Source organism: Bos indicus, chromosome 2 (genome assembly GCF_029378745.1).
Source record: "Bos indicus isolate NIAB-ARS_2022 breed Sahiwal x Tharparkar chromosome 2, NIAB-ARS_B.indTharparkar_mat_pri_1.0, whole genome shotgun sequence".
Taxonomy (NCBI): Eukaryota; Metazoa; Chordata; class Mammalia; order Artiodactyla; family Bovidae; genus Bos; species Bos indicus.
Window position 1 is genome coordinate 46,527,301 of NC_091761.1, and position 64,011 is coordinate 46,591,311.

The 64,011-nt window shown below is 39.2% G+C and overlaps 1 protein-coding gene and 1 long non-coding RNA gene across 2 annotated transcripts; both read left to right on the top strand.

Annotated features, from left to right (window-relative positions):
• The first annotated feature begins 9,681 nt into the window (after positions 1–9,681).
• Positions 9,682–25,894, top strand: MMADHC (metabolism of cobalamin associated D). The gene is made up of 8 exons (XM_019972958.2): positions 9,682–9,812; positions 10,327–10,386; positions 13,461–13,605; positions 16,822–17,039; positions 19,367–19,472; positions 19,992–20,122; positions 24,389–24,475; positions 25,387–25,894. Exons 2-8 carry the CDS (start codon positions 10,378–10,380, stop codon positions 25,579–25,581), a joined length of 891 nt encoding a protein of 296 aa, XP_019828517.1. The 5' UTR covers positions 9,682–9,812; positions 10,327–10,377; the 3' UTR covers positions 25,582–25,894.
• Positions 14,937–16,758, top strand: LOC139176370 (uncharacterized). The gene is made up of 2 exons (XR_011560783.1): positions 14,937–15,548; positions 15,603–16,758. It is a non-coding gene; the product is annotated as an uncharacterized lncRNA (long non-coding RNA).
• Positions 25,895–64,011: the final 38,117 nt, after the last annotated feature.

Sequence of the window (64,011 nt, forward strand, 5' to 3'; positions counted from 1 at the left end):
TCCCTCTTGTATCTTTGCTTTTATAATCCTATTGTTTTTACAGAAAGAGTTAGCTGCAATACAAGAGTCTTTCCAAGGTGAGCATGCAGTGATGGCTATATATTCCTCAGTTTGCTTAAGTATGTATCCTTTATTATTGAGAATTAATGGAAGCCATGTAAATTTTTTAAAAAGCTGTGTTTATCAGAAAGTATTAGTGCAGGCAGCTGTGAGAAAGAGAGATGAGAAAGAAAACCCCAAGGATTATATATAGGCTTCTGAATAATTTCATAATCTGGTACTTTGATCAATCATTATAGTTGTATGAAGGCCCTGCTTTGTCTCTGAAGAATAAGAACAATCCAAGAAAGAGAGAGAAAGGAAGAAAGCAAATAGATAAGGGAAAATTGGGATAACAGTTGAGAGACACACTCACCTCTCGTTCTTCTCCTCCTTTGTTTTACTGTTATAGAAGACAGAGATTTTGGAGCCAGACAAATCCAAGTTTGAAACTCATATTCATCACTGCATGTTGCTGTGTGGCATCAGGCAGTTTACTTAGCCTCTCTGAATCACAGTTTCCTCGTTTATGCTATGGAGACACTACTACTCCCCCAGCCCAGTTGTTGGGTAGATAAACGCTCTGGTAGGATAGAGCCTGGAAATAGAACAGAAAGAGGCTATTATTTTCGGTTATTGTTGTTTACTCACTAAGTCGTGTCTAACTCTTCTGTGACCGCATGGACTATAGCCCACCATGCTCCTCTGTCCATGGGATTTCCCAGGCAGGAATACTTGGGTGGGGTGCCATTTCCTTCTCCAGGGGATATTCCCAACCCAGAGATTGATCCCAAGTCTACTGCATGGCAGCAGATTTTTTACCACTGGGGTATGCAGATGACACCATCCTTATGGCAGAAAGTGAAGAGGAACTCAAAAGCCTCTTGATGAAAGTGAAAGTGGAGAGTGAAAAAGTTGGCTTAAAGCTCAACATTCAGAAAATGAAGATCATGGCATCCGATCCATCACTTCATGGGAAATAGATGAGGAAACAGTGGAAACAATGCCAGACTTTATTTTTCTGGGCTCCAAAATCACTGCAGATGGTGACTGCAGCCATGAAATTAAAAGACGCTTACTCCTTGGAAGGCAAGTTATGACCAACCTAGATAGCATATTCAAAAACAGAGACATCACTTTGCCAACAAAGGTTCGTCTGGTCAAGGCTATGGTTTTTCCTGTGGTCAGGTATGGATGTGAGAGTTGGACTGTGAAGAAGGCTGAGTGCCGAAGAATTGATGCTTTTGAACTGTGGTGTTGGAGAAGACTCTTGAGAGTCGCTTGGACTGCAAGGAGATGCAACCAGTCCATTCTGAAGGAGATCAGCCCTGGGATTTCTTTGGAAGGAATGATGCTAAAGCTGAAACTCCAGTACTTTGGCCACCTCATGTGAAGAGTTGACTCATTGGAAAAGATTCTGATGCTTGGAGGGATTGGGGGCAGGAGGAGAAGGGGAGGACAGAGAATGAGATGGCTGGATGGCATCACCGACTCGATGGACGTGAGTCTGAGTAAACTCCGGGAGTTGGTGATGGACAGGGAGGCCTGGAGTGCTGCGATTCATGGGGTCGCAAAGAGTCGGACACGACTGAGCAACTGAACTGAACTGAACTGATGCTGGCTATGGGGCTTCCCTGGTGGCTCAGAAATAAAGAATCTGCCTGCCATACAGGAGACAATGCAAGAGATGCTAGTTTGATCCCTGGGTCTGGAAGATTTCCTGGAGGAAGGCATGGCAACCCACTCTAATATTCTTGCCTGGAGAATCCCATGGACAGAGAAGCCTGGCAGGCTACAATCCACAGGGTCAGAAAGAGTCAGACACAACTGAAGCAACTTAGCACACACACATGCTGGCTATTAATGGCCACCACTTCTTCATCTGTTCAACTTTCAACAAATTATTGATCATCTTGCTATGTCAGAAATACAGTGAACTCCCAGGACTACAGTGAACAAACAGAAAAAGTCTCTTCCCTCAAGAGATTGTGTTTCACCCTTTGAATAACCAGTTATCAAAATTCCATTCCTCCCACCCACTACTCCACTCAAACTCCTCTGGCAAAGTCACCATTGCCTTAGTTATCAAATACAATGGGTTGGTTTTGGCCCTCAACAACACTTTTTTATAGCATATAGACCACAGGACTGGAAAAGGTCAGTTTTCATTCCAATGCCAAAGAAAGGCAATGCCAAAGAATGCTCAAACTACTACACAATTGCACTCATTTCACACGCTAGTAAAGTAATGCTCAAAATTCTCCAAGCCAGGCTTCAGCAATACGTGAACCATGAACTTCCAGATGTTCAAGCTGGTTTTAGAAAAGGCAGAGGAACCAGAGATCAAATGCCAACATCCACTGGTGCCGGGGTCCAGCCCCGGCTGATCCAGGGTATTCGAAGCGGGGACGGCGTCGGCGAGGATCAGGATACAGTAGCTTCAATTAGATATTAATTAGAGATGTAAAGAGTAATAGAATGAGGATAGCTCAGTAGGAAAATTCAGTGGAGAAAAGAGGCTGAGTAGCTTGGTTTATGCGGGAGACCAATAAAACTTCAAGACAAGAAGCTTGCACCACTTACGTAGGCCGCAGGCGTCCTTCCGTTCTCCCGAAGGAGGGGAGACACTGAGGCCTCCCCGGTCGGATCTTAGAAGCCCAGGCAAAATTAGTAAGCTTGGTGGGTTCCGCGCTCCAAATGGAGACTCAGCCAGAGTGAGAGAGAGAGCAACATGGGGAGACCAGTATTTCGAGAAACTGATCCCAATTCTTTATTTTCCATGGTCTACTTTTATACACTGAGATGTTATGCAAAAGTCATGCGGGGTCAGCAGTCCTGACTTTTATCAAAGTCAGGTGCTTCATACAAATGTATACAGAGGTCTTAGGGGTGTTACATCATCTTCTGGCCAGGGGGCCTGCTGACAATTTATGACCCTCTCCTTGTGACAGCGGTCAGTCAACCAGGACACTTATTTCTCCAGGGGTGATTATTCTTAAAACAGACGCCACCCAAATAAAGTTACATTCCTATAGGGTGAGGGTGTAGTGGGTTTTAGTTAAGGAAAGAATTTACTTAGCCTAAGGTCTAACGTGATTAATATCAAAGGTTAATACTTATTTCTTCTATATATTCATTAATGTGTGTAAGGGCAGGGGATATGGAGACTTAGCAACAAACATTGGCTCAACAAATGAAAAACCCTTCACCAATACAATTTCTAATCAGCCCATTATACTTATACTAATAGTTTTCTAACTTTTCTAAGGAACCTGTTTTTAGAAGGTTTAAAGCATCTTGTGCCTCTCACGGTTGGGAAGCTGTGAGCAATCACATGTGGCCGGACAAGCCTGTCAGGCAGGCTAGAGAACCTTCAGAGGAGTTTGTAGGTTAAAACACTCTTGTCACGCCCAGGAGTTTTTATTAACTGGAGCTCTAGGTTAACTCCTTCTCCGAAAGAGGTGGTGGGGGATGGCCCCCCGTAAAGTCAGAGGTGTAGTTGGGAGCACAAAGTAGTAAAGCAGGCAGGCTCTGGTTATGGGGATAGATGCTCGAGGATTTCCAGGGGGACTCCTGAGGCTCGATCCCGATTTTGCGTATGTCGAGCCTCCTTCCTTATGACCTTTGCCACGGGCAGAGGGCCTCACTCTGGCCCCCAACACACTGGATCATGGAAAAAGCAAGAGAGTTCCAGAAAAACATTTATTTCTGCTTTATTGACTATGCCAAAGCCTTTGACTGTGTGGATCACAGGAAACTGTGGAAAATTCTGAAAGAGGGGAATACCAGACCACCTGACCTGCCTCTTGAGAAATTTGTATGCAGGTCAGGAAGCAACAGTTAGAACTGGACATGGAACAACAGACTGGTTCCAAATAGGAAAAGGAGTACGTCAAGGCTGTATATTGTCACCCTGCTTCTTTAACTTATATGCAGAGTATATCATGAGAAATGCTGGGCTGGAAGAAGCACAAGCTGGAATCAAGATTGCCGGGAGAAATATCAATAACCTCAGATATGCAGATGACACCACCCTTATGGCAGAAAGTGAAGAGGAACTAAAAAGCCTCTTGGTGAAAGTGAAAGTGGAGAGTGAAAAAGTTGGCTTAAAGCTCAACATTCAGAAAATGAAGATCATGGCATCTGCTCCCATCACTTCATGGGAAATAGATGGGGAAACAGTGGAAACAGTGTCAGATTTTATTTTTATGGGCTCCAAAATCACTGCAGATGGTGACTGCAGCCATGAAAATAAAAGACACTTTCTCCTTGGAAGGAAAGTTATGACCAACCTAGATAGCATATTCAAAAACAGAGACATTACTTTGCCAACAAAGGTTTGCCTAGTCAAGGCTATGATTTTTCCTGTGGTCAGGTATGGATGTGAGAGTTGGACTGTGAAGAAGGCTGAGCGCCGAACAATTGATGCTTTTGAACTGTGGTGTTGGAGAAGACTCTTGAGAGTCCCTTGGACTGCAAGGAGATCCAACCAGTCTATTCTGAAGGAGATCAGCCCTGGGATTTCTTTGGAAGGAATGATGCTAAAGCTGAAACTCCAGTACTTTGGCCACCTCATGTGAAGAGTTGACTCATCGGAAAAGACTCTGATGCTGGGAGGGATCAGGGGCAGGAGGAGAAGGGGACGACAGAGGATGAGATGGCTGGATGGCATCACTGACTCGATGGACGTGAGTCTGAGTGAACTCCGGGAGTTGGTGATGGACAGGGAGGCCTGGCGTGCTGCGATTCATGGGGTCGCAAAGAGTAGGACATGACTGAGCGACTGAATTGAACTGAATATAATTGAGCAATTATCTTCTTCATGCCTAGAATACTCTCTCTTGATTTCCTTTTATCCTCTATCTGGAAATTTTCAGTCTCCATTACTAGTGTTTTTTGTTTTTTTTTGTTTTTTTTGTACTGCCCTTTTAATTTATATAACCTAATCTTCTGACTTTTGCCCTTTTTCTTTTACAGGCTACACTATTGGTTCTTGATCTTTTCACTCATGAACTTTAAGAATCTGAAGAAGCTATGTGCTGACTTCCTAGGGGGTGGAAATGGATCTGCTTACAAATATACAAAAATTTGCATACATGTTCAGGAGTTTCACAGACCTTCTTCTCTTAAAGCCCATTACTGAACTCCAGGTTAAGGAGTTCCTATGGCTTTAACTGCTACCCATATGTCAGTGACTCTCTAATCTCTGTCTCCCACATAAACCACTTTCCTGAGCAACAGACCTACTGTCCAATAACTTACTAACAACTACATATGAATGCCCCTCAGGCATCTTAGAATTCAAGATATCCCAAGCCAAATGCATTATCATTCCCCTAAAACCTATTTTCTTCCTAGGAGACAACACCTATGGGAAAGAAAGCACTATTTTTAAACCTAACATACTGAGATTTAAATCCAGCCCTGGAAGCTTCAGAAATATACGTAAGCCATTTGTGCTTTAATTTCTTCATATTTAACATGAGGATAATAGTATGTCCATTTTCTGGATTGTTATGAGAATTAAAGAGTGGAAAAATCCCTATATGATTGTCACCACATAGCATACATTCCACAAATTAATATTCCTGGATTCCCAATCTCAGCAAAAGCAACTCTAGCCACCAAGAATCCTAAGTCAAAAATGTAGGGATCATCTTCAATGTGTCCTTTTCCTTGTCTGCAACTAATGGACAGCTATACAGTACTGATTTCTCAACTTTCCCCCTGCCCTTAATTCAGGGTGTCATGTTCTTTCTCACGGGCACAGCAATAGTCTCTTAACCACTTGCTCCATGTCCAATTCCACATTCTTCCAACCTATCCTGTATACTGAAGCCCAAGGATCTTCCCAAGACACATATCTGATAATGCCATGATGGCTTAAATTTGCCCAGTAACCCGTTGCTTCCAGGATTACATCCACCTTAATAGTTCACTGAAGACTGACTATGATCTGGCCCCTGTCTACCTCCAACTCAATCATTTGATTATTTGTGGATATCCTCAACTGCCCATACTGTTTTGGATTCTGTATCTCTGTCCACACTGCTGCCTTTGCTGAATGTCCTCACCCCTGTAATGTCTTTTTTTGGCATTCAGACAACTACTCATCTTTCAAAATGCTGATCAAGCATCATCTACACTATGAAGTTATTCCTGACAGCCTCCTGCCATACCGCTGTTCACTCCCACCTCTATCTGACAGGTGATTTTCTATCCTGGCAAAGATGAATAACATATGGTTCCCAGTCTCAAAAAGCTTATAATCATCATTCAACCAAAAATCTTGTTATATAACCTGGACTAGTAAACTGACTTGAAGGTGAAATTATCAGGAATGAAAAAAGAATGAGTTGTAAGTAACTCAAATACTCAGCTCACTGGTGTGTGTGTGTGTGTGTGTGTGTGTGTGTGTGTGTGCACGCACGTGCACGCACGTGCACGCACGCTATATGTGTTCAGTTCAGTTCAGTCGCTCAGTCGTGTCCGACTCTTTGCGACCCCATGAATTGCAGCATGCCAGGCCTCCCTGTCCATTACCAACTCCCGGAATTCACCCAAACTCATATGCATCGAGTTGGTGATGCCATCCAGCCATCTCATCCTCTGTCCTCCCCTTCTCCTCCTGCCCCCAATCCCTCCCAGCATCAGAGTCTTTTCCAATGAGTCAGCTCTTCACATGAGGTAGCCAAAGTATTGGAGTTTCAGCCTCAGCATCAGTCCTTCCAATGATGTGTTAGCTACATATTAACTGATTTAATATTCATGAACTATGAGTTGGGCACTATTATTACATTATTCCCATTTTAGAAGAGAGAAAGCTAAAAGCATAAAGAGACTAACTTGCCCAACATGACCCATCAAAAAATATCAGTATTACTCAGCCATTAAATCCCATGGATGGAGGAGCCTGGTAGGCTGCAGTTCATGGGGTCGCTAGATTGGACACGACTGAGTGACTTCACTTTCACTTTTCACTTTCATGCATTGGAGAAGGAAATGGCAACCCACTCCAGTGTTCTTGCCTGGAGAATCCCAGGGACGGGGAAGCCTGGTGGGCTGCCGTCTCTGGGGTCACACAGAGTCGGACATGACTGAAGTGACTTACCAGCAGCAGCAGCCATTAAAAAGAATACATTTGTATCAGTTCTAATGAGGTGGTGAAACTGGAGCCTATTATAGACCATGAAGTAAATAAGCCAGAAAGAAAAACACCAATACAGTATACTAATGCATATATATGGAATTTAGAAAGATGGTAATGATAACCCTGTATGCGAGACAGCAAAAGAGACACAGATGTATAGAACAGTCTTTTGGATTCTGTGGGAGAGGGAGAGGGTGGGATGATTTGGGAGAATGGCATCGAAACACGTATAATATCATATAAGAAACAAATCGCCAGTCCAGGTTCGATGCAGGATACAGGATGCTTGGGGCTGGTGCACTGGGATAACCCAGAGGGATGGTATGGGGAGGGAGGTGGGAGGGGGGTTCAGGATGGGGAGCACGTGTACACCCGTGGTGGATTCATGCGGATGTATGGCAAAACCAATACAATATTGTAAAGTAATTAGCCTCCAATTAAAATAAATAAATTTAAAAAATTAAAAAAATATATCAGTATGAATAAAGTATGGACTTCAGTTAACTTTTTAAAATACAAATGACAAATTAAAATGATATACTCTTCAGTTCTAATGGAGGTGGTGAACCTATTATACAGAGCCTATTGTACAGAGTGAAGTCAGAAAGAGAAAAACAAATATCATATACTAATGCAGATATATGGAATCTAGAAAGATGGTACTAATGAAATTATTTGCAGGACAGCAGTGGACACACAGACACAGAGAACAGACTTATGGACAGGACTCAGGGGAGGTGGGGAGGAAGGAGAGGGAGGGATGGCTAGACACAGTAACATGGAAACATACATTCAGATCAGATCAGATCAGATCAGTCGCTCAGTCGTGTCCGACTCTTTGCGACCCCATGAATCACAGCACGCCAGGCCTCCCTGTCCATCACCAACTCCGAGAGTTCACTCAGACTCACGTCCATCGACGTGAGTGATGCCATCCAGCCATCTCATCCTCTGTTGTCCCCTCTTCCCCCTGCCCCCAATCCCTCCCAGCATCAGAGTCTTTTCCAATGAGTCAACTCTTCACATGAGGTGGCCAAAGTACTGGAGTTTCAGCTTTAGCATCATTCCTTCCAAAGAAATCCCAGGGCTGATCTCCTTCAGAATGGACTGGTTGCATCTCCTTGCAGTCCAAGGGACTCTCAAGAGTCTTCTCCAACACCACAGTTCAAAAGCATCAATTGTTCGGCGCTCAGCCTTCTTCACAGTCCAACTCTCACATCCATACCTGACCACAGGAAAAACCATAGCCTTGACCAGACGAACCTTTGTTGGCAAAGTGATGTCTCTGTTTTTGAATATGCTATCTAGGTTGGTCATAACTTGCCTTCCAAGGAGTAAGCGTCTTTTAATTTCATGGCTGCAGTCACCATCTGCAGTGATTTTGGAGCCCAGAAAAATAAAGTCTGACACTGTTTCCACTGTTTCCCCATCTATTTCCCATGAAGTGATGGAGCAGATGCCATGATCTTCATTTTCTGAATGTTGAGCTTTAAGCCAACTTTTTCACTCTCTACTTTCACCAAGAGGCTTTTGAGTTCCTCTTCACTTTCTGTCATGACGGTGGTGTCATCTGCATACATTACCATATGTAAAACAGTAGCCAATGGGAATTTGCTGTATGAATCAGGGAACTCAAACCTTGGCTTTGTAACAACCTAGAGGGGTGGGACGGTGAAGGTGATGGCACCCCACTCCAGTACTCTTGCCTGGAGAATTCCATGGACGGAGGAGCCTGGTAGGCTGCAGTCCATGGGGTCGCTGAGTCGGACACGACTGAGCGACTTCACTTTCACTTTTATGCCCTGGAGAAGGCAATGGCAACCCACTCCAGTGTTCTTGCCTGGAGAATCCCAGGGATGGCGGAGCCTGGTGGGCTGCGGTCTGTGGGGTCGGTCGTACAGAGTTGGACACGACTGAAGCGACTTAGCAGCAGCAGCAGAGGGGTGGGATGGTAAGGCAAGTGGGAGAGAGGTTCCAGAAGGAGGGGACATTGGTATAACTATGACTGATTCATGTTGATGTTTGGCAGAAACCAACACAATACTGTAAAACAATTATCCTTCAATTAAAAATAAATTTTAAAAGTGATATACTCCTTATAAATACGTCGTGGGATATATATTTATTGCGCCTATTAAAAGTCTGGCACATAAAGGGAAAAAGTGCTCTATTCTCAAAAACAGTTATTTTCGAAATTAAAAAAAAATAGATATAAAGAACAGAAAACTGTACCTCCTTTGAGCAATAAAGTCTTGGGACAAGAGGAGGCTTTCAAATACATCGGTGAGTTAATGATCGAAATTAAATGAGTGCCGAACGCAGCTCTGGAGCCTTCATCTCCATCCCACAAGTCATTATCCACACCTCATCTTTCCTCCCCTACTTGGCGGGGGGGGGGGGCGGGCGGTGGACTATCCAATGAAAGGGCGGTGCTACGTGGGCCTCCCGTGCGCGTGCGCAGCATCGGCTCGAGGATCATTCCCATCCATGCGCTCGAGAGCAACTTCTTCAGTCTGGTCACTGCCAGCGTCAGCGCTACTCCCTCTGCCGTCGCGCCGCCATTTTGAAGACGGGAAGAGTACGGCCCTGGGAGCGCTGGAGGCGGCTGTGGCGGCCGCGACTGGTACGGACCGTTTCCGCCCTCGTTAGTCCCTCCAGATTTGCCCATCTTTTGGCCACAGCTCTCGGTGTTGTCCCTATACTCACAGGGCCCCTGTCGCTGTCCCCGGTCGTCCTGTCAGTCTGTCGTTAGGATCTTTTTCGCTTCCTCAACCTTCATCTTTGCTGGAACCTTTGCTCACAGCTTGTTTAGAACCCTGATTGGTGTTAAAATACCTACTTGGAGCCTCAGATCTCCATCCTGGTGGACGGGCCCTCTTTCCTCCCCCGGATCTAGTCGGAGTTGTCTTCCGCAGACACACCGGGCGGGCTGAGAATTGCAAGGCCTCCTGTGGGCAGCGACTTGTGCCCTGTGGGGGCAGGGGGCGAATTCCGGTCTCCTGGGGTCCGGGGACAGCTTGGGCTTTGGTCCTGTCGCGGAAGAAGGGACACCCAGTAGGCGATGGTGGACATTACCCGAGTGATCTGTTGTTAGAGCTTAATCCGTCACCGGCCTGTTTTGTTTTGTCCTTTCCCAGGAATAACTTTACAAAAGGGAAGATAATTTCCGTCTGCCCTTTCCGCCAGAAATGGCCAATGTGAGTAAATTAGTCTCTTAAGAAGCAGTACAGTAATAAATTATTTTGGGAACTCGTTAAGAAATGGAGGGACGGGTTTAATTATAATGGCATTGATGGCATAATGTTTCTTAATGAATCAAAAATGTCAAGGGAAACAAGGGGTGTGAAATTCGGTCAATATGCCTTAAAGGTAGTTTGAAAACAAACATATTTCTCAATACTTTTATTTATTTATGCAAATTCCTTTTGAGAAATAAATTCAGTGCCAGCATCCTTTCGGTAATTTTAAAAGGCATTATTTTTGTAAATACTTAGGATCTATTTTTAAGCCGGTTTCTGTTTGGGTAGGTAAACTGAAGGTTTTGTAGCAGTTTTAGTATAGGAAGTAACCTTACAAATACTAGAAAATGAGAGCGAGAGATTATTCTCATAGGCCAGAGGTATTTATTCACGGTAACTGTCCAGTGACTACTTAAACGCCTCGTGGCATAGGGGTCATAAAACATACATGAAAACTAATACAGTAAGAGTAGAAACTAATTTTAAAAGTCACACAGAGGTACAATACAGATTCAAAGCTTTGTGGAGAGGGGAAAGAGGGGGTTTGGGTTCATGTAATCAGAGAAGCATTTGAATTTTAAAAGATGGGTGAGATTATCTAAATCTCACCCATAACAGGTATATTCAAAGACACCCCCTGCCCCCCCAATCCCCCTTCAGAAATCAAGAAGTCATTTCTGTCTTCCTGAATGTAAGATGTGTGAAAAAGATGAGTGGGAAATAAGGTTGGATTGTGGATTTGGGATGAAGTAACAAGAGTCTTGGGGCTTTCCAGGTGGCTCAGTGGTACAGAATATTCCTTCCAAGCAGGAAACTCGGGTTCCATCCTTGGGTCAGGAAGATCCCCTGGAGTAAGAAATGGCAACCCACTCAAGTATTCTTGCTTGGGAACAGAGGAGCCTGGTGGGCTACAGTCCATGGGGTCACAAAGAATCGGATGCGACTTAGCAACTAAACCACCAGCAAAGAGTTTTGAATGATACACTTGGTAATTTGGACTTTATTCTTTAAATTTTGGTGATTTAATTAGAGTTGTGTGTTAGGAAGACTAACATGGTAACAGTTAGCCAGAATTGTATTCCTGTAGTTGAATATGATACATTAAGATGAAGGTGAAGTCGCTCAGTCGTGTCCGACTCTTTGCGACCCCGTGGACTGTAGCCTACCAGGCTTCTCCGTCCATGGGATTCTCCAGGCAAGAATACTGGAGTGGGTTACCATTTCCTTCTCCAGGGGATCTTCCCGACCCAGGGATCAAATCCGGGTCTCCCGCATTGGAGGCAGACGCTTTAACCTCTGAGCCACCAGGGAAGCCCATGATACATTAAGTAATAACCTAATGATGAGACTGTAGGGCCAGGGGAGGATGTTTAAATGTTCAGGTGGACAGAATGCTCTGGAGACAGGCCTTGCATTTTGGAGACATCTGGAGGAGGTTCAGTTTATCTGGATCTTGAAGAAGGAGTTGGAATTTGTCCGGCCTAAGAGGAGAAGGAAAAGGGCATTTTAGTGGAAGAAATCTTATGGCAGTATAAAAGACAGAAATATGGAAATGTTGGGTAGGTATTTTTGTGTGACTGAAAAGTGGAATAAGAGAAGGGAAGATAAAATTAGTAAGAAATTCTGTCAGAGAGGTAGAAAGACCAGTCAGAGAACACACAGGTTGGATTTCAGAATACTATATGAAAGGGAAAAAGTGATTCCAAAGTATCAATTGGCTAGAGTTCTTCAGCCTCCTGGTAACTAGTTTTCATACCTCCTCTCTAATCCCACTCCTTTCTCCCCACTACTCTTAGTTGTACAGTCCTTAAAACATCCTTTATTTTTATCAGTTAACTCTCTTCCTCCCTGCCTACAGGTTAAAATTCTGATTTATTATCTTTTTGTAATAGGCCCTTTACTGTCTGTGTCACAAAGTATAAAGCCTTTTATAGTTGCTCATTAGTTAAATTTTAAGCCTGTTCTTTACTGCATTACTTTATGTCCACCTTCAGTGAACCTGTCACTCTTTGAAAACAACCTCCATACCTTTCTTCCTGAAAGGCCTTCATTGAAATGAGTACCTAAATTTCTGTTTCTTCACAACCCAGTATATCCTCCCATGAAACTTTTCCTATGACCTCAAAGATCTCTTAATTGTTCGAATCTTTTAGTAGAATTTCACAGATGGTATGGTATTTGTTCTTACGTGTTTTCCACTAATCTAAGAGTCAGCAGTGTTTTTAAATATAAAGGGCCAGGTAGCAAATATTTTAGGCTTTGTAGGCCAGAGTCTCTGAAATAACTCTGCAATTATGACATGAAAGCAGCCATAGACAATACATAAATGTGTGTGGCAGTGTTGCAATAGAACTGTATTCACCAGAACAGACACAAGGCTACAGCCTGCTATAGTTTGCCAACCCCTGCATTAAGTTATTCTGACTCAGCTATTTTGATTAAAGTTTATACATGAAAGATGTCCACACATTCATATTGTAACTGACCTGAGTCTAGCAAATGAACATAGGAGCAGAAAAGTTATCATGAAGATGTTTGCTAAACTGGAGGAAAGTGGACATTGCCATAAAATCAAGAGAAAGATAGCATAGGAGATAATCAGTACAATCTAATAGTAGTAAAAGAAGAGTGTGAAAGTAAGTAGGATTTTTTTTTTCTAGGAGAGGTTTTGAAAGTTCTTTATTTTGAGAATAGAAGAATCTTACTAGCTGTGCCACTTTTTTAGTGTTGCTGCTGAATAGGGCAACTTTTCAAAGTTCCTGTTCTTTCTGTATGGCACTCTTGATTCTGGCCTTGCTAGGAAAGCCATATATTTTTACCCAAATAACTTAGTACTTTTTTTTCTTTTAATATTTGTGTTTATTTTTTAAATTATAAATATGTGTGATACTCATTCTATGGCAGGTGCTCAATAACAGTAGAATCAGTGTTGGTTTTAAAAGATACATTGCAATGTGAGGATATGCCCGAGATTGTCTGTGTTAGTACAACATTTACATCCAGAATAATTTGGGGTTTTGTGTCATTCTTAGGTGCTCTGTAACAGAGCCAGACTGATTTCCTATCTCCCAGGATTTTGCTCTTTAGTTAAAAGGGTTGTCAATCCCAGAGCCTTTTCAACTGCAGGATCTTCAGGTTCTGATGAGTCTCATGTGGCCACTGCACCTCCAGATATCTGTAAGTGAAACTTATTTTTTCTTTACTTACAATTGTTTCATAACATTTGTTACGTTTCCTGAAATATTTCTTCTTGAAGTTTTACTGATCTTCTAAAGTTGAGTTTATCCCTTTGAAAGTAAATCAGAGCTCTGCCTAAATATTTATGCCAGAAAGTTACAATACTTAAAAAAAAAAAAATGAATGAATACTGGTTTCTACAACTTACTTTCTTCAACTTTAGTGTTTTTCTAATCTGTATTCAGACACACTCAGTCTTCCCTGAAACAAATCTTCTTTGGATCCTATTAAACTATGTTACTACTTCTTGCCACTCTGCTGAATTTCCTAAATGTAGCCATCACTTTTTACTAACGAGTATTTATTAAATGAGTCTGCTTTTTCTTATCCACCTTGCACACCACTATATCACATGAATCATTCTAAAATACTGTAAATCATGACATTTCCATCATAAGCCTCAAATATCTCCCATTGCTTTCAGTAGCCATTCCTAAACTATCCACAAACTGAATCATTGTTCAAGATCTAAAAAAAAACAATTTTTTTAAGTTCTGTAATTAGTTAACTTTGAGAACTGCTTTATGCCAAAGTCCTATCTTAGAGGTTTATAAAGCACACTAAAATACTAAGGGAGGGCTCTTAGAAACTTTACCTAATGTATTCTGAAGTGATTGCCCATGAATCCTTTTTTCATTCAGTACATTGCTTACAGTGTAATGTTAGTTCACTTGGGCATGCAGAGCCTCCCCTAGTTTTCTTGCCTCAGTTTTCTAACCCCATCTCTGAGTATTCCTCAGTTTTCTTGATCTGAAGGCTAAACATATATCTATCATAAATGAAAGGTCTGTCACTCAGAATAGTTAAGGGTTTGTATTGTGAATATACAGCTTGGCCTCCCTGTCCATGGGTTCTGCATCGTCAGATTCAACCAATCAGAGATTTAAAATATTTGAGGGGGTGGGAAATTCCAGAAAGTTCCAAATAGCAAAACTTGAATTTGCCATGTGCCAGCAATTATTTACATATCATTTACTTTGTGTTCGGTATTATAGGTAATCTGGAGATGATTTAAAGTATACAGGAGGATGTACATAGGTTACATATATGCACATACAGTTCATTCTTGAACATCATGGGTTTGAGCTGTGCATATCTGTTTTATACACAGGGTTTTTTCCCAATAATAACTAACTACAGTACTACACAGTTCTCGGTTCCTTGACTCTGAGGATGTGGAGATGACTAAGCAGAGAACTGACTATGAATTATACTCAGATTTGTGACTGCAGGGTTTGAACAACTAACTCTTGAGTTGCTCAAAGGTCAGTTGAACTATACCCTTTTTATATAAAGACTTGAGCATATGCAGATTTTGATATCCATGAGGGTCCAGGAAGCACTGCTTTGTGAATACCTAGGGAGAACTATATAAAGAATTTTTGTAGATCAGTAGGAAAAAACCCAGTAGAAAACCAAACAAAAATTTCAAAAATGAGTTTTAACAGGCTATTTCTGTAAGAGAAAACCTAAATGACCAGTAAACATTTGAAAATATGCTCATATCCAATATTAATATTGAGTATTTATTTGAAGACCCAGATCTGAATAATACATAAAACCCATGTTGTTCAGAACAGCTGGTAAGTTTTAGGTTGTGAACTGACTCCAGTCAGTCATTGGTAGCTATCTAGACCTTATCACTCTGTGATCTGCAGACCAGTATAGCATGGCATGGTGTAGCATCAGCATCATCTGGGACTGGTTAGAAACGAATTTTGAGCCCCACTTCAGATCTGGTAAATCAGAATCTGCATTTTGAGAAGTTCTCAGATGATTCTTAAATACTTAATAGTTTGAGATGTGTGCTGGGCTAGAGTGTTTGGGTTGAGAATTATGTGACAGTGTCTGGGTTCAGCAGGGAAAAGTTCCATAATTGATAGGTAATGTCTGTCATAGGTATGGAAGAGAGATATGGGCGTCACATAGGTTGATAGGTAATGTCTGTCATAGGTATGGAAGAGAGATATGGGCGTCACATAGGGGCAGCCATAATGACATGACCATTTTTAGTCACTTAGTTCTGGCAGAATATTTATAAATACTTTTATTGCCAACTAAAGTCTGCAGCCATCCTTTCCTTTCTCTGAACAAAATTCCTACTCTGAGTATTTCTTCATTTGATTCTCTAAGTTACTTTTTTCTGGATCTTTCTTAATTTTTCACGTTAGGATTTTTTTTAATTTTATAGGAATAAAGTAATGTGTATTCTGTAAGTATTTAATCCATATTCATGCATGTGACTGGTAAACAGGGCATTATGTCACTTTGGTTGGTACAGAATTTTTTCCAGTCCATTAATGTTTTGTGCCACCAGGTAACAGCAGTTGAATGCCCCTCCCCAAGGGTTACCTGGTGGCTCAGATGGTAAAGAATCTGACTGCAGGATGGGAGGCCCGAGTTCGATCCCTGAGTCAGGAAGATACCCTAGAGAAGGAACTGGCAACCCACTGTAGTATTCTTGCCTCGAGAATCCCATGACAGGGAAGCCTAGCGGGCTACAGTCCATGGGGTCACAAAGAATCGAACACCACTGAGCAATTAACATACACAACACACCCCAAGGGTAACCACTATTAAGTCTGGTATCTTTACTTTCAAGTTGTTTTTTTTTCTGTATTTAAAGCATTACTATAAGCATGTAAAATAAATGTCACGTATACTGTTCTTGGATTTAGCTTTTTCTTTTAATGTCATTTATCCTGTGAACTTCTTTCACCATATGTAGAGATTTACTAATGACCGTTAAGAATTACATACTACGGAGGTTCCCTGATGGTCTAATGGTTAGGATTCCAGGCTTTCACTGCCATGGTCTGGGTTCAGTTCCTTTTTGGGGAACAGAGATCCCACAAGCCACACAGCGAAGCCAGAAAAAAAAGAATTCCATAGTATGGATTATAATACTTTATTGAATCCGTTCCCTAATAAGGAAATTAACTATGAGTTGGCAGCTGGTTTCTTCAACTAGTGATTTGGAAATAACATGAAACCAACTAACATATTCAACCAGTAAAGCAAACTTCAAAGATCTATTGTTTAGGTAAAAAAAAAAAAAAACCTTATTGGAAGAACAACATTCTTTCACATTCTTTCAGTCTACCAGTGCACTTAGGTTGTAAGGAGAAAATGGTTCATTTTGTTGTTCCTCTTCAGGCTCTCGAACAGTTTGGCCTGATGAAACTATGGGACCATTTGGACCTCAGGATCAGAGATTCCAGCTTCCTGGGAACATAGGTTTTGACTGTCACCTCAACGGGACGGCATCACAGAAGAAAAGCCAGGTTCATAAAACTTTACCTGATGTTCTAGCAGAACCTTTATCGAGTGAAAGACATGAGTTTGTTATGGCACAATATGTGAATGAATTTCAGGTATGTTGTTAGTATCATTTATTCTGTATTCTAATTATTAAAGCTATATTTCTGATAACTATAAGCATATTATTTTCATTGAAAAAGTTAAAAAAAAATCTGTTTAAGTCCATTATATACAGAAAAAGCATGTCTAGTTTTTAAAACCTTGGTATTGTCCTATACCTAGTTTTGCTATATAATTTTTCACATTGCAGTCTCTTAGGTAATTAATTCTTCAAAATATCTTTTTAAATAAATATTTATTGTAAACATAAATAACTTAATTTCTGTAACTGGAAATTTAGATTTTCTTTTTTTCATTTTTACAAACAGTAATTATAATCTATATATGGACCAAATTCCAACTAGCTTTATATTCCTCTAACCATTTAGAAACTTAAAAAAATTTTGAGATCTCTAAAATTCTTCAGATATAGTAAACTAAAAAGTAGAATTTTTAAATAGGTTTTGTAAAAACAGTTCCTGAGAGGTTTTTTATGAGTTTTTTAGAACCGGTTTTTAAAACTAGTATTGCATCCTTGTTCACTCAAATGGGAAGTTACATGCATTTCAGAGTTTGTCAAAACCCCTGATCATTACCATTTTTCATATTTCTGTGTAGTTTCAGGTGAAGATTTTGATCAAAACGATATTATTAAAAGTGATAACCCCTCACAGTTATGGGTTATATCAATAACCTAATACTGGAACACAGTTGACCTCCCCTTTTTCTCTCAGATAATTCCTTCTCAGTCTTCTTGGCTCCTCTGTCCACCAGTTATATGATATTTCCCAAATGTCTGTTCTTCATTTTTCCTTTGACTTGCTCCCTGGTCACTTAAGTCCTCAGCTTTCTCCATAGGCTCTGTCTTCATGTTTCCTAACTTTCTGTTTCTGACATTGCTGGTTCTGTATTACTTGCCAAATATCTTTATCTGGATGTCTCAGAAGTACCAAAATTAGGACTAGTACACGTCTAGCACTGAATGAGTCCTTTTTTCTCTCAATGTCTTTATTCCCATGTTGTCAGTCATATAAGTGATTTAGTCATCCTCGCACTTCCCTAAAGTAAAGATTACAGTGACAACCTTGCCTCCTCTTTTCATCATTCCCCCATATATAGTGACAGTTACATTGCTTTCATCTCTGAAAGTAGCCCTTAAATTTGTGTCACTTTAGTTCTCACTAATACTATTAGAGTTCAGCACCTCCTTATCTTACCTCTGTTTTTAGATGCATTATAGTAGCATGGACTGTGGAGATAGGATAAGTCTGTATACAGAGATTAACTCTTATTTATTGATAATTAGTTTCGTGACCTTGAGAAAGTTATTTCACCTTTCTGAGACTGTTTCTTTATATGTAAAATAAGGATAATTTATTAATACTATTTAATTTAAAATCAAAATCAAAATTTTGTAATGTGGCATAAATGGATTTCCATAGTTTTGATCCTTTTCTCACCTTACCTCCCACGATTTCCTATTCCTTCTACATTGTAATCACAGCATACTTTTCATTTTTTGAAAATTATACCGTTCTCTTTGACCATTGCATGCCTTTGCACTATTATTTCTTGCTAGACTATTTTTTTTTCCTTTGGGATTCTTAATCTGTATTCTGTCCATTCTTTTATATGTCAGACACATATTTTAACATGTAACTCAAGTGTGATTTCAACCTTTCCTGATTTCTCCCAACAAAGCAAGTTTCTTCCCCATTTATACTTCCAGAAGACTTCCTTCACAACTGTGTAGCACTTTTCATATTGGATTGCATTTATTTGTTCATGCTGTTTTTCTTCTACTAACCCTTATATACCTGAGAGTGAAGACTGGATTTTTACCATTGTAGTGTCTGCTCCTGTTGTAATGGCAGATGTATAATAGGCACCCATTAAATTTCAGTTGAATAAGAGCCTCTAGGCTTTTCCTGTTGGAGAGATTATATATTTAATCATGTTGTTTTGTAATAGTGTGTACTTATGCCCATTTTACAGAACAAAAGAAAGGATAATCAGATATAACAAAATATCAGAAGAGGTAACATTATAAGATACAATCATGGCATTTTTAACTTTTTTAACCGACTCCTATTAAGTCTAGGATATCAGAAGGTATATATTCCTTTTTTTTTTTAACTCAACATTTTAAAAAAATTCTCAAATTACATTCATCATAGAGAAAAGTTTGAATATGTAAGAATACACTGATTATTACCTGATCACCAGCTAGGTTAAGATTATTCAAAAAGCTTTCTATGTTATTACAAACAGGTTTATAACGGGCAGGATATTTTATTTGAACTCCAGATTTTGTTTATCTATATTTCTTACTCCCCTAAAGGGTAATGATGCACCTGTTGAACAAGAAATTAACAGTGCAGAAACTTACTTTGAAAGTGCCAAAGTAGAATGTGCAATCCAAACATGTCCAGAGTTACTGCGAAGAGGTGTGTTGTGCTTTATTCATTTTTACACTAGTGTGTGTCAGATTATGTCACTAATTTAAATGTTGAAAAATGTACTCCTTAACATGTCTCACTGGAAATGATGATTGCCTGGCCAAGGAAAAGACTAGCAGATGTCCCCTGACATCTGACCTCATGCTGCCATTAGACAGGATTAGTCGAATTTTCACTAACTTTTTCCCTAAAGTCATCCTACTCCCAGGTGATTACTGAGGAAAATCTTAATAATAAATTTTTTTTTTAATTCCAAGATTAACAACATGTAACCCAACTTACTCTTTGGAATTGTTGGCAGTATATTTTTGGTTCATCCAAAAAGAACAGAAGTAAACCAAAACTAAATTTAGTTCATCCTTTTAAAAAACAATATGCATTTATAAACCTAACTTGGTACCATAATGATTTGACTTAATCATCATTTTTCTAAAGTGTTTTATGCACTGTTTCTTTTTTCAAAAAAAAACAAATAATTTTTTCCTGGAATTTTATTCTTATTTATAGATTTTGAATCACTGTTTCCAGAAGTAGCCACCAACAAACTAATGATTCTGACCGTAACACAGAAAACTAAGAATGATATGACTGTTTGGAGTGAGGAGGTAGAAAATGAAAGAGAAGTGCTCTTAGAAAAGGTAATTCTTTCAACTGCTGACTGTTTAGTTTTATAATCTTATTTAAACAACAGTAAACACTGTTTTAAAATGACGGCTGTCTTTTCTTACTATTATTAGTTCTCTCCTAATGTATGTCAGTATTTAAAAAATGTACATGTTTTCTGAAAATAAAAATGCCAGGGTTTTTTATGTTTGTTTGTTTTAGTATCTGAAAAATTTATATTCTGTCCAGTACTTCCTCAGTTTTTTTTTTTTTTAATTTATGTCTATCTTAGGAAGTTTGGAAATGCAGTAAACAACAAAAATGTAAAATTAACTCTTCATACCCATCCCTGTCTCCTCTCTTATCCTGTTCTCTCCCTCCATGTCTCTTTCTGTCTCTTAAGCATGTCAAGTAAAAAGTGAAAATTACCTAATTCTTCTTCATAGTGTAAACAGTGTACAGTACAATAATAATATAATAGTTGTACATACCCACATTTTTCCCATCCATTGCTTTTAACTAGAAAATATGTTTTGACACCTTTCCTTCACATTTCACATAGATTATATTTCATTCTTTGTAAAATCTGTATAATATTAGATTACATGGGCAAACCATAAATTTTTTAAATTATTAAAAAAATTTTTAGCCTTTTGTAAGTTGAAAATCAAACTTTTGCTTTTATAGGCAGTGAATATATTTGTACATTTATTTTTATGCCCATATTTACATATTCCTAAATAGGGAATTGCTAAATCAAGGGATATATTTAAGTTATAATATATACTGTCAATTTGTCCACCAAAAAGATCATCCTAGTATATAGGCTGTTACTCTTACCCTGGATATTAGCATTATTTTTCATTTTTATCAACCTGAGAAATAAGTGGTAACTTAAAATCTCATATTTAGAAATTATATGAGTTTGATTCCTTTGTATGTATGACAAGTTAAGATTAGCTTACTTAACTACAGTTGAAAAAATTCTCTTTACTAATTTACATGCAGAATAATATTGGGAGTTTTTTAATGTTTTCTTTAGTGTTGGATGTATGGTTCTCACAACTTATAAAAATATTGTTTACATACTTAAAGTATTTTATGATAATGACTTCACACTTAAATGTCCCAAATATAGCTTTGCTAATAAATTCCAGGTAGTAATTAAGTCAGGAGCAAATTACATGCTTAACAAAGAAGTTATAGAGAGGCATAAGACATTATCTCTGATTTTTAGAAGATCTGAATTTGATGAGTTGAAATTTAAATATCCAATAACTCAGTAAACATTTTCTGCTTATATATTAAGACCAGGAGTAGTTTATCATCACTATCATTTAGATGCTGGAGAGTTTGCTCTCACATGTACATTGCATTGTAAGTCCTACTTTTTGATTCGTCTAAGATTCTGAGCCTCACTTGATACTGACCCCAGTATAGATATAACTCAGTTTTCTATAACCAATTTTCAGGTTTTTGAAATGGCACTATACTTTTTCATGTGATTTTTAATTTTATAGTGACTAAAGCTATTTTATTTTTTATGGAAAAGAAAACATCTCTTTCTATTTTAGATATGTTAGTGATTATTTTAGGATCACAACATGACTTTACTGTCCAAGTAGATATTTTATCTTTTGTGGTTTAAATCTATCCTAGTTTTTTCCAGCAGATGTCAGTGTTTCCTAGTGATGAGCAGAATAAGATAAACGTTTAAACTGGTTCTTTCTGTGGTCATTTGGCATTCTTAATCTTTGCAAACATTTAAATACGTTGTTTTGTTCACCTTGTAGTTTTTGTATATGTCTTATTACATTGATACATAATTTTAATGACTTTTCTAGACCATATTCAGTTTTCCTGCTTTTTAAGAATTGTGAGGATTAATGAAATACAGCAGTAAGTGCAAATATTACATAGATAACCTAAAGAATACAGTATTTTTAAATTTTTTCATTAGTTTACAAGAGTTTAGGCATATCTTGGAGATATTGCTGGTTCGGCTCCATCACAATAAAGCTAATATGGCAATAAAGTGAGTTACATGGATATTTTGGTTTCCCAGTGTATATAAAAGTTATGTTTATGTTATACTGTAGTCTATTAAACGTGTAATAGCATTATGTCTTAAAAAATGCATACCATAATTTTAAAATACTTTGTTGCTAAAAAATGCTGACCATCATCTTAGCCTTCCATGAGTCATAGTAGTAAAACATCAGTAAAGGTCAGTGACTGCAGATCATCATAAATATAATAATAGAGAAAAAGTTTGGAATACTGAGAGAATTACAAAAATGTGACACAGAGACATGAAGTGAGCAAATGTTACTGGAAAAATGTCACCAATAGACTTGCTGGACACAGGGTTGCCACAGGCCTTCAACTTGTAAAACCACGTTATCTGCGAAGTACAATGAAGTCCAAAAAATGAGATACGCCTGTTTTTAGAGAACATAGGTTAGTTTAGGTTGTGTATCTATAGGAGGGATCAATAAACTTTTTCTAAGGAGCCAGATGGTAGCTTTTTAAGCTTTTTAGGTCATAGGTTCTCAACTACTCAGTTTTACCCTTGTATTGTTAAAGAAACCATATAAGGTGAAGTGAAGTCACTCAGTCGTGTCCAACTCTTTGCGACCTCATGGTCTGTAGCCCACCAGGCTCCTCCATCCATGGAATTTTCTAGGCAAGAGTACTGGAGTGGGTTGCCATTTCCTTCTCCAGGGGATCTTCCTGACCCAGGGATCGAACCTGGGTCTCCTGCATTGCGGGCAGACGCTTTACTGTCTGAGCCACCAGGGAATCCCTAAGAAACCATAGACAATATATAAATGAATAGGCATGGCTTCATTTCAGCAAAACTGTATTTATACAAACAGGCAGCCACTCAGTTTGATGGCCCTCTGACTATTACTTCCTCATCCCTTATTTAGAGTATGGCCCATGTGCCTAACTTTAGCTTGGACTTTCAACCAGCTGAATGCCAGAGATGCTCAGTGAGGTCTCATCACTCGGGGTGGGCCTGAAATTCATGTTCCCCAGCACTGTATGACCCCTGATAACACTATTCAGCTGCAGCCTTGCAGCTGGCACTCTGCGAGACCTCAAGGAATCTCACCCTGTGTCTGCACAGCTCAGCATGAGGCCACTGAACCAGGAAAGACTGTTCTACAGCCTGCTTTGAAACCCTGTTGTGCATCAGCCTCTTCTCCAGCACCCTACCCCACAAAGTCAGATGATTCAGCAGTCCAGACCTGTTGCTTCCTCTGCCTCAGCTCAGTGACACTGTCACTTTGCTTGGGCTCCACTTCTTTGTCCTGCAACAGGAAAGTGTCCCCAGACAGAAGGCTAGAGTGTATATGGGGATCACCTTACTTGTTTCCCTTCTCTTGAAGACTACAGTTTTGTGTCTGCCTGTTGTTCAGTGTCTGAAAACAGTTGCATCATGTATTTTAGTCATTTTTATAGTTTTCAGCAGGTGGCAAGTTTGATAACTGTTACTCTATTAAGACTGGAAGTGGAATTGTGCCCTTCTTTTTAAACACTTACAGTCTGTCCTTTTTTAACATTCTAATCTGGTTCTAATATTTGTTGTCTTTTTCACTGCTTAGAGTTCTGGTAGAGCTAGTCTTTGCATCATAGGAGTTAACAACACAGGATTTTGAATAGGTAATGCATGTACATGGTCTGTATTATTTATACACTACATAGAAAAATAGAGAAGCATATAGTGAAAAGTAAGTATGCTGTCCAGCCCTGTACCCAATCTATCCTTTTTATCTTATTTTCATGTGCCTTGTCAGAAATATTTCATGACTATGTGACTGGATAGGTGTATTTTTGAAGGACATACAAACAAGTACCTGTTTTTAAACAACTGCCATTCAAATTAATGAATGGTTCAGATCTTTTCATTATGACTATTTTGTTTTCCCTTTCTTACCTTATTTCGAAATTTCCATAGTAATATAAAATAGCAACTGTAGTTTATAATCCTTGACAAATTTGGGGGTTAATAGCACAAAAGTGATTAGAAATAGTTCCTAAAACAAATAATTTAGAAGAAAAAATGTACAATTTAGACTTAAAAAAAATCAAAGTGTTACATTAACATTAATCGTTTAGACTGGTGAAAATAATCTTAAGGCTATAAGTTCTAATTTATCATTAGTTTTAATTTTTTATTAATCTTGTATTCTCTATCTGAGGCAAAAGATATTTATTTTAAAAATTTACTGAAAAATAAAACAGTCTGTAGTGATGCTATCTTGAGCATAGTATTTGTGTCTTTTTCTATGCAGTTCATCAGCGGTGCTAAGGAAATTTGCTATGCCCTCCGAGCTGAAGGCTATTGGGCTGACTTTATTGACCCATCATCTGGTTTGGCAGTGAGTAATTAAATACATTTTGAAAGCCAGATTATGTAATTTGAAGTAGGAATTATTTTTCTATAATTATAGCCTAGGTAAAAATAAATCATTTAGGACTTCTTGAAAACTTCACAATTTTATGCACAGAAGTACCACGAATCAATTGAATTCACAACTTTGAGGGACCTCTGTCACTCCTGGTTAAACTTCTCCATCACTTTAAATTTTTTTATTAAAAATAATTTCAAAATTTATTTTTTCCATCCTTACTAATAGACATTATTCAAATTACATTGAATTAGTGTGCTTACTGTTAGTTAAAAATTAGCATTCAGTAGTTTCATTAAGGAAGAAAGTTATTTTTAGAATTAAGAAAATTTGGATGGTAAAGAAATATTTAAAAGTAACTTTTTGGAAATCAACATTTATAAAGCTATACTTTAAAAAAAATAATGAGCCACTATGTCACATTTTAAATTCTGTGTATGTCTTTCAGTTACAAATAGTAATAAAATTTATTTTAATCTTAAGATAGAAATATATATTGTTTCTTCTTGAGGTTAAGATTTAGTGAGTACTAGAAATGAAAAATACCCTGGGCTATAGTTTTCTTATCTTAAAAACTACAAAGGTGAACCATATGATTGCCTAAGACTTATTTCATCTCTAAAGGTCATGTGAAGTTATACGTTTGGTTCTAGATAACGTGCAGTCTGCTAGATCATTCATTTCACATTTCCATAGTACACAGGTATTGAGGGGAGAGGTTTTAGGGCAGTTAGGTGTTACATGTGACCCTTTTATTTCTTATTTGACCTTTTAAATATTTGCAGTATTTATACAGATCTGTGTTCATGTTTACATAAAAATTATTACTCCATTATCTTTCTTGTTAATAAAAATATGACATCATTTTTTATTTCTTCCAGTTTTTTGGACCATATACAAACAACACTCTTTTTGAGACAGATGAACGCTATCGACATTTAGGATTCTCTGTTGATGATCTTGGCTGCTGTAAAGTGATTCGTCACAGTCTCTGGGGTACCCATGTGGTTGTAGGGAGTATCTTCACTAATGCTACACCAGACAGCCATATTATGAAGAAATTAAGTGGAAACTAGCAGTAGGGTCAATTAATTTGATCTTATGCTTGTAACATTTGGGATGATCCACAAGCATTGTCAAAGGCTTCCTACTCCGTTGTAGGTATTTATTTCAACATTATGGATTACAATATTGGCAAGGGTTTATAATTTTTAAATTTCAAATACTCATACTATCATTAAATACATGTTGAGCACATCCACATTGTACAAAATGTGATAATTAACATGTAACCAGGGTATGATCTCATATTGTTACTTCTTCCCTTAATTGGAAAAACCTCACTTTTAATTATACCTCTCCAAAAATAAATCATACATTTGGCTGTGATCATATGTGTTTTGTTTTTTTTTTTTGCAGTCTTTTTAAAATACAGTTCTTAAAGTTTTTTTCTTTTTTTAAATAAATGCAGTTGAGAATTCTGGATTCAGTGTAGATTTAACTTAAAAAAATTTTTTTTTTCTTTATTACTTGTCAAGTGTCCTGGTACCAGTCTGAGTATTACTTTGAAATGTATGTGCAGAAAAAGAATAAGAATAATACTACATGTTTACATATAAAAGAATTTGAATCTCAACTTTATATAATAGTAAAAAGTAATTCTTAACTCCTTGGCGAGACAGGTAAGTGTTTTATTCTCAGACAAAACTATGACTCAGCTGCTAAGTCTATTTCTCTAATTTTAACAACATATAGAAACTGCAGTAGTTTACAGAAATGCCTCATGGCAGACAGAACTTGTTTTTACAACATTTTAAACTCAGAATTGGAGAAGGCAATGGCACCCCACTCCAGTACTCTTGCCTGGAAAATCCCATGGACGGAGGAGCCTGATAGGCTGCAGTCCATGGGGTCACTGAGGGTTGGATACAACTGAGCAACTTCACTTTCACTTTTCACTTTCATGCATTGGAGAAGGAAATGGCAACCCACTCCAGTGTTCTTGCCTGGAGAATCCCAGGGACGGGGGAGCCTGGTGGGATGCCGTCTATGGGGTCGCACAGAGTCAGACACAACTGAAGTGACTTAGTAGTAGTAGTAAACTCAGATTCATCTTTGATTTGTTTTTTTGTCAATAGGAATAGAAATAAATCTCAGGAGAACAAATAACTTCTGCCAAATGAATTATTTGAAATGGATTTTTCTGTATTTTTTAAATTAAATGCCTGTTTTAAATGAACACATGAAGATGACCAACTTTAGTTTATAACTTTATTTAAAATTCTTTGCTTAATTAATATGTAGCCTGATAATGAGTTTTGCTTACGATTCACAGAGTAAGACCTACAATGTTCTCATTCGTTACAAAGAAGATAAAGTAGTGACTCCCGTAGTGTTTTGGGGGGAAAAAAAACAAAACTTTGTTAAGTATAAATGCTCAATAAATTTTCATCTATGTAAGGAGGACTTAGATCAATACAGAACATTACTGGCACCTCAGAGGCTCATCCTGTTCCTTTTCAGGCATTTCCTCCCCTTATCCCTCGTACAAACAACCACTATCCTGATTTCGTACAGTATAAGTTGATTTTCTGTTTTGATGCTTAATATATATATGAAATCATATATACCATGTTCACTCTGGCTTCCTTCACTCAGCAATGTAAGATTCCTCCTTACTGTGCATAATTATAGATTGCCTGTTTGCATAGCATTTGCATAGTAAATTGGGACAGTTTTGCCCCCAGGGGAAATTTGGCAATGTTGAGAGAGTTCTTGATTGTTACAGCTTGCAGTGGGTGAGTGCTATAGGCATCCGGTAGGTACAGGCCATAGATGTTACTAAATACCTACAATGCAAAGGACGTCTCCCACAAAAAGAATTATTTGGTCCACTGCCTTTCACCACTCATTTCAGTGTGCGTATTGCTTATTCAGGCATTTCTGACCTTGCACCATTCTTTAAGCCATGTTCCTTGAAATTTCACCCTCTGCTTTAACAGTTTTGAAATGCCATCACTGGTTGAAAAGCATACTTCCTGTTGATGGCTGTGGCTGTGTACTGGATTATATCAGGGGTAGGGTAAAGAGTGGTGGGGCTCCTTTTCTCATCTTGATTTGTAACAGGATTTGCAAAAACAAAACTTTTAAGAAGCGGTAACTGCCAGTTAAAATTTTATATTCCTTGAAATGTTTTAAGCAGATTTAGTTTTGGGATATATAATCCAAGGGATTCTTACTAATCCTAGTAGAAAATAGTTTAACTTTTATGTACTGCAGTAAGAAAATATTGCAGGTTATCAGTTTCATCACATTCGTTTGATTAGGACCCTGTAAAGGAAGAACTGGTAAAATTTATTGTCTTAAACAGAAGTTTGCTACCTTTTAAAGTAAGACTGAGCCATTGAAATTGATTTTAGACCTATCACTGAAAATATGTTTTTGTTGTGAAATTTGCATTTTGAGAAGAATTTATAGAAGATAAATGCTGAAAGGGCTCTTTCAGATCACCTGACCCACCTCTATCCTTTTATAATAGAATGAAAAAACAGGAACATTTATCAGATTACACAAGCTAGTGTTAGGACCCAGTGCTGGAATTTGGCTGTGACTTACATACGTATAGAGAGACTCTTCATACTATCAAGAAGTTTATTAAGCGATTAAAAATATCAAAGAGTTGCGGGATTTGACTTCAGGTTAACTAATACTGCTGCCACATTTCATAGATAAACTTCTGAGTTCACTCCCTTGAACTCTGCATGCTCTGAATTTCTTTGCAAATTTACTGAAATGTATCTAAAAATTCAATTACAGATCTTACACTTTACACAGTAGTTCTCTAACTTCAGGTTTAAAACTCATTTCTTGGGCTTCTGTCACTTGAACCCTCAATATAATCCTTACATTTGAACAGTTCTGCTTTTAGTTCCAGACTCTATTTCCTCTTCTTAGGACTGGTTCTCTTACTCCAAAGCAGAATTTATCTACTTCAGCGCTATTGACATTTTGAACCAGATAATTGTTTGTCCTGTCCATGTGTGTTATAGGATGTTCAGCAGCATCCTTGGCCTCCATCCTCTAGATGCCAGTAGCAACCCCTGGTCATGACAAAAATTTCTCTAAAAGTGGCCAAGTTTCCCCTAAGGTCACTTTTTTTTTTTTTTTCTGAAAAAAATTTAACCAACATGTCCTTTATTTTATGTGACAGTATCCTATCCACAGTTGAGAACCACTGATTGAACATACCTACTAACTCAGCAGTCCTCAGCTTCAGCTTTACATTTGAATCAGGTGGGAGTGCGTTTAAACACACTGATGATTTGACCCCCACACTCACAGATGGTTCTGTTAGTGTGGAGAGGCTTGAGCATCATCATTTTTTAAAAGGTTCCCAGATGATTCAGATGTATAGTCAAGATTCAAACCGTAAGTCTGTTTTGAAAACTATAGAGATTGAAGAAACATTTAAGGAAGTAACAGCAGGATATGATCATGGACTTAATGCATTAAGGAGATACAGGAAACAAAAAATGAAGTCTCTAATGTTCTGCATTAAGAGTGACCTGTTTGGGTTCAAATTCATGGATTCTTCCTCTACCAAGGCTTTGCTAACTGCTCCACCCTGTCTTTCCCTTCCTTTGTTGAGCACTTGGTTTATACCGTGCCATTTTAGATTTACTACTTGTTCTTTTGTATTTTTTTGTTGTCTTCTTCCCATACTTGAAAAGTAGGCATCCAGTTCCCTAATAAACATCACACTAAAAATGCAGTAATGATCTTCATTCTCATCTCATAACTACCCAGGAGATTTTAAACTTTTTTATAAGTATTCTTTTCCCTCCTTTTTTTGTGTCAGTAGGATATATGAGAGTCGTAATTTAGTTATTCAGAAGATTCAAATTCAGGCTTTGAGCATTTGCCTTCTGATCATATTATTGGAAGCTATAATCACTTAATGTTGCTACTATAAAGCTACAGTAATTAAGACAGTGATATTGACACAAGGATGGACAAACCAATGAAGAGGAAAAAAAGTCCAAGAAATTGACCTGCGTGTTAGTGGTTACTTGATTTATGACAAAGGTGACACTGCAGTACAGTAAGAAAAGAATCATCTTTTCAATACCTATTGCTGGGTCAGTTGGATATTATATAGGAAAGAATGTATTTTTTGCTTTTACCATACACTATACAAAAATGGCTTCCAAATGAGTTGCAAATCTAAATGTGAAAGACTAGACAAAGTTTTAGGGGAAAATAGATCTTTGTCACTTTGCGGTAGGTAAGGATTTTTTTAAAAAACAGGACACAACACTGACCATACAAGGGAAGAAAACATTAGGATTAAGAACTTTTTAGTTCATCAAAAGACATCACCTTAAAGGAGAAGGCAACCAAGAGAATTAAGATATGTCTGTGTGTGTGTATATATATGTGTGTATCTTCATCAATCCAGATATATATCCAACAAGAGATTTGTTTCCAAAATATATATAAAGAACATGTAAAATCCTCAAAAAACCCAACAGAAAAAAGACAAACATCTACAAAGAAAGTAACCCAAGTGACTAATAAACATGAAAAGGTGCTCTGCTTCATTAATCCTCAGAAATGCAAATTAAATCCACAACATCACATCACTGCAGGTCCTCAGAATGGCTAAAATTAAGATACCAAATCGCAAAGATATAGTGTAATTATAACTTATTATTGATGGAAAATGTAATATAAACACTTCAGAAAACTTTTTGGTTCTAAGGCTTAACTTAGCTTATCTGCTGCTGCTAAGTCGGCTTCAGTCGTGTCCGACTCTGTGCAACCCCATAGACGGCAGCCCACCAGACTCCCCTGTCCCTGGGATTCTCCAGACAAGAACACTGGAGTGGGTTGCCATTACCTTCTGCAATGCCTGAAAGTGAAAAGTGAAAGTGAAGTCGCTCAGTTGTGTCTGACGCTTAGCAACCTACCAGGCTCTTATCTGGGACCTAGCAATTCCTCTCTGAGGTATAGATCCAACAGAAATGCATACATCTGTTCACCAAAAGACATACTCATCAAAGTCTATACCAGCGCCATATATAATGACCAGAAGTAGGACACTGCTCAAATGCCCAGTCGCACTGAAAGGGATATATCTATTGTGTACTTACAAAGTGAGATGCTATATAATAATGAAAATGAATGCTTTATGACTACTTGCAACAAAGTGATGACACTAATAAGGATGAAAGAAGCCAGACACCAAACTGTGTACTGTATAATTGCACTAACATGAAGTATAAAAGCAACACTGCTGCCAGAAGTCAGAGTGATGCCCTCCCTCGTAAGGGGAAGCGTAGTGACTGAAAGGAAGGACAAGGAGACTTCTGGGGTATTGGTGATGTTCTTTTTTTCTTTTTTTTTTTTTGAGTACAGATTGCAAGGGTGGTTTAATTGTACAAATTCATACAGATAAGTGCACTTTTTTGTATGCATATTTTGCTTCAGAAGTTTTTTAAAAATACTACCAAATCCACTCATATAAGATACTAGTAAAACCTGTTTCAAAGATAACTGATACCATAAAAAGACCCTGAAAATTGAATGTACTTTTAAAGAAGGAATTACAATTTATAGTTAACTCAGAGAAACTCTGAAACAAAATTATGGCTTTTCTTTTTAAATAGGTATAATTTCAACTGTACATTAGTCTCTAGAATAAATGAAGAACCAAGTTTTCAAGCATTTCACTTTTAAACCTTTATATTAGACATTTTTTACTTTTTATAACGTGGTCAATTTTGCCAAGAGCCTAAAGAATTTTCCAAGAATGTCTTAATCCTTGGATAGTTAATCATTCTCTTTTAGAGTTCCTAACATTCCGTCAACCTTGTAGATTATCTCTAATTATTAATTGATCTAACAGTTGTTTCATCGTATTTGATTATTTCATGAAATTTTTCATTTTTGTCATACTTAGAATTTTATTGTAGTGTATTTACATGAAATGCCATAGTCATTAAATTTGGTTTTTTAAAACGAAAACATACAGATAAGGTCGCGATGCTATATTCTGCTTTGATCTTATTGTCCTATATAAAAAGAGACTCTAATTGCTTCAACTTTGTTTTGTGTAAGATTATATTTAAGTTACAACTTCTTACCCATTCTAGTCTAAAGGAACAATATTCCTGTATTTTAAGTAAACAGCAATTTAATGATACAAAAATAGGCACTGAGCTTTTTAAACACTGTTTTGTACTTACAATCTAGGCCATTCTGCTATAAATTGAATTTTCAATAGTTTTTGAATGTAAAAAGCCATGCTTATTACAAACTTCGTGAAAAAGTTCCTACCAAAGGTTGAGTTTTGTTACTGGAAGAATGCTTCAGCACAGTGCATTACTAAACACAGATGTTCAGTGATAGATACTGTTAAATGCTAACCAATTTAATAATGGTTCAGAACAGTAATTCAGATTTCATGGGATCAAATTGGAACTTTGTGTCCATTTTCACTGAAAAACCTTGGACAGAGGTTTTGCCCTATTAGTTTCATATTAATTCAATCTGCTTTGCAATTTCTGTGCAATAGGGACAGTGTACCTAATGAATATACACTGCCTACCTCCCAAATATTGCATGGTACTTATACTAAAAAGTTACTTGCTTTTTTTTTTTTAAATCGAATTTACCTGAGTCCTCTGTTTTATTCTTCATGAATGACAACACTGCTATCAAACACTACATATTTTTAATGGTGAGACTGTAGAGGAATTTTAATAGAATTACAAACTAAATTTTTTAAACATACATACTCTTATAGAAAAAGAATACAAGCTTTGAGCACCCTGGAGAATCAGCACTTACTTGCAGGGTTAAACCTCCATGACTTGTCATCATTTTTCAATTTCAGGTTTTTACCTTTGAATGTTCATGGTGCTGTTCACTGACTGCTTATTTCTCCTATTCATTTTAAAACTGTGACTAAGTTAGATCCTTAATATGGAATCAACAATATTTTGTGGAAGAATTTTATTCTCCACAGTCATATTTAATAATAGAAGGCTTGAGATCCATTTGTAATTTGCTTACAGAGCATGTGATTCCGTTTACCCTTAGTTAAAGTTATTTTAAATAATACAAATTCCATCTCTAATGTCACACAATCTTAATTGTAAATTACTGGGTTCGGAGCAGTTCAAACTGAGTTAAATGACCAGTAGGGTCAAAAGAAAGACTTAGTTGTGGCACTGAGTAAACAAGCTGGGAAAGAGAAGGGGAAACCATATTTATTGCAGTGTAACTCGGTTAAAGTAATAACGATTTATCCTGTATTAAGCCTGGGTGCATTAAAATACCTTTGCAGAGTCAAGGGGTCACTCGAGGGAGGTAAATTAACTCAACTGGGACACTGGAGTACGAATTAGTGACCTGAAAGAAGCAATTAATCTCAAATGGATGAGCACTTGGCTCTTAGATTTATTCTCCATTTATAATTCCCTTGTCACTCAGCTGGTAAAGAAATTTGCCTGCGGTGTGGGAGACCTGGGCTTGATCCCTGGGTTGGGAAGATCCCCTGGAGAAGGGAAAGGCTACCCACTCCAGTATTCTGGCCTTGAGATAGTCCATGGGATCGCAAAGAATCAGGCATGACTGAGCAACTTTCACTCACATAATTCCTTTAGAATCAAATGTAGATCAACACACAATGTATTAATACTTTTATGCAAATAAGCCCAAAACTCTACACTGATTCAAGACAATTATGTCTCCAAGTGGCAAAAAATCATTTTAGCATATTGGAAAAAAACTGAAAGTTGGTCAAGGAATCTACAATGGTGATACCACTAGTATTAAAATTGAGACTATAGGAAGCTTTATGGATTTTGTTTTAGAAGTTTATAGCAGTTGACACAGGTTCTGGCAAGCAAATTAGAATATGGCAATAAAGTAAAAAGACAAGATACACTCAGAACTCCTGGCCTGCTTCTCAGACTGATCCTGTTTTCCATTTTTAAATTAAAATTTGTTTTCACTGACAAGTTAAAGACTCTGTAGAATATAGCCACTTTTCTGACATTAGGATTATTATGAAGGATAACTGAAAAAGCACTGAAGTTAATACCTTTCATGTTAGATGTAAAAATCAATTACAGTCATTTCTGATAGTAGATCTCTATTGTTGGTCCTTGATGGTGTGATTCCAACCAGCAGAAGAAGCTATTGGATGTCCAGGGTTGCCTTTAGCTGTTGGCCTTTCCACTGGGCTCTTGCATTTCATAGCGCAGAGTGAGCTAATGTAATAATGAGTAACATTATTAGCTAATGTAATAATGAGTAATGTAGGTAACATAGATACCTACATGCACATACATGCAGCTGGTGGACAAAACAACTTCTAAGAGCAAAATAGCTATATATGTGAGGTATGCTTATCTAATTTAAAATGTTACATTAAAATGTATCCACAATGTGAATATCTCACATGGGTAAGAACCCTGATTTTGTCCCTGAGACTTCACCAACATTATTCAACCCTCTGCTGATAGACATTTTAAAATGATAGGCTTGCAGTGATAAAATTTGGACAATAGGTGTCGCCATCTGATTACCTAGAATTCCTCAAATTTGCGACTTCTCGTTTTGCAAAGCACTTGGGATTTCCGATATTGTAAAGAATATCTTACCTTATTAATTCTGCCAGTTTGAAATTTAAACTATTTTGTTTAGAATGAAAGATTCCTGTATGTTGTTAATGACTTCTTTTCTTGGCCTTTTTTATTTTCCTAATGCTATTACCCACATGTCGTCGTTTGGTCTGTGAAGCTAATTATATTATCTTTAAAACAGAAATTGAATCTCCAGTGCAGTTAGTCAAACTGTCAAACAGTTATAAACATCATTTTTTTCCTTTTAAGTTAGGAGTTCCTATAAAAGTATCAGTGTGTCACAATGCACGTAGTGGCTAGAATCAGAAAAGAAAGCTGGGAAGGGCACCTAGCTGCTAATACATAAAGGAAGGGGCAGCAATGAGACTTGGTGTGAGGCAGTCGACTTACACTCACCAGCAAGGCAAACCAAGAAATCCTGCGGTAGTCAGGGAATGCTGAGTTTAGCCAAAAGTTCTGATATGGTCTCAGATTTTGTATTAATTTCCATTTGTTAAACAATTATTTGATGTCTCCTGTCTCTTAATAAAAGAGACTTTATCTCTGAAATATTGTTAAAGCAAAAAATTTAATAGGGGTAAACTGTTAGGCTTTGGAAATGTAGTAATGTATTATAGTTTTAGAATCATTAAAAATATATAATACTGTAAAATACAGAAAAAAAGTATGAAAAAATGAGCCTATTGAATTTTTTATGTTATTATGCAGTATTTGGAACAGAGTATCAAAATCCAAAATGTCTTTTGAATCATAAAAGAAATTTCAAAATTTATATTTTAGTTCTTTGAAAAGTAAGGTATGTGGGAATAGACACTTTCATTGAACATTAAGGTCATGGAAAGTGAGTAATAGAACCTTACATAAATAGTTTATAGCTGTACAGGGAAGAAAAGAAAAAGGCATAGAAATATTGATGTGTTTGGGATATATTGAAACCATCTATCCTACCCTTTATTTTTTTAGATGAGAAAACTCAGATCTTTAGAGTCTTAAGTGATTTGCCAAAGGTCACATTAAAACCCAGATTTCTTGAGTCTTTAGTCTTTGGAACTACTTCTGTAACTGGCAATTTCTGATAATTCGGCTAGGTAGTTTTGAAATTACTATTTTATTTTCTATGAACAGAAGAATATTCAAGTATAACAGAATTTTATGACATCAATTTGCATTACATGATTATCTATTTGTAATCTTAATTAGGAACCAGCCCCATTCTCAAAGAGTAAACTGTAAGTTGCTCACAGTATTCTTGCTTTATTTGGGCTGCTGCTGCTGCTGCTAAGTCACGTCAGTTGTGTCCGACTCTGTGGGAGCCCAGAGACAGCAGCCCACCAGGCTCCCCCATCCCTGGGATTCTCCAGACAAGAACACTGGAGTGGGTTGCCATTTCCTTCTCCAATGCATGAAAGTGAAAAGTGAAAGTGAAGTCGCTCAGTCGTGTCCGACTCTTCGCAACCCCATGGACTGCAACCTACCAGGCTCCTCTGTCCATGGGATTTTCCAGGCAAGAGTGCTGGAGTAGGGTGCCATGGCCTTCTCTGTTTATTTGGGCAGTTCTGCTTAATTTATCGTATCAGAGATGCTAGGAATGGTAAGAAGTTCTGTCTGTCATTGATGCTAGAGGGAAAGACCGATATCTTTGATATAATAAAATACTATATTTGCTCAGTAATGTCTATATTTTAGAACCATACATCTATGGCTATAAGCAAGTAAACTTTATTGTTGAAATTCCTTATTCAGCAATGTTATAAATCTGAAAATCCTGTTTTTTCCACTGACTTTTTTTTTTTGAGCATGTAAGATTTCTTAGGAGAGTAACTCATGTTATAGTGGAATGGGCAAGGTAGATAGAGAGGGCTGTTAATTTAATCTTGAACAGTAATTTCAAGCAGTCAATTATATATGAGATGTATTTATTAAAATACTTGGGTTACAGCAAGCAAGCCCTTTGCTAGTTACTTCAGTCATTATTTGTGTCACTATATAAATATGAAAATAATTGAGTAGTTTTAAAATTTTATAATTCACTGAATATTTCCCAAAAAACCCCATACCTTTTCTTTGCTTTTTACTTAATCATCCTCCCCATACATGTGCACTCTGGATTAGTAAACTGACTTTTTATTCTGTTGCCCTTTATGTCTGCTCCAATTCATAGCGCTTATGGCATGTCTAGAGTCTTCGGAGGAGACAAAATTTGAGCTGACCCAAGAGTGCAGGTAGGATTTGAAGAGTGAGAAGAGGATATTCAGGCCCCGAAAATGTTGTGTGAAGAAGAGCACATAGCACTGAGTGGACTGGTTTGCCTGTAGATTATTTGACCTGCAAAAGAGAGAGATGAGGTTAAAAAGGCTGGGGCTGGATTGAAAGGATTTTCTGTCCCAGAGTAAGGAATTTGCATTATATACTGTAGCATTAAACACAAATTTTTTTGTGTAGGAGGATAATTCTGTTAAATCAACACAAACAGATAGATCTGGTGGGATAGGGAATGAATTGTAGGAGAGATGTAACTGGCAACAGGAAGACTACTATTGTGATCAGGAAAACCTAAATAAAGATGGTGGCTTTTGAAATGGGATAAATATTCCAAAAGAAGTACCAAAAGCAGTTGGAGGCTAACTTCTCCCTTGACCTTGCTCTCACCTTGTTCCCACATGTAGCAACCCAAATAAAGACTGTAATTTTCAGCCTGGAGGATGGAGAATCAGAGTAGTAATAACCACCACCGTTTCCATGGTGCTTACTATGTGCCCAGCACTTGCCTAAGTGCTTTACACGTAATAATTCATTTAGTCTTCTTAACAACCCCATGAAATAAATATTATTTCCACTGCACAGATGGGAAACTTAGCAGTGGAAAGAGAGCTTAGATGATATATTTAGACACACAGATAATGAGTGACAGCCAGGTCTGGAACATAAGCAATCAGGCCCCACAGTCTAATGCCTGTCCTGAAGGTCTCATTAATAAGTACTAGTTTGTGGGTTCTAACTGGTCCTCCAATTTAGGTACAGTAAGCCGAAATGGTGGTGAACATCCAAATGGGAGCATCTAGCAAGTACTTGGAGGTGGGAATCTAGCGTTCAGAGAACAGTCAGTATTGAAGATACAGAATTAAATGCTGTGTGTCCCTCACTCAGCCTACTTGAATATTGAAAACACTCTATTACTGAATTTGAGATTAGAATTTAACCCACTGACTTTCCATAGTCCAGGGGAGGGGATGTGGCTGGATGTGGGATCAAGACAAAGATTTTCAGCCTCACTGGGAACAATGCTGACAGACCCTCACCAGAGCTTTCAGAGGCAATATTCTACTTGTCTCTTATTTTCTTATGTTTGATATTTGATGGCAATTTGATATTTGATCATGTGTCATTTTCATTTCTATTTGTTGGTGGTTCAGACGGTAAAGAATCTGCCCACAATGCAGGAGAATGGGGTTCAATACCTGGGTTGGGAAGATCCCCTGGAGAAGGGAAAGGCAACCCACTCCAGTATTCTTGCCTGGAGAATTCCATGGACAGAGGAGCCTGGAGGTACAGTACATGGGGTCGCAAAGAGTTGGACACGACTGAGCAACCAACACTTTCACTAGGAAATCAAGTGGCTTATAATATTTTCATGCTCATTTTAAAAGTTCCCACCAGGTCTGGGCTTCTGAAATTCTCAGCATTACAACATGCCATGAAATATCATTGAGTTCAGATATCCAGACACTTATTAGGAAATCAAAGAGTTTTATAGTATCATTGCTATTAAGTAATAGGCTTTGGAAGACACCTGAGTTAGGATTTGGATCTTAGTTCTGCCACTTAGAAGTTTTCCAACCATGGACAAGTTACTTTCTGTCTCTGATAACACCTATCTAATGGGAAGATTGTTGGTTTAGGAGAAATGATGTATTTAAGTCATTTGTTACCATTCCCTAAGGAAAAGGTCAGCAAATTTTAGCTCCTATTATTATCTAATCGCTGTGTGCAAATTTTGTGAACATCTAAACAATAAAAATTACCCCCCAAATGAATTTCCCTAGAAGTATAAAGCTACTTCAAAAGGAGGTGTGCTTGGCAGAACATTTTAGTACTTAATCTAACCACAACTTTGGAGAAGGAAAAATAAAACCATCACAAACAATTCATAACATCCAAAACAAATAAAAGGACTACTCCCACTAGCTGTTAATACACAGATAGTGTGTTAACTTAGGTAACCATAGAATTCACTGCTTTAGATTTAATTAGTCATTACATGCCCAGGGAAATCTGTCGGAAACTTTTTATTGGCATTTTAAATCATTTCCCTTTAGTTAGATGAGCAGTGCCTCAAAACCCGACACACAAACACCAGATCCAACAGAATTCTGTCTCAAAAATTTGGATACATACATATATACACTGTGAGAAAAAAAAATAGAGATGTTTAAACTGTCAGTATTTATAATGATGGATGCTGTATGTTTGCAGAGCCAAGTTTTAAAAAGTTCTACCCTGGCACAAAAAGTTTCCTATGCACATATTTTTCTAAGTCATTATAAAGTTTAAACTGTGTGATAATTCTATTTATAAGTCAGTAAAGCATTAGAATTAACAATTTTTTTACATAGACATTAATCTGTTGAAATTTAGATAAGTATCTTATTTAATATTCACAAAAACAGTATGGGGTAGGTGATGTTATCTCCAATTCATGAGGAATAAATTGAAACTCAGAAAAAAAAAATTTAGAATCACAAAACTTTTAAGTAATGGACTAAGATCCCAACCTCAGGACTTGTTTATATGAAAGCCTCAATTTTTCACACTGTGAAAATAATTGGTCAAGCTTCTCACTTTTGGAAATAGCTATTGAATACTTTACTGGAAGGAAGGGCTCTTGATTATGCAAAAGTGATTTAAATATCATTTAAAGTGATTTTGAAAAGTGATTATTTTTAGGTACTTAGAAGTCATAAATGGAAAGACTTGATGGTACAAGATTATATGGCAGGTGGTTCAGAGTATAGTCTACTGGCTTTGGAAACTAAAAGTTCAAGAAGCTTTTGAGTTCTGGTTTTAGAAAAAGAGCACTATTTTTAGACTGACTACAAAACTTAGATGAAATTAAAACTCTTAATATTGCAATCCCCATAATGATTCATGAATAAAGTGGAATATCTTTACTTGTATATAATTCATATATTATTCAATATAAGCACCTGCTTGTAAGGTTTAGTGAAGAATATTGTAAATACCTTAACAAGAATTTTTCTATTTATAAAATGATCACAGGGATTAATTAGAAAACAATATTCTAAAAGTAGTCTTAACAGGTATAAATGACCATGGTTGTCCTCAATAAAAAAGATTACAGACCTTTACTTGCATGTGCGTGCTCAGCCGCTTCAGTCATGTCAACTCTTTGTGATCCTATGGACTGTAGCTTGCCAAGCTCCTTTGTCCATGGGATTCTCCAGGAAAAAATACTGGAGCGGGTTGCCATGCCCTCCTCCAGGGGACCTTCCCGACCCACATATGCATATGCCCACACATATGCAAACATGCACAGGTTTGTTTTATTCCTGACATTATTTTATTAAAACATTTAATTAATATTCTGATGCCTAAATTACTACCATATTCTTTCTTAACTGTTACAATTCTATCTATATTTTTATGATAGCTAGTATTCAAACTAGAAATATAAAGTTTGGAAGCAGAAACTCTATTGTTCTAAATTTGATGTTCATTGCTAAATTAAGGACATTTGTTTCAGGGATTCTTAACCTTTTTTTCGTGCTATGGGTCACTTTTTAAAATAAGGTTTTTAAATGCTTCAAATACAAATACTATTAAAAATCTGTTATTTTGAAATACATTTATAAAAATGTTTTTTAACTTGTGATAGAATACATGTGCTTTTATTAATGCTTTAAATTACAAAATTTAGCCACAGGTCTAATAGATACCGTAATTTTGAATTAGTGATGACTGTAAATAGTATTATGAGATATTTGCAGCAACTATAATGTGATAGGAAAAGATCTGTGTTTTGTATCTGTGACAAGAGAGCTTCTAATAATACTTAATTTGTTACCTATATTCATAATGAAAAGAAATGCCAAATTTCAGTTGAATGTTACTGAAAATAAAATATTATTTTTCTAACTAAATTTATTCTACACATGAACCCCACATTAAGAAAGCCTGTAACTAATCTGTTTTTTTTTTAAAGGTTTGTATCAGCAATTATTACTTACTGATATTTCATGCTTTGGGGGTCCTATGATAATAGAGTATTTAAAGTAGACTAAACTGCTATAGAGGTTTCCCTGGTGGATCAGTAGTAAAGAATTCACTTTCCAAGCAGGAGACCTGGGTTCGATCCCTGGGTCAGAAAGACCCCCTGGAGAAGAAACTGGCAACCCACTCCAGTATTCTTGCTGGAGAAATCCCATGGACAGGGGGCTACCATCCATGAGGTTGCAAAAGAGTCAAATGCAACTTAGCAACTAAAAAAACATTACAAACAGCTATGACAAATTGAGCTAATATGTATTTTGGAGTCTAACACAGTGGAAGTCTTATTTCTCAGTCATATAACACTAAGTCAGAGGGCCTTGATGCTGTCTAAATTCTGCTGATCAAAGGGGAAGAGTGGGGAGGAAGCCCGCCAGCTTCCTAAACAGCTTTGGCCCAGAGGTGGCACACATCCCCATCACCCACTTTCCCTTGGCAAAAATTAGTCATGTGGCCCCATCTGGGCACCATTTCCTAGTAACAGCACTGTACAGTGGAATGGGAAACTCATAATTTGGGGTAGACAATTAGCTGAATCAAGCACAATCGTGTTTTTACTTAGAGCGTCTGTACACTATGCTTTGGGACAGTTTTCCTATTATTATACCATTCTTCACATTCCTGAGGGGAATCCTACTCAGTTTTGGTAGGATTGTGTTTCTCAATTGTTGAGCAGAGTGGGAGGAAAAGCAAATAAACCAACAAACCAACAGCTCTTGCTCTGTGAAGGGAAGCACCTAAGCTGCAAACCTTGTTGCTGTTGTTGTTTAGCCGGTCAGTTGTGTCTGACTCTTTGTGACCCCATGGAATGTAGCCCGCCAGACTCCTCTGTCCTTGGGATTTCCCAGACAAGAATACTGGATGGGTTGCCACTTCCTTCTCCAGGGGATCTTTCCAACCCAGAAATCAAACCCTTGTCTTCTGCTCTGCAGGCAGATTCTTTACTATTGAGCCACCAGGGAAGCCCTAAGCTGCAAAGCTAGGAGTTGTCTTTGAAGCGTCTTTCTCTTTCCTCCTCAAAGGTAATCTGCTAGTGACCGCTTCCTATTTCTTTTACATCCTAAATACCACTTACATCCAGGACTGCCCTGCCACCACCTCACTTAAGAGCCTCATAAATTCTGCAGCAGCCTCCTGATTGAACCTCTGCCTGCAGTTTTGTCTCTCTCCCAAGGCCATTTGGTCTTCCCTCAGTTGGTAAAGAATCCGCCTGCAATGTGGGAGACCTGTGTTAGATCCCTGGGTTTGGAAGATCCCCTGGAGAAGGGAGAGGCTACCCATTCCAGTATTCTGGCCTGCAGAATTCGTTGGACTGTGTAGTCCATGGGGTCACAAAGAATCGGAGACAACTGAGCTACTTTCATTTCACTTCAAGGCCATTTTACCAATATTCTCCAACTTTTAAGATTTCACACCACTGTGAATGAAAAAGTTGAACACACACCTCAGTACATGCACACTGATTTATTTATAAGATGTCTACTTATTCTTTCACCGTTGTGGGTATCATGCAATGGCATGATGTGGAAAGATTACAACAAATATAAACAGAATTTCTAAAATGATCTTCCCCATGCCATGGACTATTTGATACACAAGAATAATCACGTATCAGTCTGCATCTGTCAGGCTAAGGGACACTACAACAATTACAGGCCTAAGGGACTTAACATGACAATTTTCAACTTACTTGAAGGAGGGAGAAGCAAGAAAGTGAAGATTGGTCTGCAAGGGCAGGTAGGTGAAGAATTGGACAGAAAGTCACCACTTCAACTTGAAGCAGAAAAGCTGGAGTTCACAGAAGTCCGGGAAGCAATAGGTCTGATCACAGAAGAGGACCAGGAAATGGGAACTCCTGGGGAGGTCCCTGGAAACTCTGTGGGACCACCCCGTGACCTCTGCAGCTTTCGAGTGTATTGACTTGTGCTTCACCTTGACCTGTTAAATCACCACAGCTTCCTCTCATCAGCAACTAATATGTAACTCCTGAGAAGGCGATTAAAGGGAAATCCATTTCACAGCCTTAGGAGAGACTAGACATGTGGTGCCAGTTGACAATAACTAAGCCAACTCAGGGACTAAAACTGTAGTCTGGATTCAGAATGATTTTTCTAAAATGCACCCGATTTTGTCTTACTCAAAATCTTCCTGTTGCTTTCTTTTGCCTCCAGGTGGTGGTAGGTTTAGCCCTGCAAACTTCTATTTGCATACTTACATAGGAACATAAAAAGGTCAAATACAATTCTTATATTTAGCCTTGGATGAGCAGTGGGAGAGTGTTGAAATCTCTTCTATTCCCTCGTAATCCTGTAGGAGCCCCTTAGCAGAGGAACTTCAGCACTCCACAGAACCTCCTTAGAAACCAGCACCCTAGACGGTGACATCCATGCTATCCTCCAGAACTATAACAAACTTGTATTGTTTTGAGCCACCAGGCTTGTAGTAGTTTGTTACAACAACAATAGGAAAAGAATACACCTCCCTCCCAACCAAAAAAAAAAAAACATATTTAATAAAAGAAAAAACTTTAAACTTATTCTGGTAAAGAAATATATCAACAAAAGAAATCAACGCAGCATGTATGAACTAGCAGCAGTCACTTCAGGGACTGTCTGAAATCTTCATTTATTAAAAAGAAGGCAAGATAATTCAGACACTTAGATACTTTCTGAAGCACTCACTTTCATCTTCCTGGTCTCAGAAGACGTATTTGTTTGAACATAATAAATTGGTACAGCATACAATTGTATTAACGCATTACCGACATGTATTTTTTGTTGTTGTCTAGCAGTATTAGACGGAGAAGGTGATGGCACCCCACTCCAGTACTCTTGCCTGGAAAATCCCATGGGTGGAGGAGCCTGGTGGGCTGCAGTCCATAGGGTCTCGAAGAGTCGGACACAACTGAGAGACTTCACTTTCACTTTTCACTTTCATGCCCTGGAGAAGGAAATGGCAACCCACTCCAGTGTTCTTGCCTGGAGAACCCCAGGGATGTGGGAGCCTGGTGGGCTGCTGACTAGGGGGTCGCACAGAGTCGGACACGACTGAAGTGACTTAGTAGCAGCAGCAGCAGTATTAGAAATGATTCCTACTAATAACCCATCCTGGCTGTAGAAACAAGTGACTTCAGGAACTATGAAAATAATGAAATTAAAGGGACTATTTGAGAATCCCAGGGACAGCGGAGTCTGGTGGGCTGCCATCTATGGGGTTGCACAGAGTCGGACATGACTGGAGCGACTTAGCAGCAGTCATCCCCTTCAATTTAGAGATAGGTGACTGAGTCCCAGAAAGAAAGTGACATGTCCCAAGTTACATAGCTTTTAGCAGAATGGGAAGTGAAATACAACTCCCACTGTACTCTGGGCCAGTGTCACTGACAGATGGAGCAAGGGGGAGCTAGGGAGGACATGGGACTCTGGAGAGGATCAGCTCCAGCCTAGGGACCCTACCCAAGCAAAGGACTTCGGGTTTAATCCAAGTCCAAGAGGAAACCATAAGCCAGATATATATTCTTAAATGCTCAAACTTAATATAATATGAATACATCAATTCACAAATATATAGTAGCATGAATATATAAATTCAGTCTTGTAGAAATACCAGAGTGAAAGTAAAGAGACCAGCTGTAGGATCTTCACAGGAATTGAGGAAAGAGATGACAGTGACTTGGACAAGGGTGACAGCGAGGTACTAAAGAAAGATGGAGGATTTGGGATCTTCTGAGGAACCATAATCAGTGGAACTTGCTGATAGGTTGATGTGTGGGTTAAAAGAGGAGAGGAATCAAAGGTTATTTGATTTTCGTTTAATGGTTCCATAAGCTGAAATGGGAAAATTCAAGGTAGAAAAAAGCAGAGTTCTATTATATCCTCTTAAGTTCAACCAATCGATTAAAAATCAATAACCTTTTTTTTTTTCCTGATTCAGTCCTTAAGTATTCACTTATGTATGAAGCACTGTGCCAGAACAATGAGGCTTTGAATTGTGCCAGTCCACTTATATGTGGATTTTTTTGAATAGTAGATACCTCATATATGGAGGGCTAACTATAAGTCATACTTGTATTTTCAGCTTCACTCCCATGTTGTTAAGGGTCAACTGTGTAGCCCCTCTTCTTATGTAGCTTGTAACTAAGGGAAGGGCTAGCTGGGGGAGGTGTTGGATAAGAGGAGTTCAAAGACACATCCGTGAGGGAAGGCAGGATAGGATTCTTTGTGAGAGGATTACTAATAAAGTTCTACAAGAGTGTGAGACTATTTCTTACTGGACTAAGGGAGGGAAAAAGGTATAATGGATGAAGTATTATTTGACATTAGTCTTTTAGGAGTGAGGGATGATGAGTTTCTTCTCCAGAGAGAAGAAACTATGCTCTCCAAGACAAAGCAGTGGGGAAATTCAAAGCGTGTCCAAAGACAAGAATAGAAATTTGGTTTTGATTGAGTGATTGATTCAGTCACTCAACATTTATTTTTTGAAAACAATATAGGCCAGGTAGCATGTTACCAGCAGGTGATTCAAAGATGTTTGAAATACGCTACTTTCCTTCCTGAGGTTTAGTGCCTGATAAGTGGTGAATAAATTCAGTGGATGCATGGGGAAGAGATATGAAAACAAATACCTATACATATTTTTTATTCATTCAGTACACATTTCTTGAGTACCTACTATGTGCATTGTTCTAGCACTTCCACATTGTTCTGGGACTTATATCCAAGTGCAAATAGATGTGCTTATGGAAGTCCTAGAAAAGGATTAGTATAATTCATATTTTTTAATTAATTTTTATGGGAGTATAGTTGATTTACAATGTTAGTTTCTGCTGTACAACAAAGTGAATCAGTTACATATAAACATACAAATGAACTTATTACAAAACAGAAATAGAATCATAGATGTAGAAAACAAACTTAGGATTACCAATGGGGAAAGCGGAGGAGGGATAAATTGGGAGATTGGGATTGACATATACATACTACTATATGTTAACATAAAATAGATAACTAATAAGAACCTACCGTATAGCACGGGGAACTCTACGCAATATTCTGTAATACAGGAAAAGAATCTAAAAAAAGGTCCCCATGGTTTTAATCGGGGATGTGGTTGGAATTATTAAGGAAAGACTTTATAAATAAGTCAACTTTTACACTAGACTGGCTGGAATTCAGACCAAATTATTAGGAAAGGACCACACGATGGAGGGTGTTGGGAAGTCATCGAGGGATTTTTGACCACAATGTGGTTAAAAGTGACAAAATTGAAGGTTTATTTTAATTAAAGATTTTTATCTTATTTATTTGATCCAGATAGAACTAAAATAAGGAGAAAGGGGGAAAGGAGAAGTTTCAAAAGACCCAGCAGTTCCATTCATAGAAATATAATCAAAAGAATAGAAAAGCATGTTCAAGATTCATACTGATGTATGGCAAAAACCATGACAATATTGTAAAGTAATTATCCTCCAATTAAAAATAAAAATTAAAACAAAAGCATGTCCACACAAAAATCTATACAGGAATATTATAGCAGCTTCATTCATTACAGCCTAAATTGGGAAAAATTCAAATATATATCACCTGATGAATGGATAAAGAAAGATGCTATATCTGTATAATGGAATATTAATCAGCTGTAAAAAGGAATAAAACACTAATTCACACTACAACATGAATGAACCTTGAAACCATTATGTGAAATGAAAGAAGCCAGACACAAACAGGTATATGTTGTACGATTCTACATATTTTAAGTGTCTAGAATAGCTAATTCCACAGAGACAGTCAATTAGTGGTTTTCAGGGAAGGGAATGGTGGGGAGTGTCTATTAATGGGTTTAAGGTTTCTTTTTCAGGTGATGAAATTGTTGTAAAATCAGAAGTGAAGACTGCCCAACTCTGTGAATATACTAAAACCCCACTGAATTACACGTTTTAAAAGGGTAGCTTTTTACGTTTTTATTTTATATTGGAGCATAGTTGATTAACAATATTGTGTCAGTTTCAGGTGTATGCTAAAGTGATTCAGTTATACATACACATGCATCTATCCGTTTTCAAAGTCTTTTCCCATCTAGGTTATTACAGAATATTGAGCAGAGTTCCTTGTGCTATGTCCAGTAGGTCCTTGTTGGTTATCTGTTTTAAATATAGTAGCATAAACATGTCAATCCCAAACTCCCGATCTATCCCTCCCAAACATTTAGCTGTTTTATAAATATTCGTTGTTTTAAGAGCTCGTTCACAACTTTAAAAGCAGTGTATTGGGGTACTGTCTACACAGAAATGACTGTTGGAAAACTTGGAGTGGTTAAATGCTCTGAGTGAGAAAAGAGGGGCGGTCAAGTCCAAGATAAAATCTTGACAAATGTTATGGGAAAGCAGCAAGGGAGAGAACAGAATTCCAGGAAGAAAAACTATTTGGAAAAAGGCCTGAAGAAAGAAGGAGGCTGAAACAATGTGAACAGCTGGAATAGAAGGCCAGCACAGCAGAGTACAGAAGTAAATGAGGGGAAAGACAAGACTGGAGGCATTTTCAGAGGTGAGTAGGCAGGGTTAAGTATGCATGGTCCTTAAGCTAAAGAACAGTATGAAACTCACAAACAGGAAAGGTCGGGATTAGATTTGTATTTTTAAAAGATCACTCTAGCTGTAGTGTGAGGAGTGATTTGGAGATGGTTCAATCAAAATAACACTGGTGGAAGATGAAAACTTGGACTAGGATAGTGATCATATAGGTGGAGACTTGAGAGAGATTTCAGAGATGAAATAGTAAGTGGGTGATGATTGAAAATGGATGGTTGGTGAGGATTGAATGTGGCTGGTGAGGGAGAGGCAGATGCCAAGGAATATGCCTTGTTTTCTGGCTTTCTTTTATTGGATGGTGGTGCCTTTGAATGGAATAGAAAAGAAACCCATTGTGAGGGAATTAATGGTGTTTGTCAAAATCCAACCAGAGCTATTGAGAAGAAAGTTGTATGAACAAGACTGCTGCCTAATAGGTAGCTCTGAGCTGAAGATAATAACCTGGGAGTCATTATCATGTAGACAGTCATTAAAGTCAGGGAGTGAATGAGATTGATTAGAAAGAGAATGAGAAGCCAACAGAATCAGTCTGAAACTATAGACTAATGACCACCATGAACTTGAAGAACACCAACATTTAGTGCTCGTATTGAGTTGATTGAGCCACTGTAAGAGAAGGAGAGAGAGAAGGACTGGTTGGAAAAAAGAAGGAACACCAGGATAATCCTCTATCATGAACACCAAGGAAAGAGAGTGTTTCAAAGAGAAAGGGGTGATCAGCAAGGATAGATGGTTTAGATGTTACTGAGAGATCAGTAAGGATAAAGACTAAAAAATGTTGGTTGTGAAAATTTGATATAATTCCATAGTGAAAATATATCACAAATAGATGACATTACAAACCCAAATCTGGACACAACCTTTGAATGAGGAGGTATGACTGATGCTGACTGTTGTTGAATGTGGCTTATGACTGTTCAAAGGAGTTCCTGGTGATTAGGGAACTGAGATCTGGTGGCCTTCCAAGTGGCTTCAGTAATCAGATATGATGCAACCATGTGGGGGTGTTTGCGAGGTGCAGTTTTCAAACCCATATTCCCCTGGGTCCTCCTCCAGAACCTCCACCCAGAGAAGCCCAGGAGTGTGGAAACAAATGGGGGAATTCTCCATCATTTTTTGTAGTCCCTGAAATCAAATCAGGAAAACACTCACATTTGAGTTACCAAATCTTTAGTAATACAAAATGTATGTATTTCTTAAATAATAAGTGCATCCTTCCTTCTTTCACACATCCCAGTCCCACCTCCAGCACCCTGTAAGCTCATGTTCTAGCTCCTGTTTGCTGAAGATGTAACTGGTCAGTTTTGGAGCAGGAGCGGGTAGGTGGTTATCCAATGAGCTGTACAGCAGTACTGACAATGTAAATTACAGCATTGTCCAATCATTTTTGTAAAATTTTCATAATCCAATAATGACTTCAGTATTGATGGTTATCAGTGAGGTAGGATGGCAATTTTCTGTTATTTAAGGTAATTCAATCCAAGCAGAACACAAACAGAAAAATTTATACTTTCAACTAGATCTATTTTACATGCATTTGAAAGCTAGCTGTATTTAATCACTTTTTATTACATAAGCTAATGATGTGGATAATGTTGTTGACTTTTTATTCATCTCTTAATGGGTAGTTTCAGAGCTAAACCACCTTAAGTGCCCTCCTACAGGGCTGCTAAATGATAAGATCAAAATCGTATAGGAAGATGACAAATCGTTCATCAAGAACCACAACCCTAAATTACAGGGAAGGTAAAATGGAGCTGAAAAGTCTTTATAGAATCTCTTGCAATTGCTCAAGAAATAGTAAAGTATATTTCTGTTTGACTGCATTCAGCTTAAAAGTATACAGTGGATAAAATCTAAGCTAGCTCACTAAACTTGTTTTTCCAATTAGTATAATAACAAAGTCTGGCTTCTGGGTTGTGTGTGCTTTTCAAGTTAATCTGCGGTCAGACCTTACTTTTTCAGGGGCTATAATTTCGTTATCATATTTTTGGATGATATAGGCCCTCTGCTTCTTTCCCTCTTTTACTTCTCTCCCTTTGTTGTTGGTGACTATTTTCAAGATCTGTCATCCCTTGTTAGTAATTCTGCTTGGCAAGGGAGCAGAGAAAGGAGCTGCAACGTAATTCCATTCATTTCGCCTCTTTGCTAGCAGCAATGGTAGAAGATTTATTACAGGAAGAGGTTGAAAGTATTGGCTGAAATGAAGTTCAAAGAATATGGTATATTTCAATTACTTGCACTCTCTCTCTGTTCTTTAGACAAACAAGCCAGTCTTGGACATGCAGTCAGCTGTTCAAGTCTAACTATCTCAAGTGCAGGGTGTCCACATACCCTGCTTCCCCTACTACCTGTTCTGTCTCCCCAACTTTGTTAGCAGCCCTATGTGTTTCTAACTCTACCTGAAGAGAGACAGCACAAGAAAAGCCTAGCTGCGCCTTGCACTCACGTCATCTAAGAAGAGTAAGAAGTTGCAGCCTTGGAAACACAATCCTTAGGTTTGGCTTAGAACCACCTGGGGATCTTGTTAAAAGGCAGATACTCAGTAGGTCTGGATTGTAGCCTGAGGTTCTGCATTTTGTTCTTTTTTTTTTTTCCTTTTACAGAGGACAACTTTATTGATAATTTATTAATGATGTAGCTATAACCGATTCTATTTTTAGTGCTACACAATTAAAAAAGGAAACTTGTAACATAGAAATTTAGAAATCATTGAGATAGTCAAGGCATGTATCACAAAGGTTTGCTAAGTTCAATAACAAATGGTGACATGAATGGGGTCACATGTCTTCCACAATAGAGTCAATTTTTAAACCCATACACTAAAAAGAAAAATTACCAGTATTATCATGATTTTTATTATATTATTATTATTTGTGTTAGTGCCATATAATATTGTTGAGATGCAGAAGTGATAAGCAAAGAACTTGTAGCTAAGATAACAAGGCCTTAAATTTGTTAACTTTCGCTTTGGCTTCCTCCCTAAGTAGAAAGATGTATTCTACCAAAGCTTCTGAAAAGCCAAAACTTGATAAATCCTCTTCTTTGAAAACACTGAGGTTCTGAATTTCTCATAAGTTCCCATGAAAACTCCGTTGCTGCTTGTCTAGGAACCCACACATTTTGAGTAGAAAAAGCTTAGAAACCCTGTGGTAGACCTTAATAAGCAATAACTAAGAACTTATTCTACTTACATAGAATTTGGGGTATAGATAATAAAATAAAGATCTTCCAGGGTATATTTTTGTTTAAATACAGAAAGAGATATTTGTTCAATTGCTCAGTCATGTCCAACTCTTTGTGACCCCATGGACAGCACCATGCTTCCCTGTCCTTCACCATCTTCCAGAGCTTGCTCAAGCTCATCTCTATTGAGTCGGTGATGCCATCCAACCATCTCATCCTCTATCATCCCCTTCCCCTCCTGCCTTCAGTCCTTCCCAGTATCGGGGTCTTTTCTAATGAGTTGGCTCTTCGCATCAGTGGGCCAAAGTATGGGAGTTTCAGCATCAGTCCTTCCAGTGAGTATTCTGGGTTGGGAAAGATACATTTTGCTATAAATCAGTGTTTCAAACATGGTTCCTTTTTTTTAAAAGAATTTATTGTGATCAGAACACTTAACACGAGATCTACTCTCTGAACACATGTTTAAGTGTATAATCCAGTATTGCTAACCATAGGTACCATGTTGTAAAGCTGATCTCCAGGATTCTCTTATCTAGCGTAACTAAATGTACACCTGTTGACCAGTAACTCCCTGCTTCTCCCTCACCAAGCCCCTGGAAACCACCATGCCACTCTGATTCTGAGTCTGACTATGTTAGCTACATTATATAAGTGGAATCATGCAGTATTTGTCTTTTCTGACTGGCTTATTTCATTTAGCATAATGTCCTTAGAGTTTGTCCATGTTGTCACATATTGCAGAATTTCCTTTTTTTAAAAAAAAAAAAAGGCTGAATAGTATTTCATTGTGTGTTTATATTACTCCTAGCTTCATCTATGGGAAGGAAGGTGTTGGCACATGCCTCTAACAACCCTGCTTTTCCAAGGGGGCTCCCCAGAGGACTAACTTCTGTCTTGCCAGTACTGGAGCTCTGATGGCTACTGCTGCTGCTGCTGCTAAGTCGCTTCGGTCGTGTCCAACTCTGTGCAACCGCATAGATAGCAGTCCACCAGGCTCTCCGGTCCCTGGGATTCTCCAGGCAAGAACACTGGAGTGGGTTGCCATATCCTTCTCCAATGCATGAAAGTGAAAGTGAAGTCACTCAGTCGTGTCCAACCCTCAGTGACCCCACGGACGGCAGCCTTCCAGGCTGCTCCGTCCATGGAATTTTCCAGGCAAGAGTACTGGAGTGGGGTGCCATTGCCTTCTCCCTGATGGGTGCAGCACAGTCTAGTTGCCTGGGGAAAAGGAGATGGCAGCTTGAGCTAGTAGGTGACTTAGCCCAGAGCAAGCGGATGAAAACTCTTAGCTCTCTGCTTCCCCTTGGGAGGTAAAGAGTGAAATCAAACATGTTTTCTTAAAAGCAGTAAAACTCCTTTCTCAAAAGAAATATTTAATAAAACTTCACTATGTAAAACAATAAAGCGGTTGCATGAAGGACAGATCCCCTAAACCCTACCTACTTAGCCTTCCTTTCGGTTTCCCTCAGCCAGAAACGTCTCAGTGGAACTGTAGTTTCCAAAGGGCATACATACAAAACCATTGCTCTAGGTTCCAGTTTATATCTCTTGGCCAGTGCCACACAGTAGTGTTCATTCATTCATTCAACACATATTTATTGAATGCCTACTGTGTGCCAGGCACATGGTGGGGCTTTACATTCTAATGGGAAAGACCAACAATAAACAGCAAACAAAATGAATAAATAAGTTACATAATATATTAGAAGGAGATACGAGCTACAGAAGAAAGTGGAGAGCAGGGTGAGGTGTATAAGGATCCTGGTGTAGGTTGGGGCAGGTACAGCTGTAAATAGGGCAATCAGAGAGGGCCTCATGCATGCGTGTGTGTTCAGTCAGGTCTGACTCTTGGCCACCCCATGGACTGTAACCTTCCAGGCTCCTCTGTCCATGGGATTTCCCAGGAAAGAATACTGGTATGGGTTGTCATTTCCTACTCCAGGGGATCTTCCCAACCCAGAGATTGAACCTGAATCTCCTGCATTGGCAGGTGGGTTCTTTACCACTGGCGCCAAGACTTAAAGATGACCCAGTGCTACAAGGATGATATCATGAACTCACAGTAAAAGGTTGGTTCTGGACCCACCGTATGTGAGATTGACTTGTCAAAAGGCAATCTGTGATGGGTGGTTTATCCTGCAGGTCCCTTAGCCCGGCCAGCATCCATCAGATCGCAGGGAGGCACAAAGCCGCACACTGTTTTACACCCTGCCATCTTGCAAAGATCCGTCAAGATTTTGGAGTCAGTATCAATTATTCATTTATTCATTTCTCAAACATGTTTTAATCATTCACCATCTTTGGGGCCTTGTACCAGGTACCAGGCTATAGATGCCAGAGGGGCATGTGCATGAAATAGCAATCCCCAAATGGTGTGCTAAGTGCAAGATAAAGCTATGCACCTGGATAATGAGAACTCAAGAGCATCAATCCAGGTCTGGGGTTAACCCGGACATGAAGGATGAGCAGGATTTCAGTGATGATGGCCCACCTGCCTCTCAACAAACCCACTTGCTAAATAATGGCCCTCCACAAGTCTGAAACCCTTTATAAATATCAGGTTTTGATTCGTGGATTTTTTTTTTTAAATCATTGCTAATTGAAGTAAATTGTTACCTTCAAATACTCTTGGACTCTGCATTAGTGAGATGCTTTTCTTCATTTATAGAGTAATTTATTTTGCTATACATTCATTGTTCATGACACTTCATCATGCTGAAACGCATTTTCTTGATTGTCTGTGGAGTTACCCAGGGGTAATAAATGTGTTGCTACATTTTGTAGACTGAATAATATCCTGCCTGAGCAAGCAATAGAGAGAGGGTAGACAGAGGGGTGGGAGAGGAAAAGACACACAGGTGCACAAAGAGAAAGGCAGAGAACAAGCAGAAATAAGCCCCAGAGTGGGGAGAGGAAAAGCACATTTATCCACATGACATAGCACCCAAGTGATGCTTCTGTTCAAGTGATACAGCTTTGCTCATGCCAGGAAGACCCAGGGGTCAGCCTGCTGGCGGTCACTGTTGACACCTTTGTCCTGAGACAAGGTGCCCTAAAGAGGAACTTGAATGCATGGCACAATCTCCCAACACCGGGGATTTGTGCATTGTGGGGACCAGACTTTTCAACTGAGAGATCAAAGAGGAGATATCCGAACGGAAACTGGATTTGAAAGGATGTCGCCAGAGCTGTACAGAGACAGACTGATTCCTTTATCCTCCCAGTCCTGCCCTGGCCCTTCCAGGATGCCTTGCAGACCTCCCCTGGCTGTGATCCTTTGGCATAGGGTATGTGGGCTCCTGGGAGGCTCATGTGCATTTTTCTGCTTGAAGAAACAGTCACACGTTGTCCTGAGGGACCAGCTCTCTGGCACAAAAGCTTGGTGTGATTGAAGGTGGGGGGAGGGTTCCTGGTGCCTTCTGTTTCCCTTTTATCCACCTCCTTTCTTCCTTCCCCACTCAGCTCTCTCCTCCAGAAAGACACAGCAACCAAAATTAGCTAGTGCACTTACTCTCAATCTTCTGAACATTAATCAATCGCCACCCCACCTCCACCCCCCCAGGCGGGGGAATTTCCATCACCATTATTCCTGGGACTCTCTTGTGGCACAGATGGGCACACAGACACTTCCTGACTGGCCCCACCCCTTCGTTATCATAGATGTCTTTTTAGCTCAGAGGTCATCAATCACAGGACTCTCCCTTGCTTCTCCGAGCAGGCAGCCCAAGCCAGGAATGCTGAGAGAAGCAGTCGTTGGTTTTCAAGTCCAGATTTACTTTAAGTACTTGCTTTTATAAAGGAATAAGCAGAGTGGGCACAGGGGCCACTTGTCGTATCATCTCTTTCTGATGGTGACCTCAAAGGGCAATTTGCAGAAAGGCACACTTTGGAGAAGTTTCCCCAGCTTAATTACATTTTAGCAGCAGTCTCAAAAGATAACCCTCCAACACCCCATTGCTTCCCTTAACCATTTTTTTGTTTGTTTAGTTGCTAAATCCTGTCTGACTTTTTTGGGACCCCATGGACTGGAGCCCTCCAGGCTCCTCTGTCCATGGGATTTTCCAGGCAAGAACACTGGAGTGGGTTTCCATTTCCTCCTCCACAGGCTGTTCCCAACCCAGGGATCAAACCCACGTCTCCTGCATTGCAGGCAGATTCTTCACCACTGAGCCACTGGGGAATTAGTACTATGTTATCCATGGATTTATTTATTACATTTCCACTAATTTTTTCATGTTCTGCTGCTTAAGGAAAGAGGTTTACTATTATGTAAAGTACTTCTTTTTTTGTGTGAGTGTGCTAAATTTATCTCTTTAATCCCTGCTTCCGGTATTTGGTTAATAGATCTGTGTTCCACACCTTATAAGAATTGATTCATGTATGCATTTATTTAATAAATATTTATTGAGCACTTTCTCATAATGACCAAAAAGTTCTACTTTCTTTTGTTGTAGTTTACCTTCACATACATATTCTAGACGATTTTTCTCCTTGCTTATCTACTGGTTCTTACCTGTACATCCCCGGCAGCATAGTCTTTCTCACTGATTGGCAGCCAGCACCTCCCAGTGGTATAGACTTCTATATTTTGATGCAAAGATAAGGTAATTCTGTATGTTTCATTTCCACTACTCATGCTAACAAGGGCCTGTATTTTCTTGGTCTTTCATTGCAACTATACCTGTTTACTTAATAGTCTCACTATTTGTTGTTGAAATTGTTCCAAATTAATGCCTGTGTGTTTAGGTCTACCTGTAACACTCCTTCAGATACTTTTCCCCCAGTGCCACGACCTTCCCCTTACTCAAACTGCAAGTGTTAGTCTCTCAGTCTTGTCCAACTCTTTGCAACCCCATGGACCATAGCCTGCCAGGTTCCTCTGTCCATGGAATTTTCCAGGCAAGAATATTGGAGTGGTTTGCATTCCCTACTCCCAGGGATCTTCCCAACCCAGGGATTGAACTGAGGTCTCCTGCACTGCAGGCAGATTCTTCACTGTCTGAGCCACCAAGGACATCCACTCAAACTGAAATGCATTTCACATTTTACAAATCTTGTGCAAAGCCTAGAAAGATCTCACTGATTAGCATCTTACTGTCTGGAAGATTTCATCCTATTCTGCCATCTAAGTTCAAATCAACTCAAAAAGCTGCTAAACCTTGTAGTTCTTTACTCACCTAGTAAGTATCACATCGAATAAGAATTTAGCCTGGACCAATAATTTTTCAGCCACATCAATGAGTTATGATTGTAGAGAACAACAAGAGCTATGTCATCATTAAGCCCACAAATAATTCACCAGCCTCACTGAAGCCCTTACATAAAAGATTTCTCACTAGTGAACATTCTCTTTACATTTTACACCTTCCTTGCCCGTATCCTTTATCTTTCTATCAAAACCATTGATTTAAAAAAATAGTAGAGATGTAAATAGCTACCCAGATGTAAGCCAAATCCTTGATAAGCAAAGCAGCTGAAGGTAGCAATTTTCTTTTTTTTTTTTCCAGATGGTTTGCGTGTGAAAGGAGACTGCTAACTGGCCACCAAAATCCATTTTCCCCCTTTACTGGGGGAACACACCTCAACTTCTTTTACAGCATCCCTTCTTGTTCAGAAGAGCCGTCTGTCTGTGAGCTAGCTAACTTCCACTGCAGTGAGCCATTGCATATTTGGTCTGCTTCTTCCTTCAACTTAGTCTAAGCTGACATGTAAGAGGAATTCTCTCCCTTAGAGTTAAGTCTCTCTCAGCCAACAGGGATGATTTTCCTAATCTAATAAACAGATGTCCCGACTGCCAAGTCATGAGGAGAATTCTTGGAAAGAAAGGATACAGCTATTTACTGTTGCCAGCCTTCAGAGTCAGAGAGTGAAAGATACAGCAAAGAGTTCGATGTGAATGCTAGTGGCTAAATCTCCTGTGGATATTTCCGTGTATCTAATTCATTAATTTTTTTTTTCCCCTCACAAGGCTGTTTCTGTCATGGTTTCTATGATGTATACACCTTCTGCTAAAGGATTAACACCCAGAAAGTCAAGGCTGCAATTCTGTGAGTTTTGATAAATGAACAGAGTCATGTAACCATCATCACAATGTTCAAGATATAGAACATTTTTGTCTCTCCAAAAATTTTCCCCTTAGTCTTTGTAACCAGCTCACCCTGAATCCTCAGCCTCTTATAGCCACTAATCTGTTTTCTCTAGAATCTCATATAAATGGAAATATGGAGCACATACATCTGTTTTTGGATGTGGTTTCTTTCATTAAGATACAGCATGTAAACTTCACTCACCTTGTTGCAACTATCGGCAATGCATTCCTTTTTTTATTGCTGAATCACATCCCATCGTATATCCATTCCCCAGTGAGGGACCTTTGGGTTGTTTGCAGTTTTTGGCTACTATGAATACAACCGCCGTAAACGTTCACGTGGCTTCCCAGGTGGCTCAGTAGTAAAGAGTCTACCTGCCTAAACCAGGAGACACGAGTTCGATCCCTGAGTCAGGAAAATCCCCTAGAGAAGGAAATAGCAATCCACTCCAGTATTCTTGCCTGGGAAATCCCATGCACAAAGGAGCCTGCTGCTGCTGCGGATAAGTCACATCAGTCGTGTCCGACTCTGCATGACCCCATGGAGGGCAGCCTACCAGGCTCCTCTGTACATGGGATTGTCCAGGCAAGAACACTGGAGTGGGGTGCCATTGCCTTCTCCAACAGAGGAGCCTGAAGGCCTACAATCCATGGGGTCAAAAAAGAGTCAGACACGACTTAGAGACTAAACAACAACAACAAACATTCATGTAAGAGTTTTGTGTGAGCGGAGGTTTCTTATCCCTTGGATAAAAAAGGAGTAGGATTGCTGGGTTGTGTGGGAAGCGTGTATTTAACTTTACAAGAAATTGTCAAAATATCTTACAATGTGACTATTCCATTTTATACTTCCACCAGAGTTCTAGCATTCTAAATAATATAGCCATTCTAATACAGAGTGCCATGAATTATTTTTCAACCTCTTCTAGCACATCGTATGAATTATTTTTTACCTCTTCTAGAGCATCGTATACCGGAAGACTTTGAAGATATTGAGGGTTCAGTTCCAGACCACTGTGATAAAGCAAACATTGTAATAAAATGTTACACAACTTTTTTGCTTTCCCACTACACACAAAAGTACATTGAGCCTATGCTACAGTCTATTGAATGTGCAATAGCATTATGTCAGAAAAAAACAGTGTACATTCCTTAGTTTAAAATACTTTATTGCTAGAAAATATTACCCATCATCTGAGCCTTTTGCAAGCAGTAGGAGTAACATCCGGAGAAGGCAATGGCAACCCATTCCAGTACTTTTCCCTGGGAAATCCCATGGATGGAGGAGCCTGGTAGGCTGCAGTCCATGGGGTCGCGAAGAGTCGGATACGACTGATCGACTTCACTTTCACTTTTCACTTTCATGCATTGGAGAAGGAAATGGCAACCCACTCCAGTGTTCTTGCCTGGAGAATCCCAGGGATGGGGGAGCCTGGTGGGCTGCCGTCTATGGGGTCGCACAGAGTCGGACACGACTGACGTGACTTAGCAGCAGCAGCAGGAGTAACATCAAAGATCACTGTCACCATAACAGATAAAACAATTAAAAAGTTTGAAATACTGCAAGAATTATTAAAGTGTCACAGAGACACAAAATGAGCAAAGGCTGTTAGAAAAATGGCACCAAAAGAATTGTCTGACCCAGGGGGTTACCACAAAACTTTAATGTGTAAAAAATGCAATATTTGCAAAGCACAATACAGCAAAGTGAATAAAACAAGGTATGCTTGCAAATGGAATCACTTGTCTGGCTTCTTTTGCTTAGCAGAATGTATGCAAATTCATTCATGTCAGTACACGTACCAGTAGTTATTTCTAATTCTTTTACTGCTGAGTAGTATTCCATTGTATGGCTAGATGTCTTCTGTTTATGCATTCAGCTGTTAATGGGCATTTGGATTATTTCCAGTTTGGGTCTATCATGAGCAGAGCTGTTACGAATATTCTTTTTACTGTCTTTTTATGGACATACGCTAACCTTTTCTTGGGTATATCCTTATGAATGAAACTGCAGAGTAGGAGTATTTAACTTTATTAGAAACTTCTGTATCCGATTTTATATTCTTTTTCTTAAAGAAAATCCTTGAAATGGTGTAAGCTTCAGATCCAATAAAGCTGAATGTGTCCTGCAAACAAGATTTCAATCAAGAGGCCGAAGGCACAACAAATCCTCTCCCAGGGAGTGAGGTCAGGATGCACATGGTAGCTGTAAGAGTCATCATTCCCTCCATCACAGCATTCTCCTGGCAGCCACAGTCAGCTCTCTAAGTAGCACAGAAGGTCAGACCTGGGTGGGCAGCTTGGAACACGGGCCCTTGAGTCAGCACGTCTGTACGTCCTGAAGGAAGACACAATTGCTCGGATAACTAGGCCCTTGATCGCTCTTAGCTAACTCTCAGTTAATCGGATATGGCAAGAAATAGACCTTTGTTTGGGGCTATGATTTATCTAGATCATCGTGCCGGTTCTCCTACTTGATGGGCATTTATAGAGATGCCAGACAAGGCATTAAGATGTTATTTGTGACCCAAGTTCACTCAACTACCAGGAAATCCAGTGCCCTTCTGTCCATGGCAGTGCAGGAGGCACTCAGCAAGGAGCTGGGTTGAAGGGCCCACCTGTGCTGGCAAACCTATCCCCTCTTACTTGAACTAGAGGCTCCCTGCACCTGCTAGATAGCAAACACTCCTCATTCCTGAGTGCTCAGTCACTCAGTCATGTCTGACTGTTTGCGGCCCCATGGACTGTAGCCTGCTAGACTCCTCTACTCATGGAATTTCCAGGCAAGGATACTGGAGTGGGGTGCTACTTCCTCCTCCAGGGATCCTCCCAACCAGGGATGGAACCTGCGTCTCTCGTGTCTCCTGCATTGGCAGGTGGATTCTTTACCACTAGCGCCACCTGGGAAGCCCCCCATCCCTAGCCATGGTCTAATGCATAGCTCAGCTTGTTTCCCAGCTTTTCTGGATCACATTGCATGTGGTTTATTTCAGAAAATGACCCAGTGATGAAAGACGTGGCATTCACCCCTGGTTATTCTACCCACTTCACACAAAGAGAATGCTCCCCCACGTTGCACTCCGAAGAGCACAGCTCTCAGGCCTGAGTATAATGGTCTGATTAACCCGCCAGGGGCTCGCACGGGTTTTAGCCAGTGCAGATTTACCTGGGCACTAGTCTTTCAGTTAATCCTATCAAAGGCTGTAGGCTGGGGAGTGGGATGAGATGACAAATCCAAACATATTTACACAGATGTCTTGTTTAGCCCTGCATGCAGCCAGGACTGCGTTTGCATCTTGTAACAGAGTCACAGTGATCACAGGCCAACTCTCTTAGAAACCTAAAACCAGGATATTGAGCGAGAGAGAAAATGGGAGAGAAAGAAAATGGATGGAGATTAAGATTCAAAAAAAAAAAAAAGCTCCAGGGGAAGCAGCTTCCGACAGCAAACAGCTGAGAGCAGCATGTTTGTGTTCAGCCTATGTGGTTATTTTCTGATTAGACAGGGTTGTCTGTCTAATCAGATTTTCTGCTTCCCTGTTATCTGTCTTATTAGGCTCTTTCTACATGTGCAGCTTCGGGTTCCCATCTAGCAGTCCCAAGATGATTCAAAGTAACGACCAACAAAGGCACTTCATGTGGGATGGTATTTATTAGGTTTATTCCAAGTCAGGCCTCTCTGACTCCACCTGTGTAAGAGGATAAATATTCCTTTTCTTGCTTGTAAGTCTCATGAGGAGTCCAGTTTTCATACAAATCTAATAATGAAATGGGCTTCCCCAGTGGCTCAGTGGTAAAGAATCCGCCTGCCAATGCAGAAGACGTGGGTTCAATCCCTGGGTGGGGAAGATCCCTTGGAAGAGGAAATGGCACCCTACGTCATAGTCTTGCCTGGGAAATTCCATCGACAGAGAGAGCTGTTGGCCTGCAATCCATGGGGTCACAAAAGTGTCAGACACAACTCAACGATTAAACAACAACAAATAATGAAAAGAGCTTCTCCATTAATCAGAGAAGATCCTCTGGGTAGAACCTGATCTCTTAGGAGTCCCTCAACATAAATCAATGTTACTCGAGACCTACCAAGTGCCAAGCACCAGGCAGGCAGTTGGGGTGTAGAGTGATGGGCAGAATGCCCACAGCGTGCTACGATTAGTGTTCATAATATGGGACAACAGGAGAAAAGGGCTTTCTTTCACTGCAAAGAGCGTGAATGGAAGAGAGGTAACTTTTTGTACTGTCCTTGCTCTATCAGTGGCAGAGTCACATAAAGAAAAATGTTAATTTTTTTTCCCTAACAGCCAAGCAAGTATTCCCACCTGCCCAACACGTGGAACAGAATGCCCTTGTGAAGTATTTACGTAAGCAGCTTTTGAAGAAAGTTAAAATGACAAAAGGTCTTCCTACAATCTGTCTGTACTTTTAAACTTGACAATTTGAGACCATAAGAATGACGGGAACAATCTGTAAAAATAGTACTTTAAAGAAAATGTATTAAAGTCTCAGATAACTACATTACATGTCATACCCAAAGTAATCTTATTTCAGATTCTGTGATGAGCAAAAATGCTACTTAGCAAAGAAGGCAAATGCTGCCCTATGGCTAAGAAGAATTGAGCTCCATGTCGAATGTGAGAAGAAAATTCAACTTCTCTTTAAATGCCATCTACTGATGGTTTCCAGCAAGCCTTCAGCTATTTTGCAATCACACATTGCACAAGGAATTTTGACAATCAAGGGTATGTTAAAGTGTTTAGAGATCTTTCTGAGACGGATGATCTCAAACATCTCCTACTTGCTACAAAAGGCAGTTATTACTAAGTCAAAATTTCTCGTGATTTGAAAATCCTGTTTACTTGTGAGTTCTTGTTTCAGAATCTACGCTTCAGGCACAGAAATTTGCCTTAGGTCTAGTGTTTATGATGGTGGAGACCATGTTTGTTTCAAGTCAAATCAGAATGGGGCCGGCAGAGATGGCCAAGTGGGAGTCAGCCTTCTGGGGAACGGCAAGTCACTCGTGTAGAGCGAGTGTGAATCCTGTAACAGAAGGAAGGGAGGGAGGCCCCTGAAGCTAGCTTTCTGTTCTGGAATTTACACAGCATAAGAGTTCAGAGCACTGTGCAAACTGATACAAAGCGAGCCCCAGTGTCCTAGTATGCAGAAATGGGAACTGAAGGTAGGAGAAGAGGTGAGGGTTGGAACGCACGGAAGACTGGGTCCTGGATGCACCCGTGTTGACTAAACCCTGCTGTCAACACTTATCTTTTTGCCTCCATGGCACTCAAAGTGGCCTTCCAACCCATGCTTTCTCTTTTTTTAAGGAATTAAAAAAAAATTGTGGTGAGCTATGTGTGCGTGGGTGCTTAGTGGCTTCAGTCATGTCTGACTCTTTGCTACCCCATGGACTGTAGCCCACCAGGTTCCTCTGTCCATGGGATTCTCCAGGCAAGAATGCTGGAGTGGGTTGCCATGCCCTCCTCCAGGGAATCTGCCTAACCTAGGGATTGAACCCATGTCTCCTTCAGCTCCTGCATAGAAGATGGATTCCTTACCACTGAGCCACTGGGGAAGCCCATGGATTCTTTACCACTGAGCCACTGGGGAAGCCCATAACATCAAACTTAGCATCTTATCATTTTAAATGTCCAGTTCAGTGGCACTGCTACTGCTAAGTCGCTTCAGTCGTGTCCGACTCTGTGCGACCCCATAGACGGCATCCCACCAGGCTCCCCCGTCCCTGGGATTCTCCAGGCAAGAACACTGGAGTGGGTTGCCATTTCCTTCTCCAATGCATGAAAGTGAAAAGTGAAAGTGAAGTCTCTCAGTCGTGTCCGACCCTCAGCGACCCCATGGACTGCAGCCCACCAGGCTCCTCCATCCATGGGATTTTCCAGGCAAGAGTACTGGAGTGGGGTGCCATTGCCCCCTCTGTCTAGATGCATTCATATTGTGCAACCACTCTTCCAGAACTCTTTCCATCTTGCAAAACTGAAACTTTGTACCTTTAAACAATAGCACCTCATTCCCCCTCCAGGATTATAACTTTTTAAAAAGTTTGAGTGTAGTTGATTGACAACGTTGTGTTGGTTTCAGGTGTACAGCAAAGTGATTCAGATATGTGTGTGTGTGTGTGTGTGTATTCCTTTTCTGATTCTTTCCCTTATAGGTTATTGTGAAATATTGAGGATAGTTCCCTGTGCTATACAGTAAACATGTTAATCCCAAACTCCTAATTTATTCCTCCACCCCCCGCTTTGGTAACCACAGTTTGTTTTCTGTCTGTGGTCAGCCCCTGATTTCTTAATTCTCATTCTTTCTGAATGCTGTCTCAGGTTCTCCACCTGCTCCAGGCCCTCAAACTTTCCACAGCACCCCCACTGCACAGCCCTCCACCCTTCTTCAGCTACTTCCTGTATCTCCATTCTGTTGTAAACAGTCTCCTATGTGATCACACTTTTCTCCATGTGTACCTTCCAGTAAAATCTGCCTTCCCCTCTAATCCCCATCAACAGTGGGGAATGTGTCTGCTTCTCCTTTTCTCTCATCTCCAGGTCCGGAGCTGGGCTCAGAAAATTCCTTACACCCACCTCCGGATCATGATACCACTGCCTTTCCTCCTCAGCTGCCTCCTTTGATGGCTCCACCAACTACCTAGGAGATTGTCTCGGCAGTCTCTCCCCTGAGCCCCCAGATTCCCACCGTGCTCAGTGAGGTCAGCTTAGGAATTAAAACGGCCAAATGCAAACCACTTGTCACATGCTTGAACCCCTAGCCGAAGACCCCAAAGAGGGATGAGCCTGTACTTGAGCATCTGGCAATAGGAAACACTGCTTCCACTTTTAAAAAACACTGCTGCTGCTGCTGCTGCTAAGTCGCTTCAGTCGTGTCCGACTCTGTGTACCCCATAGACGGCAGCCCACCAGGCTCCTATGTCCATGGGATTCTCCAGACAAGAATACTGGAGTGGGTTGCCATTTCCTTCTCCAACGCATGCATGCATGCTAACTCGCTTCAGTCGTGTCCAACTCTATGTGACCCCATAGACGGCAGCCCAACACGCTCCTCTGTCCACAGGATTCTCTAGGCAAGAATATTGGAATGTGTTGTCATTTCCTTCTCCATAAACAACACTAGCTGTGTGAATACTTTTTAGTGAATTTTATATAAAATTCATATTTTGTGAATATGAAGTCCATATTCTTTTAATTAATGTTACCAGTTCTCATTTTGCCTTTTGAAATTCTACAAAGAAGTCAAACTGCTTATCCATATGACAGCTCTTGGACCATTTAGCAACTTTTATCATCTTCTTGCTAAGTCAGCACCACTCCAGGTTAACCAGCTTCAGGGCCTTTTCATTTTCTGCCGTAACACATTTTGGTGCTCCTTCTCCCATTTCAGGGCTTCCCTGATAGCTCAGTTGGTAAAGAATCCACCTGCAATGCAGGAGACCCTGGTTTGATTCCTGGGTTGGGTAGATCCCCTGGAGAAGGGATAGGCTACCCACTCCAGTATTCTTGGGTTTCCCTTGTGGCTCAGCTGGTAAAGAATCTGCCTGCAATGCGGGAGACCTGGATTCGATCCCTGGGTTGGGAAGATACCCTGGAGAAAAGAAAGGCTACCTACTCCTGTATTCTGACCTGGAGAAGTCCATGAACTGTATAGTCCATGGGGTCACAAAGAGTCAGACACGACTGAGTGCCTTTCA

What these genes read in the sequence shown, in the direction of transcription:
- MMADHC (XM_019972958.2), top strand. An exon ending in TCCAGAGTTACTGCGAAGAG is followed by an intron (nt 19,473 to 19,991) that starts GTGTGTTGTGCT and finishes TCTTATTTATAG; the next exon opens with ATTTTGAATCACTGTTTCCA. An exon ending in GAGAAGTGCTCTTAGAAAAG is followed by an intron (nt 20,123 to 24,388) that starts GTAATTCTTTCA and finishes TTTTCTATGCAG; the next exon opens with TTCATCAGCGGTGCTAAGGA.